The sequence below is a fragment of the Sander lucioperca genome, chromosome 6 (genome assembly GCF_008315115.2).
Source record: "Sander lucioperca isolate FBNREF2018 chromosome 6, SLUC_FBN_1.2, whole genome shotgun sequence".
NCBI classification, from domain to species: domain Eukaryota; kingdom Metazoa; phylum Chordata; class Actinopteri; order Perciformes; family Percidae; genus Sander; species Sander lucioperca.
This window is the reverse complement of record NC_050178.1, coordinates 9,586,782-9,658,870: the sequence shown is the minus strand read 5'-3', so window position 1 is coordinate 9,658,870 and position 72,089 is coordinate 9,586,782. Positions and strand designations below refer to the sequence as shown.

Sequence of the window (72,089 nt, the reverse complement as noted above, 5' to 3'; positions counted from 1 at the left end):
TGAAACAACTCAGTCGCTGAATTAATGGCAGGCTGCCGTACAACCTCGTCACTGCACCACTAACAGTTTTCCTCTCTAACCCCCTCTACACATCTGAATGTGGCAATCAGCTTCATTGGAGAATTAACAGGAGCATTAGAGTGGAGGACACAAGCAATCAGTGTCCTCTAAGTTTGCCGTGCCGCCTTGCCAAAATAAAGCATTAGGGCTCATCTGATCCTTCTTCAGAGAAAACACATTTCACAGACATCGAAGATACAAACAGTCGGAGCAATGCTTCAAGCATTTTTTTTTTTTTTAAATGGAGCATGATGTTGATTTAACACAAGGAGACAAGACCGTGCATTTGCTGTTGGTCTTATGGGACATCTGCTCTGCCTTGTTTCTTGTTGTTCCTATGAATGGTAATGGCCTTATAGATCCTGGTAGGCCAGGGTTGTTAGCAGAGATCGCTGCTGGAAATTGAAAATCTCTTGTCAGGTTTCAGGAGTTTTTATGGGAATGAGGGAGGGTGTAACTGCATTGATAAATGAAGGCAGATTGGTTTTGCATCAAAGAGAAATCAGTCCTGTATACCTATTCAAATGAGAAATGATCTATTTACAGATACGCAACGCAAACCCATAACATTTAATGAAATACTTGAAACTTTCATATCCATGCTATCATTTAGGAAAAAAAATGTTGTAGATTATGAGTGCTTTGCTAAAGAATTGATAGAGAAACCTGCAGTCTTAAGAAAAATGAAATGATTGATAGGTTCCAAACACTGTTGAGCTGAAGACAATAAGGCTATTAGAGTGTGTGGGTTGACTTTCCTATCCAAGGCTGCGAGTAACTGGCTGCTTGGCAAGTGCAGAAAGTGCATTGATGTGGCTAAATCATTCACACACATCTCACATAAAAATACATTCATGTCACACTCATGATGTAAAGCATACATAATTCCTGCGATCAGTTAATGTTGGTTATAAGGAAAGGTAATTTACGACTGCTCAGGTAAAAACAATTACACAGCATTAATGTGACTGTTACTTGTCCTCACTTCATGCTTCAAGGGCAGATTTTCACCTATGGCCTAGTTCTGTACTGATGATAAGAGACATACATCCAGACCAACATAGCTTAAAGAATGTTACCTTCTGGCTATTTCAACAGCTTAACACTTAAAGCTGGGGTAGGCAGTTTGTTTTGCGTCATTGGGCAACAAAAGCCTGTGACAGAACCCCCCAATAATCAAAACTGGCCAGTACAACCCCCCCAAATATCTAATAACAATTTCCTTTACATAAATAAACACATTTGCACCATAACTTGATGCAGAAAAGGTACAAATTGTTGCAGAAAAGGTACAAATTGATGCAGAAAAATTCACCAGAATGCAGGAAATATAGTGTTTGATATGCTTAAAATTTAGATTTTGCTCAAAAGTGGAGATCTCAACCCCCCCAAATGCTGAACCCAAAGTTACACCCTTGCATCAGCATATTGTAATGTAAGTGGTCTGAGAGAAAACTAGAGATCTGCACCTCCTCTTGCCTCTGATTTCAGTCTTTAGAAAATCTAGCCTGTGACAGAAGACTTTGGCTAATCACAGGCCATTTCAGAGAGAGGGCGCTCCTATAGGCTGTTCTGCAAATGCAGATGTACTTGCATGTCTCTCTTTAGATGGTGAAAGCCTGATTCAATGGCAGGAAAATCCTGCATAAAAGGTTGCTGCAAAGTAGCCCAAAAAAAGGAAGACGGGCATATCAAAAAGAGAGTCTATAAGAGTGTGACAATAAATGCAATGAAACAAATAAATGCAATAAAACAAGCTCATAGCATGGCTACTATCAGCAACATTCTCTCTCCATCTTTCTAATAGTTTAGCCTTCTGCTAATCGTAGCAAAAGGCTTAGTTGGTAGCTGCCTAAACTATTAGCAACATGTCCCTCCATGTCTGAAACGCTTCGCCGATATTTCCATGTGTTTTATTCATAGATATGTAGCAGCTAGCCTCGAATCACAGTATGCCATCTCAAACTACACTGAATGCTCACAAGTTTGTAAAGAAACAGGGCAGTGTTTCTCATAGAATTGCTGCTATATAACAGTATCATGATCACAATGATGATCAGGATGAATCGCGTGCATATGCCCGTGCTTGTCTATGGGAAAAGCTTGGAACAGAGAGTGGAGAGCTGCAGGAGGAGGGCTGTATTTTCAAATTCTTAGTTTTGTCTTTTCCAGAAAAAGCCATACCCCAGCTTTAAATATCGTTTGTGTGCTTCTATAACTTAAAATGTGACAGAGATGGAATAGCAATAGCTTGTATATAAGACACAAAGCTAGAGAGAAGTGAGCTACAATCTAATGTAAATCACCTAAAGGTCATCATACACAAACAACAAAATAGGTCATTTGTCAATCTATGTCAAAAGGAATTTTATTATGTTTTCTGATTAGTTGATTCTATGGTTAAGGAATAATACCCAAGTTTAGGCAAATATCTTGGTTAAGGTCAGGGAAAGATTGGATTTATGTTTAAAAGAATCAAGTTAAAATCATTTTCTTTGTCGGAGACAGAATGCAAACAGCAGTTTCTGTTGTCGAAGTCAGTCATCAGTCACTTCCTACATCCATTTACTTAACCTGACCTCAAGACTTTTTCAGCAGGATAACAATGTCATGCTACTCACTTGATAAGGAATGTATTTCACATGAACACTGGTCATTTTAAGCATTTAAATGATCACTGCTATTGTTTTTCCAGTGTAGACAGTCTCTAATAACAATGCACCAAACTGTACTTCAGTCAGACAAATCATTTAGCATGTGTCATGTGTGTTTAATCTGAGTAAAAGTCTAGCTAATTGAAAAGAAGAAGAAAAAAGAAAGAGAGAAAGAAAACACACCAACAAACAATCAATATATCCATATGGGTAATGATGTGTCTGAACACAGTGGCCAGCCGACCGTTTCATTTTAAGGCCACACATTCACCACAGTACCACACGTTTATCATAAAGCAATGGGAGATTATTGACCCTAGGAGAAAAGTGCATTGTAGTTTACACACACACACAGTTACTCTTGCTACATGCTACACAAGCAGATGCATATTAAACACACACCCACGCACAGGCCTGAACACACATGCAAGCATGTACACATTCCTCTTCATGCTCATAAGCAGACACAAACACAACTGTGAGGCTGTGCTGACAGTGGCGAAAACAAATAGTCGCAGCTGCTAGCCATATAATGACACCCTGTTGGGTTACTATGACAGTAATAGCCCTCCAAGCAGCAGTATGATATTATGGCTAGTCACACAATACAATCAGCATAGGAATTTTCTACAACCAGAGCCTGACACTAGGTGAACATTTTGAGGACAGCATTGTATTATTAAAGAGGTATATTTCAGCAAGGGCTAATAAATGGATTTATCTTTTCATATGCTAAATTTACATTGGGTACCCTGAATCAATGGAGTTGCTTTGTGTTTCATCATAGGATCAGTGCTCATATTGATTAAGCTTAGCATTCTTACTCCTAGGAATTGCGCTGGAATTATAAACAAGCACTAAAAATACTACTAGTATGACTTCAGTTATTTGTGACACCTACTATTTTACCAAACAGTCTTAGAGAGCACTATAAGATATGGGATAACAGCCTGGTATGGTAACTTGTCTGTACAAGTGTAAAAGTATGGGGGTTGAGAAACTAGTGTCTGATCCAAATAATATGCTCGACCCATAGTTCCAGCTCGTACCCTCTGGTAAAAGATTCAGCGTCTCCTGAATCACTGTTTTTGACACCATCACACAAGAGATGCAACGGATACGATCACATTTTGCAATCGCTCGTGCCATAGCACACATCATGGTAGAGATGACCATGTTTACACTGAATTAATGAATAAAGTTATATATCATTGAGCTCAGTTTGTACGATAAGCAAGGTTAGTTTTAGTTTTTAGGTTAGTTTTTAAAATTATATTAAATTAGGGTTTAGTTGTACTGAGCTGATGCAAGCCAAAGCATCAACTGTATGCCCATTTACTTTTTGGATGCCTGTGTATTATTTTGTATGAAATAATTGGAACTTGAATAGTGGCATGCACAGCCTTTACATGTCAGAAACTGTTAAATATGGCAGTTTCCATATGACTCGGGCACATGGCACATGGACCATGTGGACATGGCATCAGAGATGTAAAATTAAAAGAATGATGGCATGTTAAAAGTGTTTACCCTGTTCCTGATCATCTGTTGTTACACTACAGTGTTTTGTGTGCTTGTGTTTGGATCTTTCACTTATTTTGGTATGATTTTTGGCTTTTCTTTTTTCTTTCTTAAAAACTGGGCTGATTCTACATCTTTTGTTTGATGTTTAGTATAACATTTTCTAAACTTAGTGTTGACGAAAGCAAAGCATAGCTGCATTTAAATCTTCAACACAATAGGGTTCGACAACTTACTACGAGCTACTATTCCCTTTTCTCCAGACAGGCAAAGATGGCAAAGCTATATTTTTAACTTCTAAAATGGATGTTGTTTTTTTTGCACGCACAGAAACTGATCCTTTTACATAAATCCATTTTGAGAGCGCTTTCAGTACTTGCACCTTGTGAAAAGTGCCGGCAGCTTGAGTAATAGCTTGGCACATCTTTCTTATGACACAGAACAGGCGTTATAAAAGCTACTTGATAGGTATGGTAATTGCTGCCAGCCCAAAGACTTGAAGACGACAGCCTTGATTCTTTAGGAGGTGTAGAGATAAATAAGCCTCTTTTAATGAGAATCTAACGCACGCTGAGCTTATACACTCATGCTCATGCAACACAACTCATCCCCTGTAGGGATTACACCTTGTGTAGTTCTTTAGTTAAATACCACCATTCATCTCAAGATGTGTCTCTGGTGTGAGTGACAGAGGTTATGTTGTTGCTTATGTTATACACCGCACTGGGACTGATTGCTTAAACGAGAAATTTGCCACTTTTTATGTGGACAATGTGGAAATTTATGTGTCAATCGACTACATGTAGTCGATTGAAGGAATAAATTCCTTAGTGCATGCTATATTGACCGAGAAAGCTGCTGTTTGCAGCTGAAAAATCTGTTGTTCTTCCTGAATCCAATGACGTGACAGAGATGTACCTGGAGGTAAGGAAGAACTACAGGCTATTTAGGCTTGGATTCTGCCAGGTATCCAGGGGGACTGCTCTATGCCTCAAAAACAGAACTTCCTTGTTTTCTTCGCTTTTATTACAAACTAGCTACGTTTCCAACAGGGAAACTGGCATCCCAAAATATGAGTGCAGAGAGGATTTTTACTGTGTACATTTTAAAGCATTTTGGCTGACTCAGATATCTAGCTGTATTTATTCAAGCCCGAGTATACTACCGAAGAAATGCAGCAAAGAAAGGTTGAGGCTGCAGCTGCAGCAGGGAGGATTTAGCCGATGGGGACCCTTCAGATCTTGAGCTGCCGAGAGAAAATGCCAACTGGTTGTGCCAACAGAAACAGAATTATTCTTCTGCAATGAATGTCAGCATTTTTGTTGGACGCTGTCTCTGACGCCAACCCAGAGAGAGCCCATGTGTGTGTTACTACTCATAAAATTTTTAATCAACACCTAGACAGATGAACTTAAAATGCTCAATGAATTTAAGTTGGGCTTTTATTTTGAAAGGTAAAATGGAAGTAAGGAAGCTGTAACGCTCTGAAAATGTGGAAAATACTAAAGAGTTGTTGTTGTCTTGGTTCATGTTGGATCGGACTACAGAGCCACTGTGTTTTTATATTATTATCTGTATGGGCGCAACACGATCACGCAATTATTTGGCTGGGTGTCAGTAGTTCACGCGCAATGCATCCTGGTACATATGGGCACTGCCAGCACGGATCCACAAGCAGGAGTACTCAGCTTTATCGGCCAATATAGCACTGAGGAATGTATTGCTTCAATTGACTACATTTACCATCAACACTGATTAGACATCCACATACAAGGTGACACATTTTCCCTTCAAGCCTCATCTGATTGCCCTACACAGATATGTGTATATGTGTGTGTGTGTGTGTGTGTGTGTGTGTGTGTGTGTGTGTGTGTGTGTGTGTGTGTGTGTGTGTCTTCAATTAATAGGATATAATATCAGAATGTAACTCACATGTTGTGCTGCTATTTTTTATCAAACAACAAGTCATAAATGAGTGCAATCATGATGTGTTATGACTTTATCTTTTATCTTAAAATCTTTCATATTTTTAAGTGATATCTTCATTCTTATTCACATTTACTTGTCATTAGGAATTGTTTGTGTTATCCTTAATTCATCCCACTCGTTGGCTTTATTTCTCAACTCTTGGAAGAGAACATAATAACTTTTAAAATTGGATACAGTTAGAGTAATTGACTAACACTACTGCCGAGAACATATTAAATGACCATCAATTTCAGAGGGTTAAGAGACAATATATCAGACAGTTAGCAGAGATGGAGAGTTGTGCTTGCACATAATAAGACTCACTCAGCAAAGCCATATAATAGTTGGCTGCCTGATGATGACTGACAACTACAAATCAAAGTTATACATACGATTGCACTAAACACACAACACACAACACACACACACACAAGTCAATTATTATTATTATTAGATTATCTATTGCTTAAGACACTTCCTCACTGCTGCAATTTACAAAAGTCAGAAGATGAAAGATGCGTGAGGCAGACAGGGCTGAAGAGAATACAAAAGAGCACGCAGAGTTGAGGAAAATTTGGAAACAAAAGGAGAGTGGTATAACACTCAAGTCTCACTTACTAAGAGAGACAGAAGAAGAAAAGACACAAGTGCGAGAGGGAGAAAGGAAGATCCAGAGGCATTGGCTGAGTGATCGTTTATGTCTCATCTTTTACCCCAATGGCACAGGACTCAATCAAATTCTCCTCAATCCTGCCATGCATTAGTTTAGCAAGCAGGGACCGTGTTTCACTCCCTCAATTAAATGCCCACCCGCACATAATTAACAACTGTTTTGTCCACAGATCAATAAAGGGCCTGTTCATTAAAATTCCCTTTGCTTCCTCAAAGATTCCCTTTGCTTAGTTCACTATTGCATCTGAGGAGGTGGCAGCGCCTGGCAGAATTTCCATTCCGGTTTCATGTCTTTTTTTCAGCTAGTGCAAGATAGAGGGAGTGAAAGCGTGCAGAATGTGAGGAAACCTTTTGAAACAGAGAGAAAAGACTTATGGGAACTTATTGGTTTGAATGTAGGAATCACAGTAGTGTGACTGTTTATCTCATAGAGGCACATCATTACAAAGAGGAAACAAAATGTACTGTAACAGAAGCTAAGAAGAATGGCTGCTTAATGTATATTGTGTTAGCCCCAAGAGGCAACTTCCATGCCTGAAAAATGAAGCCAATGCGGAAGTGCCTTAAACGTGCATTCTATCTAATTTCCAGCAGGGGGCAACTCCACTGGCCCCAAAAATAAGTCAGTTTCTATAAAATAAGGAAATTACTCTACTTCTGTCTTGATTTATTACCTCAATTCAACATTTTCCAAACAAGTTTATGGCCTCAATCGCTAGTTTCAAATCTTCTTCAATACAGCATTATGTTTATTTTGTGAATTATGGTCCCATTTATTTTAAAATAAAGCATGGGATGCTTGAGGGGCATGGCTACACGCCGATCTGTCAATCATGATAGAGGCTTAGCAATGCATATCCATGGACCTGTGACATTAAAATAGCCGTGAACATGTTTTTGGGTGTTGTCCGTATTTTCATCTTAAACTTTGACTATCTTACTGTGTTTTCACTTCATCAAAGTTCATTGGAACACTGGCTAGAAATGTCTTGTTCAGCGTTCTGCCAACCAAGCCAGCGTAAGCTGGAAACTTAAGAGAAAGTCTGCTGATTTTCAACCAGCTCTGTGTACTGCTGTACATGCTGAAGAACGGTACCAGTACCAGGAGGTCCACGTTTAGCCACTAGTAAAACTCCGCTAAAGGACTTGTGTCAGGAGGGTTGAAAATTGGCAACCTACCCTCTTTAGCGATTACCTTAGCACATCACCATTAAAACATACACAACACTGGCTTAGATGTGTCATGTTCACTTCTGGCTTCAAAATACCAAGATGGTGACAACCAAAATGCAAACTCCTGGCTTCAAAACATTAGTCCACAAACCAATGGGTGACAATACTGATCAGAAGAAAAATGTAGCACTAATGCACTAGTTTGTATGGAGGAAATATGTATTCATAATTCAAATTGAAAGTCCAAAGAGAAATTGAAAGTCCAAAGAGAAAACGAAGCAAGATAAAATTAAAAATATTATGATTTTTTTTTTAATTTTCTATTGATCAAATTAAAAATATAATTATTTTTTTTAAATTTTCCATTTGGATTTAATATTTGGCTTTTGAATTTAAATTTAACATTGGCTTTTAATTTGGATTTAATATTTGGCTTTTGAATTTCAATTTAACATTGGCTTTTAATTTGGATTTAATATTTGGCTTTTCGATTTCAATTTAACATTGGAGTTTCATTTGGATTTAATATTTGGCTTTTGAATTTACATTTAACATTGGCTTTTCATTTGGACTTGACACATGTCAATGTAAATGAGGAGGCGTGGCCCAAAGGCTGGTGGGAGGGTCTGAAACGAAAGGGGTGCAGAGGTACCTTATGAACAGCAGGGGGAGCTGACTGCTGGGGAGCACACTGTTGAGGAGCATCTGTCTGCAGCTTGGCCACAAGGCTGGCTTATCCTCTTATTTCACATGATAGAAACTGATGATGTAGGCTAAACACAAACCACATTTCATGCAACAACAGTGAAGTTTTCATGTAGATACTATAATTGGGCCCGTGTCAGTGAGGACTAGATTAGGACTGTATTTAAAGTTGATTCTGGTTTCCAACTTCGCCCCAGGTGTGTCTGTTTAAAACACGGACGGAGACAACTTCTCTCTTCTGATGTTTTATTTAATTAAGCAACAGTACAAACATGGGTGTGGGTAGCTCTGCTACGTGTGACTGTGTGTTGTCAGATCTCGAGGACACACACACACACACACACACACACACACACACACACACACACAATCTCAACCGGGTAGTCATCATCCGAACTGCGACCTCTCCTTTTTCTTTCTCTTACTTTTTTCTCCGGGTGGTGCGCGCAGTGTGAGGTGCGTGTCCGCGCTATTCTCAGACACGTACTCACAACAATCACTCCTGATTGACGGCCTTTTGTACAGCCTGTGTACTTTTTTGTTCATTTGATTTCCGATTTTGAAACGATATCCAAATTTGAAAAATGGGTCATTTTAAACCTTGTTAATATTGATGACAATGTGTTCAAACGGAAAACGAGCCATATTTCAGGAAATAAACTTCCAGCTGACAGCGGTGTCTGTGAGCATCACTGGCCGGCCAGCAGAGAGGCGATCCCGGCCGCCACCAGCTGGCTGCCCTGTCAGACTGGAACTTCTGACAACATCGGAGAAAATGTGCAGTTGGCCATCAATGTTTGTAAAACTGCCCATATTCAAACTCTACACAGTTAATTGCTCGCATAAAAAAGTCTCAATAGTGAATTTAGTGGTGAAATAGCAGACAAAAATTGTAAGAAGTTTCCAGTTGTTTGCTGCTGCTGCTACGGCAAACTCCCGATCTAGATTATAGAATCGATTTCTTTTTTATAATTTCCATCTGCTGTTTCACACATGTTTTCCGTTTCAGAAGAGAGAAGTTGTCTCCGTCCGTGTTTTAAACAGACACACCTGGGGCGAAGTTGGAAACCAGAATCAGCTTTAAATACAGTCCTAATCTAGTCCTCACTGACACGGGCCCAATTATAGTATCTACATGAAAACTTCACTGTTGTTGCATGAAATGTGGTTTGTGTTTAGCCTACATCATCAGTTTCTATCATGTGAAATAAGAGGATAAGCCAGCCTTGTGGCCAAGCTGCAGACAGATGCTCCTCAACAGTGTGCTCCCCAGCAGTCAGCTCCCCCTGCTGTTCATAAGGTGCCTCTGCACCCCTTTCGTTTCAGACCCTCCCACCAGCCTTTGGGCCACTCCTCCTCATTTACATTGACATGTGTCAAGTCCAAATGAAAAGCCAATGTTAAATGTAAATTCAAAAGCCAAATATTAAATCCAAATGAAAATCCAATGTTAAATTGAAATCGAAAAGCCAAATATTAAATCCAAATTAAAAGCCAATGTTAAATTGAAATTCAAAAGCCAAATATTAAATCCAAATTAAAAGCCAATGTTAAATTTAAATTCAAAAGCCAAATATTAAATCCAAATGGAAAAGCCAATGTTAAATTTAAATTCAAAAGCCAAATATTAAATCCAAATGGAAAAGCCAAATTTAAAAAAATAATATTTTTAATTTGATCTCGCTTCGTTTTCTCTTTGGACTCTCAATTTCTCTTTGGACTTTCAATTTGAATTATGAATAAATATTTCCTCCATAAGTTTGAAGGGCAACTTCTTCATATATCTATGCACTAACCATATATACACATCCCTGTTATCAGTCACAATCAATGTTTACATCAACTCTACAGCCTACAACCACCATCAGTGTTTACAGATGCAAAAACAAAGGCCATGCCTGTTACTTCTTAAAAGATAAAAGATCAATAAACGCAACAGGAGCTGGATTTAACATGGAGCACGCCTGACTACCCGCCACCTGCCATAGCTAACACACTGAATGATTAGACCAGCGGTTCCTTCAATTTCAAGGATACAACACACACACACACACACACACACACACACACACACACACACACACACACACACACACACACACACACACACACACACACACACACACACAGTTTGCCCACTGTAATGATTCCTATGCACTATGATGTTGCCTCTCACCTCTCCCATCTGCCATGGAATCACAGCATCTCTGGAGATGGATAACTGGGTTTGAACAAACAGCAGTCTCATACTGGGGTGTTTTTATTGTGTTTCCAGGATTAGCCATCTGAAGCAGTATCTTTGAATTACAGTATAAACTCATCTAGTTCTTTTGCACCATTGTAGCTAGAAAAAGGTTTCACCATTAATATCTACTGTGATAACCATACCAGCTACTTCTACAGTTCTGCTTTGTGGCTATTTCTTTTGTAAATTAGTTTGTATTTAATTTCAACCTCGACAGCAAATTAAGATGGCCAGAAAATGTCAAAGGACATACAGTATGGCACAAGGTATTACCTGTTAATGTGTTTCTCTGTGCAACCTTTATATTATATATTTTTTGTTTATCCATCTCACTTCACATTACATTGTATAAACCATGAAGCATGTGATTCAACGGTGTCATTGTTGTTGTGAAAACTAGACAGTACTCAGAGACTATCTCTATCAAGTCTCCACAATGATATGTGTTATAATTTTAATAATAGGAATACCCTTATGATGTTTCGAAGTGATGTGAACAGGATACACCCACCGTTTTTTTGTGTGTGCTGTAGTTGATGTAAAAAGAGCAAAACATTTGTTAATGTTTGTAAAAATGTTAAGAAACTCTCAAAAAATCTGAATCGGGATCCACACCAAAAACTACTCGTTCCTTGGTCCCTGGCTGGACTTTCCACTAAATGTGATTCAAATCTGTTGTTTAGTTTTGGAGATATCTTCCAAACTAACAACAGAGAGATAAACCGAGCTTGCAACCTAACCTCCTTGGCAGAGGTAATGAACAAGATGCTGAATCAAACTGGTAACCACTTTCCACACACTCTGTTCCCTAAATCTTTCCTTCATCTCTTTGTATGCGAGGACTAAATTTTTCAGAGTCAATTTAGAATCATTCCACCCTTGGTCAGTCTTGATGTAGATGGATTCCCTTGTGCAACATCTGGCAGTCTCTAGGCAGTGTGTGCATCCCTCTATTCACTCCCTGCTCATAAGCTGGTGTAAAATTGCCCCTTTGAATCTTCTCCACAGTGGATTCTTCATTCAGTAAGGCAGCCGTTCCCTGCACGCAGTCAGAATCTTTCTTTATTTTGTGTAATATGCTAAACACAGCCACATACGTTCTCTCTGTCTGTTTCTTTTTACTGATGAATGTGGCAGAACGGCTCTGAATTCCCCAGCTCCCAACGCTATAATGTGTGCCAGTCTCCTGGATTATGAGACATATGGAGGACTCTTGTACTCTTGTACACACAGTTACAGATACAGCATACACAGTGTATAAACACACTGATGGGAGAAACCAATATAGATGAACACACTCGCACACAGGCATACTGTTAATATTTACACAGGTTTTTATTAAAGCTTGCACATTACAAATTTTACTAAACTGTAAGAATTTTAGATTTGGAAAAGCCTCTAAAAACCCTCCAACTCAGACTTAACAGTCATACTTTCATTTGAAGTTAATCCAAATCTTTGCTTGTTAAAGCTCTGAGGCTAGAGCAACATACTTTAAAAAGCATTTCCCATCTGACATCATGTCACTGCCCCAAAGCAAAACTGTTCCTAAGGGCTAAATTTGAATATGAACGTATTGCTTAATTTTAACAATACGGCTGATTGAAAATAGAAAGGTTGAATGTAAAACAACCAATGATTTTACAGTAGTCCAAGGGCTGAATCATTGTACAAAAGAACACTGCACCTACCTGCCTTGTTTGTTAATGCATCATTGATAATGCTGCAGTTGTTACAAAAATAAAAAAATAATTTGTGTGATAAAAGAGAGGGACTACAGTATAACATCACCCCTCGCCACATGGTATGATCTACAGCTGACATCTGGCCTGTGAACTGGATCATAAAGGTCACTGTTGTTGGTTAGGGTTATTGTCAAAGAATGTGTGTGTTCATGTGTGTGTGTGTGTGTGTGTGTGTGTGTTGGATGTACCAGTTTCTGTGTGTGTGTAGTAAGTCTGGTTTTGATCAGTGCTGAAGGATTTAAAGCTCATAATACTTTATCCTGGCGTGGTACCAGTGACATACTTTTCACTAGTCTACCTCTTTGAACTGCACATTCTCTACGGGGTGAGGAAAAACAACATGTAACATCTTCTCCTTGTATTTTTCTGGATACAGCTTTAAAGTTGTTTTTATGACTGAACCGTGTATAAACACATGAAATGTACTTTTCTCCTTTAAATTTCACATCACTGATAGGTACTAATATTAGGTTTAACATTTTTTGGTAGCGTATGTATAAATAATAGCATGATTAAATGGTACATTTTTGGTTAAATAGTTCAGCATTTTGGCAAATATGCTTATTGATACTGCAGGGAGGAGAAGCTAGCTTAATTTAGCATAAAGACTGAAAGCAGTGACAAACAAAGAAAAGGAATCCCCCTAAAGCTCACTAATTAAGTCATTGTATCTCATTTGTTTAATCCGTACAGAACCGTACTGTATAAACAACAAGTTGTTGCGCTGGTTGCCTGGCAACCTCACTGTGACAACAAGACTCCAGGAAGATACTGCAACCGGACAAGAAACCCAGCATGTTACTCACTGCAAAACCACAACTTGCAATTTTTACACTTTGGATTTTGCAGCTTTAGAGGTGCTGGTAGGTGGATTTTTACCTTTGGAGAGAGGCAGGCTAGCTGTTTCTCTCTGCTTCCGGTCCTGACGATAAGCGTAGCTAACTATCACCTGGCTATAGCTTCATATTTTACAGACAGATATGCGAGTGATATAGATATCAGAATCAGAATCAGAATCAGCTTTACTAGCCAGGTTTGTGCAAACAAACAAGGAATTTGACTCTGGTTAATCTTTGCTCTCTAAGTACAACACTCACTTAACATATAAGAATAATAAAAAAAAAAGAATAAAAAACAGAAGGACAGTGAGAAATACATAAAAAAAATACTGTTAATTATACAGTATAACAATACAATAGAATTTAGAACTTAAAATAAATATAATAAAATATAAATAAATATTGCTATTTCTGAGCGTTCAACAGAGTAACTGCTTGGGGAAAGAAACTGTCTTTGTGTTGGCTGGTTTTGGCGAACAGTGCCCTGTATCGCCTACCACAGGGAATAGAAGGAGTTTGAACAGTTTGTAACCAGGATGTGAGGGGTCTGCAGAGATTTTTGCTCACTATGCCTGGGCAAGACAGTGAATAAACATATTTGCCAAAAATGTAGAACTATTACAGGAACACCTTACTTATTTTTTTAAATCTTTTTTCATTGTAGAAAATGTTTTTGTAGTTTACATACAGTTTCTAAAACAGTTGATACTTGACTACTTTCTCATTGTATACCAACCAGTTAAAGACACCTGGATGTAATAGGGCTGATTTAATCACCTCAAGTGGCTATGTGTCCCAGCAGCAGCCTTGTGCCCTGTTGAAGTGTCCTTGGGCCTGACACTGAACCCTTACTGCACCTGCTCACTCATCACTCTGCATGGCAGCATCAGATTAAAATGTTAATGTGTATGTCAAGTGGAAGTATTAAATGCTTCAGGTTGTGGTAAATGAGGACTGTTGTGTTAAATGTTCCCAGCGATAATCTATTGCTACATAAAGAAGCCTGAATCAAACTTAAAACAATCATAACAAACTTTAAGAGTAAAGTTAAATTGAATTTTTTTTCTAAAAGAACAATACCCATTTAGAAGTACCCATAATGAAAAGGTCAGTTTGAAAATCAGGTCTCTGAGAAAACAACAATTTTGTCAATATAGTCACCTATTTACACCAATAAATACAAATAGTTACTTTCATTATGATTTGTGGCAACCTTCATCAAATGGAGAGGATATTACCTTTATCAGTTAAGACTTTAGCTCAGTGAGCATGATTCGCTATGAGACTGAGACTCATTCCTGCAGGACATATACAGGCTATTTTGGATTCCCACAGGGCATCTACAGTATGGGCTATGGAACACTGCACGCACACACACACACACAAACAAACATACACACGCACAGACGCACACACACACACACACACACACACACACACACACACACACACACTCACACTCACACTCACACACACACACACACACACACGCACACGCACACGCACACGCACAGCAAAACATCCTCCCCGGATGTATCAGATTATACATTCAACTACATCTGGTGGCAGATGGTGTTAACAAAATCAAACACACATAATCTCGAAGATTGGATCCTTCGGTTAGATATTAACTCTGGTATCCAAAGACCTGACACAGGTCTAGACATATTAAGACAAGGAGCGGCCTGTGAGGGCTCTAAAATGACTGACTCAGCAGTTTTTGGATTTGGGGGTAATCCAGAGCATTTATAATACATATACTGTAGTGAAACACAAATGAGGACAGAATATTGAGTGAATCACACATGGATTTGAAACAGTGTCTCTCTCTCTCTCTCTCTCTCTCTCTCTCTCTCTCTATCTATCTATTTACAGTAATCAACTAAGCTTTAACTAACTGATTTATTTTATTATGGTAATGTGTTGATTACACCAAATGTAATGCAGCTGTTGTGTTGTACATATGAATAGGCTGTAAATGTAATAGATTGATTAGTAATAATGGATCACATTAATGTATTTATTCCGCAGAGATTTTGTTGTGATCATATGCTACTCAGACTTGCCTTCAGTGTTACAGTAATACTACCTCTTATGTGCTTTACAGGGGAAATTATTTCTTTATTGGGCCTAACTTTCTCAGTCCAGACTTGTGATTTTATGGCCTGTCAACCAATTACTATATATAATACTAATAAAGAGTTATGGCTGTATTAATATTAATCAAACAGCATTATACAGCTTGTAGTTTTCTCTTTTTATACACATGAACAAAGTGTAGGGTTATTTTATCTAGGCCAGCACATGCATGAAAGTAGATAATAGCTAGGCAAATTAAACAATCTGCTGGTCCGTTTACTAATGGTTGTTTTCGCACTTTTTTTGAACGATTAAAGTGGAGAACTTAAACAGACCTATTACCTTGTAGCCCACGGCATATGCAAATAAAATACTCACCATCCCTTTGCCAGATGACCTTGCTGCCACTCTGTGCGAATGATGGCTCTCAGGTCCTTCAGGTTGTCTTTACTATGCCATCCAACATTAGTCTCTCCAGACGTGTGGCTCCCCTCCGAATTCTGAAAAATAAAACAGACCCTGGAGTGAACTTCATTGTTTTTCCCAGTTTAAATGAATAAATTCCCCAGTAAGATTTCTAATGGGAGGGTTGGGGGGGGTGGGGGGGGTGGAAACAAGGACAGAGAGTAAGAGGGGGAGGCAATTTGCTAATGGAACACAGAGAAAAATGGTGTGGACCTATCTCAGTAAAGGATGAAAGAAGAGGCGGAAAAAAAAATAACCTTGGTCTGTCTGGAGAGAGCAAGAGTGAGCTATAGGGCAGGAGGTAAAGTGGTTTTAAAAAACGCAATTATTAACTGTCATCTTCATCTCAGGTGCAAGGCTAGAAAGAGGGAGGGAGAAGAGGATGTACTGTATTTGCCCAGGAGATCATTGCATAGCCTACAATCTTCATTTAATTACCTGCTTTACATCCCCAAACCACCTCCTCCCCAATTACCCTTCTTCTCCCTTACCTCAAGTGTAACATGCAGTCCATGGAGACTGCGGTGCAGCTATTTAACTATGTATAATTAAAGTCTAACTTGAGTGTAATCAGACAAACTTTGTCCTGACGATGACATTACAAAAAAACTATCTACTGAAACCCATTTGGCCTGTAACTGTGCGTCCAGATTACAAGCCACAGGCTCTGTCAGCAAGATGAAGCTCCAGGATTTAGGTCTCTTAATTCACTGGAACATTATTTACAATCTCTCTCGACTGGCTGCAATGGAGGTCATTTGAACTGGGTAGATGTTTGGCTGACTCTTACACGAACACAAACATCATTTTAAGACCTCTTAAGGCATGAACATTCATTCTGTGCAGTCAATGTTGCAAATGTAACACACTGCAGTATTGTAACACATACTTGGTAGACGGATATTTTCAGATAATAGTAGTAGTATAGGTAGCTCTGTGTATTTTGGCCGTCTCTGTATGTTTGCAGCTGCGACCTGGAATGCTGCGACATTTAGATGGTGAGTTTTAGTTTGTGCGATTGATTATCATGACATATTTATAGTATTAGTGTTACACAGCGTCACCCTTGAATTGTGCATTATGCAATAACTTTAATAGTAGGCGCAGCGTAAGGTTAATAGTGGTCCTGACCAGTGTTGTAGTCAAGACCACCTAAACCAAGACCAGAGTGTACCGAGACCGAGACAAGACCAAGACTTTGAGGGTTTGAGACTGAGTCAAGACCAAGACCAAGGCAGGGCGAGACCAAGACAAGACCAAGACCAGATTTGTGTTAGACAGCCAGAGGTTCTTCTCCTGTCTCCCGCATTCACTTTCTTGGGAGTGTGTGTGTGAAGGGGGCAGGGAAAGGGGGGTTTACAGTAAACAATTTCAAATTAGATATGAGTCAAGTTATTGGTTTTAACATAGGCCTAAATCAGACAATGCACAGGCAATTTTGCGAAATCCCTGCAGTTGTGGTTTTGACCGGTTTTGAGATAAAATCCAGAGTCCTCTTTATCTGAGACCGGGACAAGACCGAGTAAAAATGTGCTCGATACCGAGACGAGACGGAGACCTTCAAAAAATTGTCTTATGATCGGTCTTGAGACCAAGACCGATCTCGACTACTATAACACTGGTTCTGACTGCTGGTTCTAATAGTTTTGGAAATATATCCAGACATTATATAGTGGTTGCGGTTGCAGATTTGCATATCATAAAAGATTGGACCATTGGCCTTGGCGGAGGTCTGCATTCTCTGAGTGCCCTTCTAGTTCCCAATGTTTTTGTTTCTCCATTAAATGATTATTAAAGTTTAAGAGAGCTGTAAGGTTTCTGTGCGACACCTGAAATGTGTCAAACTTGTTGTCAACAGTTTTATGCACAACAGAACCCAAAAGACTCTGCGTGTACCACAAAGCAGTGACCCAGTAACACTGCTGTTCACACCATCATTAAAGACTACTGGCAACATCAAACGCCTGGATAACCGCGTCTTTCTAATAGCCTGTCATGTTATCTGAGAATACAGGTGATGTTGATCAGGTGGATAAGTGGCTCTGGTCGATAAGAAACAACGTTCAATCTAACAGGCACCAACAGATCACATTTAACTAATGTCGTGATCAAGTGAGTGTGTAGAGTACATGACAAAGCATATTTTTCCAGCTGTAACTGTTTTTTTTTTCCATTTAAGACAACAACACTGTTTGAAAAAGAAAATAAAAGCAATATTTAAATAGGAGAGGATAACATAGGAATTGTATCATCTGTTGGGAAGTCAATATACAAATTAAGATAACGTGAACAATCATTTAGGTAAACTACTAATACGTTACTTGGATCGCCCAAGAGTATCCTTTTTTCTTTTGTTCTGGGCTCACATTCATGATAAAAAAACTCAAAATAACGCTTGATGCACTAAATGTTTAAACTTGTAAGCGGAGCTTGCATCGGACATGGAGTTTTAACATTCAAGCATGATGAAAAACCAAACTGTGATGAAAAACAAAAAGAAGCTTCTGGAGATTATTGCTGGATGGTTGCAGAGAGCCTTGAGGAGGCACTGAATCTCTGAGTGTATCTTGATCAAACACAAACATAGTGTGGATTTCTCACTGGGCCTGCATGGTTTCATTGTTTTTTTTTTAAATCTTCTTGTACTTCCCCTCAATCTTTTTTTCTCTCATTGCTTTTACTGGTTGCTATGATGCTGAAGTGCCTTTCATCATCTCAGAGCATTTTAAGATATCATTTACCTGTCCCCACAGTGGCAATTTGCGATAGTTTTGTCCCCGACTTCAAACAAATGCCAAAGCAGTCACTACGTCAATGTGATATCTTCAAATAGTCTTTTATACTGATGGTGATATTTGTCATTTATTCATCTTTTTTTTATTCACTTGGTTGTCTTGTCATTTTAAAACGCTTAATTTTTTAGGACAATTCAGGAAATTACATACATTGAGCATAATTTGATCCTTAACCAAAAGCAATTATCAATATGTATTGACTTACCTTGTAGGGACTAGCTTTTTGTCCCTGATGGGAAGGGACTCCCCACAATGCGACTGTGTGTTGAGATTTTAGTGCCCACCATGGGATGGGACACACACACACACACACATAACACACACACACACGCACACGCACATGCATGCACACACGCACACACACACACACACACACACACACACACACACACACACACACACACACACACACACACACACACACACACACACACACACACACACACACACACACACACACACTAACAGCACATTGGTGTAGTGTATTTCCCTGTCCAGTTGTTTATCATCCACTGCTGAGCAGCCAAAATGAATTACCCGGTTGAATTGTCAGGTAACAGATCCTCAACTACACTCAGATCAAACCATTGTTAGATAGATCCAATGAATGTTGTGCTTTGCTAAAAATACATTTACCAAGGAGTTAGGAAGGACAGCACTGTTACAAAGTTACGAAAAAGTATGTTTCTGTCTAGTCTAAGAAAGAGTTTTGTTGCAGGTTTTCCTTAAATACATTTTAAAACAAGAAATTGCTCTATGTTCCACGGCGATATATGCGTATTGTGATTTCACATCATCCGTAAAACCTTGCTTAAAAAATATGAGGCCCTTAGGTCTTTTACATTCGTTGAATGTCCTGTGCCCCCCCAATACAAATCCCATGCAGCCACTCCACCTCCCACTGTGTACATTCTTTGCTGCATACTGTGGCTTTGAGAGAGTTTTACAACAATTCCCAGGAGGAAGGAGTCTATTTATACAGGATCCGAAAACAGGGTAGTCATAACCCCCCCCCACAGCAGCTTTAGGTGACAATGCTGACACACCGCCACATGATAGTCCGATCTAATCTTTTAATCGCTTCGGTAACTTCATGTCTCAGGGTGAGTTGGGGCAAGCTAGTGGTGGGGTTGGGATAGTGTCTGCAGAGATATGATATGATCCTTGGACACATAACAAAAATACACACAAACTCACATGCAGACTGATACACACTGTCCCGCTCCACCCCACCCCCAGAGTACTATAGCGAAGCCTCATGTATCTGTGGGTATTAACAGATCAGCGCAGAGCAGCAGCCACCCTGCTTTAAAGTCTTTTCCTGAGGTAGTGCTTCAGAAGCCTGCTGCAGAGGAGGATAAACGCGCAGCAATCCCCCAGGCCCAGCGCCTCCTCAGCTCCACTCAGCTCTCTCTTAACTGCCCCCTCCTTCTCCTCCATTCCTTGCTTATCCCCACTTTCCTTACATCCCTCATTATTCCTATCCCCCTTCTTTTCCTCAGCATCTCATGCTTTCTGCCCTACTATCTGTCCCCTACTTCCCTCTGGCCCTTCATATAATTCTCCTTTCTGTGCCTCCTTATCCTCCTCCACTCCCATTTTGTGTCCATCCCTTTCTCCATCTTTCACCCTCATCTTGCTGTCTTTTTCCAGACTTCAGTTATGAATGAGCCTTGCGACCCATCTTTGCCAGTTAGAGAGTAAAGAACCAATGGTTACGCGTAGAAACCTTTGTTCTATGAACTAAGGCTGAGCTCTGTAATAGGACTCTTAAGCCTTGGCCACTCATCTTATTGTCTGTATGTCCCAAAAGGACATGCTTTCCTGATTCCTTGTCTCCCAAGTCTTAAGAGAGTCATTGATCATCAGGGAAACTTGTTCATGGGCAATGTGCTTACAGTGCTCACTCTAACAGACGTTACAAGTTTTACGTTTAGTACAAACTTAAATCTCATGAACATTTCCTCATTAGTTAAGTGACGCAAGTAGTGGCATTTTCACAATTAATGACAAATTAAGCATTCCTGGAGCTGTGGAACTTAGGTTGAATAACTAGTTCAAAGTTGTCTTTTAAAGATGTAAAACAAATCCAGTTAAGTACCTGGCAGGTGATTGCCAAAGCCCATCTGGAGAGGTGCAAAAACATAGTTTTCATTTTCATTTCTTTCAATGAAGAAATACTTTCCATTTCTAATATATCTGATGCTATTGCAGCATCTATATGCTAACCTCTTTAGGAGCTGTCGTTGTTTTGAACGAACAGTCGCCCAGTACACACACTTAAACCACGCCCGTCGCTGCCTGTAGCTCCACACAGGACACTGATTGGCCAGCCGATTCTGTTTCGGACACAAACACATTGCTTGTTAATGAGAAAATATTAAATATTATTTGATTTTTCTAAATTCCTGTATGATGTTTTACAATTCAGGGGTTCTGGTTTTGCATCATTTATGAGGTGACTTTCTGATTGGGCAGTAAAGTTGCTTTGAATGGAGCCATTGCTGTACATCAAGGGTGATTGAATTGAATTGAAATAGTAAACTATAACAACAATGCTTTTAACTAAACTTAATTATTGGTGTATGCAAATAATACATGTATTGTGAATTGTCAGAAGAGGCTGTGACTTGAAAAATCCATCAGATTTTCTGTTTGTAGAAATGTTGACTTTTTGGATTCAGGAAATTGATGGTTTCTACATTCTCTCTGTTATTTTATTGTCAGTCAGTCCCTGGGGGCATCCTAGAGACACTGAGAGACTACTGCAGTCAATATATCGCATTGACACCCTGCAGACAGAATGAATTCATTACATGTAGTTTAAAGAACTAAAAAAGAAAAGAATAGAATAAAAAATAAAGATAGGCTACCTGAAGCAACTGTCCTTTTTTCCAGAATAATAAAAAAAAAACTACTATTTTCATCTCTTCATTATAAGGGTCAAATATTTGATAAGCTAAACATGGGTGGGGATGTAACTTGCTAGTGGTAATCCTTGTTAAAGACTAGACATAGAGAGATGGTTAAATAAAGTGACACACAGACATACATCTTGCCACTCAAGTAGACAGAATGACAGATGAGCACGCAGACAGACTGATAGGCAGACCAGGGAGGGGTAAGTAGGCTGAATCCAAATTAAGATGATCAGAGCTCACTGTGAGTTAATCTAGTTATGTGGATAAAGGACTTCCCTATGGCTAAAAACACAGCAAGTTATGACTCAATCGGTCGGTGTGTGTGTGTGTGTGTGTGTGTGTGTGTGTGTGTGTGTGTGTGTGTGTAAATGTGGAAGAAAGAGGGCATGTGTGACAGTCTGTTTGTATGTGTTTATTCATATTTAAATATACACACAGACTCATCACCTTGAAAGCTTTCTTAACACCTAACAGTTGCAATTTTTATCCTATTCTGTTTTTTCCTTATATGTGTGTGTGTGTGTGTGTGTGTGTGTGTGTGTGTGTGTGTGTGTGTGTGTGTGTATGTGTGTGTGTGTTGTATGTTTGTTGTATGAAGCTTCTATCTGTTTTATACTTTACTCATTCACACTTTCAAACAGAAGCCAACTCCAACGAGCTTCTCAAAAGGCCAGCGATGTATCGATCCGTTAGGCGAAGCTATGCTAATGACAAACAGGCTGTCAAATCTGACAGGCCTGACAGAGCCTTCACTGAGGTATTTTGTTTCTAGCTTTAAGTCTGAACATTGTGTGTGTGTGGGAGAGCATTACTAGTCTGTGACTTTTTGTGTGTTTATGTAACAAATGTGAGAGTGACTTTCTGCTAGAAAAACAGGTAGGAGCTACTGTATGTGTGGGGAAAGGGGGGAGTGCAAAAGTGAGTGTGGTTGGGTGAGTGGAATATTTGAAGAGCACATTGCGCTAAATGAATCAACACTGGAAGCTTTAGAAAATCACAAGGGTTCATAGGCACTGCCCTCTCATGTGTAAACACCACTTCAAACTACTGTAAGCAAAACAAACATCCAAGTCAAACAGCCACCTTTTCTTCATCTCTTGTCCAGCAATCTTTGCCGAAAGACATCAAGGGTAAATTAATGCAGGGATGGCTACCAACCACCAGAAATTCAGTCATACCAATGCATTTGATGGAAGTATATCTCAAAGAAGAAAAAGACTGAGAAAAACTGAATACAAATTCAATCAGCTCCGTGTACACGGCCTGCATATCAAAGAGAATGAGGAAATGGGAGGGGCTACAGTAGAAGGCCAATAGATTTAAGTTTGAAATAAGCTTCAACTTCAAACAGCTCCTGATTTTCATAAAATGCTTTCAACAAACTGTTTAGCCAAAGTATGTACGCAATGAAAAAGCATTATTTACCACTGAGAAAAGGAATTGGAGACCACTACAGTGAGTCAAAAGCAGAGAAATAAAACATGGGCTGAGAAACATGACAGTATTCGGTGAAAGTGAGAGAATATGCCTTTAAGATAACACGATCAAGGGAAGGAAGAGGTTCTGCTCTGGGTTATTCTTATCTGTGTATGGAGCCAGACTGCAGTGAAGCCCGTAAAATTGGCCTAGTGAGGCTGATGGGTTGATATTTGAGTCTAACAAAATAGGTAAGGGAGATGCAGCTACAGAACAACTACAAAGCTATTGTATGCTTGGGGTTTCACAGAATAGATGACTATTCAAATATTCAACATCAAAACTATTACTCGGCGCAGTGCATTATTGTCGAATATTCGTTGTTCTGTGTGACTTAAGACACTGCAGTGCAAATTTTCTTAAATGCTAACCAGCAGTGCAAAATGAGGTTCATTAATGAGGACTGTAGTGACAGCAAGTAATCGTCAGTTCATCAGGGACACACAGATGTTGGATATTTTCTATTTTTGCACTTTCATTATGGCGTTTCATTGTGGTGAGTAGGCTAAGTTTTGGATTTCTGTTTGCAGTGTGGATGGCCTATTTTCTGTTTACACTTGCCTTCTGAGGAAAATGTGTTAATAATCTGTCCTTCCGCTCATTCCGCTGTGTATCAGCAACTTCACTATTCGTTAATGCCCTACTGTGTGCTACATTTTCACATATTCCAAGCCAATGCATTCAGATATAGACCATAACTGGATATTACAGCTGAGGTTTGAGGGAACGCTTCATTGCTGCACTTTGTAAATTTCCCTGCCTCCTTATGCCTGACTTTTGACTTTCAGAGTATCAATGTTTTCCATACAGGAGCTAGGATCACCTCCACCAGGCTTAAGTTCACCTCCACCAGGCATCTGCTCCAAAACACCTTTGCATTTCTTATTTCTTTTTTAAAGCACAAGCATTACCCTGTTGCTCCCACAGAAGGCCTTTTTAAGTTTCAGGCTGAAGATGCCTAAGAAAATGGCAGCCTGGATGAGAGAAACAGAAGAATGATAATCCTGTGTCTTCCTCTGTAATGGTTATCTTTTAACAAATGAAAGCTAAAACGTATTAAGAATTGTATTGATGTGGAATGACATATATCTGATAGTCTCTCTCTCTCTCTCTCTCTCTCTCTCTCTCTCTCTTTCTCTCTCTCTTTTATACAGACATTTGTTTTCTCTCAAGCTTTCTGATGGGATAGTTCCCAATAGGCAATTGTCTAGAAAATGTGACTCTCAGCATGAGCACAAACAATCTTAATGTGCCATTGGTTTCCTTGTCTTGCCAGAGTACAGAATAGGTGTTGTAGGAAAATAAATGAACGTGTGTTCAAAATAGAGGCATTCATCCTCCCTGTATATTGAGGTATAATTGTTTGTGTAACATTGTAGAATCAATAATGTATTTTAAAACCTTTGATGAAAAGAAAAGTTAACACGGAATTCCTTGTAATTTATGGTAGTTGCACGGTTACAATATCATAAAGGTATACGGTCTGAAAGGTATACGATTGCACCTTAGCCCACATAGCCTCACAATGGTTAACTCCCCCTAATTAAACAATTATAAATAATGGGGAAGCATTTGCTCCACTTGTTCCATTGCTCAGGCGTCTACGACTGTACCTTTGTATCTGCCCGTGAGTAAACCTTTTACATTCTCTACCAACGCAAGATGATAAAAACACTTCTCCTTTAAACATAATGGAATCTCACATTCAATGAACAACAATGTATATGTAGAACAAAAGGAACTGAAATGTTCCCATTTTCTCCAGGACAAATAATTAACCAGGTAACCACCCGTAATAATATTCCACACTTTTATGATGGGAAAATGAGATTGCTGAATTTAATTTTCTAAGTTAAACAATTGTGCAAAGCCATAGTAAGCACAGCAGCATTTATACAAACCATGAAAATGAGCGGTTACATTAAGATTTAGATTAGCAATTACATTAACCTCTCTGTATGAGAAAGATGTGGTCTAAAGAAATGTCACAACAAAACAGGATGATCTGTGTAGTGCTTTTAAATATGAGGCTAAATGACAGCACACCAGAGGCCTGTACTACGAATCAAGATTACCATGCCCTGGATTTATTTCAGTTACCCGGCTTCACCTAACCTAACCGCGGTCCCGCATAAGCTGTGTCACAACGTTGGTTAACAACTAGTTCAATCAACCCGGGGTTTCCCAATCCAGCGACGCGCGCATTCACATAAAAGAGGCGGTGTTTGCACAGCATGACCAATCGCAAAAATCTACCAGAGCCGCATATTTTACATAAGAAGAGCAAATTATAATTCTACATAAATATGAAGAACACAAACACGGTTTTACAGGCAAAACGCAGGAAGGAAAGCTGGCAAAAAAAGCTGACGCTGTTATGCATAAATCACAACGCTTATCAATATCACTTCCCCATCGGTCAGGCACTAGATCTAACCATAATTACACTTTTGCTTTCCATAAACTGTCGTTGCTTTAGCCTATTATATTATCAGTTGCAACCCTGGCAGTGGTAAGCGATCGTGAAAGAAAATAAAAAATATAAAAACATAATTCAAAGCGATGTGTGGCATTAGCAACACATGGCTCAAGAAGCAGACAAACAGCCTATACGTAATTCCCTCCTCTGAAAATATATATCTTTCATAAAAATACCTATCTTAACTTTTATGAGCGCACCTCTCTCTCTCCGCGCACCGAGCTCTACCGGATCTTCTAAGGACGGTGACGTCGTTATAAATCAAGTATTGATTGGTCAGTAGGCAGTGCTTTTACACCGGTTGATCTCTAATCTCCAACATGACCTGCTCCCGAGCAGGTTAGGTGTTACCCAGCATAAGTTACCACGGCGATTTAACCCGGTAACAAGTGATCCACCGTCGTGATACACAAAACCCTGGGTTGAACCTGAAGTTACCTTGTTAACGTCAAATCTTGCTTCATAGTACAGGCCTCTGGAAGAATAGCTTTTAGCTCATGCTGAAGCTAATGTGGATTCAAATAAAACAAACAGGAAATGGCAGTCAGTGTAACAGCATAACAGTTCAATTTGACAGCAGTATGGCTTCCTTCCTATTTTTTTTGCTCTAGAGTTATGAAATAATTTGACTAACATCTCTCTCAACATGGTACAGCACATTCATTCAAAAAACACCCATGGTACAGCACTTTATTTCCTTTTACTTTAAAATGTGTTATTTTTACACTTTAGACCTGTGCCTTGTTCACCTTATGTAGCTAACTGAATTAGCTTGATTTGATTGTTAAGAATTTGACCCAAGTTTGTATTTTTCAATTCTTTAAAACTGGATTAAAATGTATCTGCAGCTGTTGTCAGAGCAACAAATTCAGAGTTATTAATAATTGACCAAGATGTTTTAGGGTGAACCCCAAACATGAAGTCATTTCTTAGAGGGATGGAAATATGCAGAGGGAAATAGGCAACAAAATAAAACAGGTACTCTTAAGAAAAAAACAAAACTATCCTTTAAGAAAGAAAGAAATGAACTCAGTTAAAACTTTCGGTAACACTTTACTTGGTAAAGGTATCTACATAAGTGTGACATGACACTGTCATGACACAGTCATGACACATGAACCCTAACATTAACTCTAACCCTAACTCTAAAGCTGCAGACACACCGACCAGACGGCCGACCCTCGGCAGAAAAGGCAGTTGGACTGATTAGTCTCCCCGAGTTGGTCAAAAATGTGCCTCTGAACACACCAAAGCAACTAGATGTAATACGTCTCCATAGCAGCAGGCGGCGCTAATCTGTATTGTCGCCCAAAAATGAAAACCAGCAGCTGATTGGACAAACGCGTCACGTGGATCTGGTTTCTCTGGAAATTCAAAGACAGACTGTCATGGCGGCTTATTCAGAATACGATCTCATATTTTGCTAAAATAGTTCACCAAATAGTGTTTCTGAAAACATTTTAAGCGAGAAATAGGCCATGCAGTTGCTGAATCTGTCTTCATTTCAGATCGACAAAGGTCAGTTTAAAAGATTTTCGTCAGATTTTGAGAGACTCTAGTCACGTTCATTCCGCTCCCTGTTTCCGGGTTAGCACTCTACCAATCACATGGGTCATTTGAGTCCGACTGCCAGCAGTGCCCGCCCCGCCGATTATACATGTAAAATCGGCCAAAATGAAGGCCAACGGCCCCTCGGACGGACGACGGCACGGAACACACCGAACAGACTCGAGTCACTGACCTCGCCAGACTGTCCAACAGCCGATTATCGGCTTTGTGTGTCTGGACCTTTACACTAACCCTAACCATAACTAGTCATGACAAAAACCGAATGACACTTACTGAAAGAAGCGTTATGTCATAAACGTTTATGACTTGTTTATAATGGTTATGACACGTTCATGACAGGGTCATGTCACTCTTATGTAGATACCTTCAAGTAAAGTGTAACCAAACTTTCTGACTGTTTTTATTTTATTTACTTGTTTATCTATGATGATAGTTTTTTTTATTTGAACTGTAAAAGATGATTTGTACCTGCATCTTCAGTACGTGAGTAAGTTTATTAATTATAGGTAAATTAGGTAGTGTGCCAACCACTATTTGCAGATTATTAGAATTAAACCTGCTTAATCTTAACATTACTTACAGTCTAACTGCATTCACTCATAACAACTTATTATAAAACACCTATTGAAGTGTGGAAACAGTGGATGTAAAATGACACTTGTGTCCATGAATCTAATGTCCCAGTGCATGCTGGGAGTTCTCCAAACACGCACACCTCATGTAACTGCAATCACATGATCAGCCAGTCATACAGTATGAATGCTGGTCATGCTTTCAAAACAAAAGACAGTCAAGATAACTTCTTGCAGGATCAACAAATGAATATTATAACTGCTTTTAAAGAACCAAATGACTTGGATGAGAACAAACAGGATTATTGTAGCTTAATAACAGCATGTTAGCCTGAATTACTTAAGCAACAATGAAAGATGGTCTTGCCTGGTGTGTATTATTAGCTTTCATTACCGTCTCCCACATTCAGAGACATAGGATGATTTTTTTTAGATATCTAGGCACAATTTCTTGTCTGAAACTGAAAGTACTCTAGCACAAAACACACAACCATTCAGATATTCTTTTTGCAACTGGTGCAGATTATGCATTCAGAACAATATACAGCATAGCAGCCATCATAGTAGGAAGGACATGTGTAAGGATTCATACATTGAAAGAGTTTTTAAATAAGGTTAAAACATTACAGAATAATTATGTAAAAATATGATGATGATATTCCTTTTCTTGTTTACTTTTTAACCAATTTTGCACAGGACGAGTTTTTCTTATGTGACATTTGATTGAAAAGGGCATACCGGACAAGCCGTTTGATATAAGAAAAAAAACAGTTGACTTTTTGTACAATGTACTATTAGCATTACCTGCTTATAAAGCCCAGCCTCCTTGGTGAAGGGTAAGTTGTGCGCAGTGTTCAGTACTGATGAGAAAACAACTATGGTTCAATTCAGGGGCTGATGGTCTGGAAAAAACTCACATCTTGAAAGCTTCTGTGAATGGCTGTCGAACAGAAGACGTGTGTCAGAAATGTGCTTCCAGTTTGATTGTCTGAGGGCTTCCTCTTTATGCCTGTCTCCTTTTGTATTTGTCTCTCTGCCTCTGTAGCTGTCTGTCTTCCTCAACCTTCTGAAAATTGAAGTGTAGAAAGAATGGTCCACAAACTGCTTTACAAAAATGCTGGAATGACAATGGGGCTGTTAAAACCACTTGGCCATCCTAATGCTCATCCTATCGACGTTATTGATTTCCCATTCTGCTAGCAAACCTCATAGCCCTGTGGAGGGAAGAGGAATCTGCCTCTCCCCACGGTGATGGTCAGCAAAGTCAATTTAAATAGCTACATGGAGCAGCACTAACCCTGCCGCATACAGACACAGACACACACACGCCCCATCCAGGACTGAAACTGCTCCATGTTTAAAAGCAGCATTGACCAAAGTCTTCAAACTTCAAACTCCTCTTACATCAAACCCTGCCAGTCAGAGAGGAGAGAAGCTTTCAGACAGCACAGCAAGTATTGGCCTGTCTGCTCGGCCTCTTTTTTTACTACACTTATTCTCCCATGGTAGCCAGAGGCTCTGACCTTGTGTAATGCCCTCCAACTAACTGGCCTCTCAGACAAATCTTTCCACTGAATGAAAGAATGTCACTTGTTAGCCAGTACCATTAGCTCCAGCCCACTTCTAAAGCTACCTGAGAGAGCTTGTTGCCCCCTAATGCATACAGTGTTACACTGACAACTAAGAAAAAGAGAAAAATCAAAATCAGTAGTCAGGTTTCCATCCAAATGTAATGCAAAGTTTAACGAAATTTTCAGAAAATCAGTAACAGAAAATGCAAAAAATGTATGCGTTTTTCCATCCACTTCTGTAAAGCAAATATTGGATTTTTTGGAATTCTCCAGTCAGGTGCCATTATACCACAGCAGAGCAAGAGGGCGCAACGAGATGACGTAATTAACCAGTCAAACCTTAAACGAAGGAAAACATTGGATGTATGTTAACGGAGAGCACACTGGACAATGGATATAGAGAGTTTTGAACAACTAATATTACAGCTATGTGCTCTCGGAAGAGTTCCAGTAACAGCCCTGTGTTCATCCATCCAGAGACGAGGAAGAGAGCTTGCAGTGGCCAGTGGCCTATGCTATGACGGTATGTCATCATTTATTCACTGAATCTGTTTCCATTGCACAGATTTACCTTTACTGGATACACCAACTTTTCCACCTCCCCCAAATGTAAAAACCTAGTTGCAATATTTCAAGATTTTTTTTTATTTGTGGCTTTTCCACAATTTCCACTCAAATTGAAAATGTGCATAAAAACAGGTGGATGGAAACACACCTAGACACACACAAATATTATTTACAGTACATGTAGTATTTTTTTAAATATTTATATAAACTATACATATTATTTATATATATTCTATATAAAGTCTTTTAACTGTAAAACCTACAAAAAGGGATGATTGGAAGGAAAATAAATGGGCTTGATTGAAGAATTTGCCGATTACAAGACAAATTATGTGTAGGCCCGATAAAAGGGAACAAACTAAAAACGACAGTTTTGATCATATAAAGACATCAACCAGGCTTTGGAAAATAAGGTTGTAAGCGTTAAGGTTGTTGGTCCTTATCCCATGTTGTAACAGTTGGTCAAACTGCTTTAATTAGATTGAGAGATTATTAGTTTTATTATTTTGCTTTGGAAGGATATTGTTCCCTCTAAAATGAAAAAAACAACTACAAGCACCTCTGCTTACTGTTATCATTGCGTTCCATTACCACATTACTTTTGTCAGAACAAAAATTAAAAGGAGAATAAGCGCATGCTGAGCACAGTCCTGACTTATCAGAGCCTGCAACATCTGAAAGTTGTCTCTAGTCAGACTTCACCAGACTGAAAGCAAAGCAGCAGAAAGGAGACGCAGATGTTGCTTCAGTGTCAAAGTGTCGACTCTGCAGGAAAATTCATCTCACCTTATTCATAAGGCTTTTATCCTCACAGTGTGTTAAATACAGACCTGGGATTCTTGTCTTTGACTTATTTTTTTTTAAATCTGAACCTAAAATTCTCCAGCCTTTCAATAGAAAAAAAAAAACCAATGCTCTTAATGACCGTGCTGAACCACTATTCATCGACCCGTCCAAATGGAACCATTGTTTGCCGGGAAAACTCCACAAGTGGCTCCTGTGGCTGCCACATTGTGAAGAAAATGACAGATGTATTGTAAGAGGTCTTTCAGAATTCCCTGCTTGTTCGACCATGTACTAACCAAGTGGTGCCCATTAATGCAAACAGTCTTGACTAGAGAATCTATAAAACAAGGGAGTCAAACATGTTCAATGAGCAGGGCCTCTACAAACACAAACCATTGATAGCAACATGTTGAGAGTGCACTTGCGCACAGCAGACACACTGCAAGCATTCTGACTTTCTGAGAAAAGACAATGGTAAATGGTAAATGGACTGCATTTCTTTTCTAGTCTTAGCAACCACTCAAAGCACTCTACATTACAGGCACCATTCACCCCATTCACACACACATGCATACATTGGTGGTCGAGGCTACCATACAAGGTGCCACCTGCTCATCAGATAAACATTCACGCACTTTCACACAGCACAGCAATTTGGGGTTCAGTATCTTGACCAAGGACACCAAGACATTTACACTGCAGGGGCCAGGGATCGCTTTACCGCCTGAGACAAACATGCCCTTATGACGTAATAATGAAATAACATTCAATATAGGACAAATAGTTGGAGGTTTGTGTCATTATCGTTGACATTCTGATTAAAGTCAGAATGTCAATGATCTATCAACAAAGTCCATGTATGAAGGTTCTCAAACACCACCTTACAACTGGATTTAATTAATGGCAGATGTTGGCATTTTATTATCATTCACAGAATCGGATTTAGAAATCTAAAGTTATCAAGTCCAAATTAAAAATATATACATATATTGTGCACTGCTGTAGTAGAATGTTCCACTATTTTAAATTTAATTTTCAAAACATTCAGTTTTTAGCGTTCTTACAGCAGGTGATTCATCGCTACGATCTCTTGCTGCTTGGTAAGAGGTGGTTTACTCTAATAATTCTAAAAGTACACGGACTGTATATGTTTTTCTCCCCTTCTCTCCCCTCTCTCTCTTTCACACAGATACAAACAGGGCACACTGGTAAACAGACTGTCACGCATGCCCTCTTTCTCCCATAATTACAGACAGAGACACACACACACACACACACACACACAAAGGTTAAGGTCAAGATACTCAAGATCACACTGGACTGAGCTCTGCAAACCCGAAGAAATGTTCAGAAACTTGCATGGGTAAAGTGTTAAAAAGGAAAGGTCATACAACTTACTACTGTTATGTAATGCACTCAATTATTCACGTGACATTTTTCTCAAGGCTGCCAGAATTTCTTGAAGTGGAGAATTGAGGGAAGACGGGGACAAAACGTCAACCCAAAGATCACCAGGTTGTACCCATTCATTGTGCTGCATTGTTGTTTTTTTTTTCCAGTGCAACACTGGAGACAAAATTGCTGTGTCCCAGGAGAGGTGACCTGCTTATGTAGTGTGCTTCCCCTTTAACCTAGCTGTAAGCCATTCTCACCTGTCAGATCACTGCCTGGATGCATGCTTATGTGTGTGTGTGTGAGTGTGCGTCTAGTTGAGTGTTTGCTCAAGTTCACGTGTGTGTGTGTGTGTGTGTGTGTGTGTGTGTGTGTGTGTGTGTGTGTGTGTGTGTGTGTGTGTGTGTGTGTGGGATTTTCTTTTTCTTGTTTTTCAAGAGGAAAAGCATTTTTCTCAACCCTTGTCAACAGCCTAAAGCCATTCAAATTAAGCTTCAAGTTTTTATTTTCCTATGCTTTACTGTCTCTCTCACGCACACACACACTACTCTCATAGTAGAGAGTTTAAGAGCACAATTTTGTCTATAGTTACTGCAGTGCTCTTGTACTCGGCGAGGCTCTCAGAAATGTTAGTCACTAAGCTGAGGTGTACAGCGTATGCGTGACAATGTACTCCATATATTTGCTTGAGCATGGATGTGCGTGCGTGTGTGTGCGTGTGTGTGTGTGTGTGTGTGTGTGTGTGTGTGTGTGTGTGTGTGTGTGTGTGTGTGTGTGTTCTTACACCCAGCACAATGTTATTTACACTGTCTAGCTCTCAAACATTCAATCAGGGGCAGAAAATTGAATGTTCTTTATCTTCCACAGCCTAGCTCAGGTGCAGTTTATATTGGGAAACGCCACTAACCTTCCATCTCTTCTCTATTTATCTACCTTTCCTTTATGCTTCTGTCCTGCTGGTTTAGCTCAGTGTAATCATAACTTTAATTTATATTTACAATATTGGGACATTATATAATATATATAAATAATGGGACAAAAAGAAATCAAGGGACATTTAGAATAGATAAAAATGTGCGTTTGACAGCACTATATATTAGTGCTGTCAAACGATTAAAATATTTAATCGCGTTAATGTCATACTTAACTCGCAATTAATCGCACATTTGTATCTATTCTAAATGTCCCTTGATTTCTTTTTGTCCCATTATTTTTTCTCATTTTAATGCTCTTAACATGGAAAAGTGGATCGGCTTGCTTTGTGCTTTTGTCGCCTGGCTTTGACGAGGGGGCGGAGAATTTGCATCAGCTGTGTGCGGGGGCGGAGAATTTGCATCAGCTGTGTGCTTGGCCATCAAGTGGTATTTCAGACTGGATGTGCTGCCATGATAGCTCAGTTCACAACGACAAAACACACAGATCACTTTGGTCTTGTCAATGGAACCAACCTTTTTAAAAGTAAACTTTCCATTCAGAATCTTATTGGCATCAATTTCGGCGTCTCGTGCTCGCCATCCACTCAAAACGTAACGTTAGCCTACTACTCTTTGGCCGGCTCGCAAGCCCAAACAAGTGTGTGCAGCGTGCCTGTTGTTTTGTTTCCGGTCTAGCTAGAACCGGTGTGGTGTTGTAGTTTTTCTAACGTTACTAGTTGTCGCAACAGCATGTGAAAAAAACTACAAAGTTTGCTAGGCCAAAAAGAACGTTAATCTCGCGATAAAAAAATTGACGCCGTTAAAATGGGTTTGCGTTAACGCCGTTAATAACGCGTTTAACTGACAGCACTAATATATATATATATATATATATAAAGTCCGATGAATCGATCAGGCATGATAAAAGGGTGTTTTTATCATGCAAGGTATCAACAATATGTCTGAGATTCCAGCAACTCCAGTCCACATTGCTACACTCTCATTATGGGCTCTCCATCAGTCTCACTTGGGAGTGTGGTAGTGGTGGAATTTGGTATACCGGTCTGGTCCAGTGTTTTGCTTGATATCAAACTGGTTAGAATTTTTTTACACTGGCCCAAGCCTATCTGCAGCATTACCAAAGTTTTCTAATATTGAGCATTGGCAGCTGGGACACAATCTGTTATTTAAGGGCTTTTGTTAATGTTCAATGCCAATGTCCTACCATGAATGTGCATGGTATCTACAGTATGATTAAGTAGCTAAAAACACTTGGTTAACGTTAGGGACAGAACGTGGTTAGGGTTAAAAAAGCCATCATTAAGTGTTGGTCTGAGATGAGATGTGATCTTCCGTTACTAGGATGAAACTCTGACAGGCTGAAGGCTCATTCACTACACCAACCTTCACACCCTCACTTTTCACTTGGCTGCCTAAAGGGCACACTGATTCCTGATTTATTCTTCTTTCTTATTTTTTGGTGTTGGTAGCTTTAAATACTGACAGCATCACTAACACAGGTAGCTGCGTTGACAATGCATTGATTATTGTTCATGACTAATGAGGATGAACAAATAGCATCAGATGGGATTGTGCCACTAAATCTAATGGAAACAAACTGAGTAAATATCTAATAATTGCTCTTGTGAGCAATCCTTTGTTGCAAAGATTTTCCTAAAAACAAGCAAACCTGTACCTACAATACTCACTAGATATACATAGACATAGCCTTTAAGAAAACCTGACAACTTGCATCGATAAACAAGATCACTGCATATTTGTTTTCCTAAGTAAAAACGCAATAATCTTGAGAATGAGAAACTCACAAACCTAGGTAGGAAGGGGGACAGCGTTTTGTTTTGCTTAGTTCCTATTTTGAAAGCTAATTAGCTAAATGTACTCACACCATTCTCTTGAATGTGTCATGCATTTGGAAATAGTTTTTTCTTTAACCATTTTGATCATTATTTTTGTTCAAAGACTGTAACTAAATGTGTGTTCTTTTCACCTCGAGTCTTTAGTGTCTATGCCGCTCGAAAACACCAGAGGACAACGTGCTGAAGGTCATATCGTTGTCAAAACAGACTATGTAATCAAAAAACAGTAAACACTGCAGCCTTTTTGTGGTCATTTGTCAAGAGTAATTGTGGAGACTAACATCAAACAGCAAAAACACTCTCAAGTGTATGCAAATTAACCACATGAGAATTAGGAAAGTGTTTATATTTTGAATCCAGCTAGATGCATAAATAAATTAACACAAGCGTGAACACACACACACGGACGGACACACACACACACACACACACACACACACACACACACACACAAACGGTGTGTGTATGTACATTGTTTGAGACGCATGGTGTATTTGAAGGAATGGAACACACTTTCATTGTCAGTTTGCCACTGTAAGCTGGATCATCATGTCATTTGGTGATTAGGCTTTTGTGGGCTAACTGTTTCAGAAGCAGAGGCCTTTACCCATGCACCCAGGGAACAGACCACCCCCCTCCTCCCCTTCCCCTAGCCTTGCCTTGTCTTGCCAGTTGTAAAGTCTCTCCCGCCTGAGAGTGTTTAGAAAACAGTGTGTAGAAGTGTTGAAGATGCGTCATTTTCTCACAACAAGGGTTCCCATGATAGCTCTCTGCTTTGAGTAGCTATTAATGCCCTTTCTTGCTCAGTGGTTTGTCAAATGCATTAATCAGCAATGGATGAAAAGCAGGAGAGGAGAGGAGAGGATAAACATGTCCATATTCTTTTATGTTTTCATGACTGATAATCCTTGGCCAAAGCAGATATTTGAGCACCTGGCTACCACCACTGTAATCCGTTATGCCTTGTTCTAAACACTGACCTCTCAACGATGACAAAATTGCTTGAAAATGACTTTCCCTGGTTCTATGTAAGACAATTTCTCCCTCATCATTATCTAAATCTGCTTGAAAAAGAAGCACACTTCTTTCAACTTTGATTGGTACACTGATTGCTTTTCCTCTTCTTTTCTTTTTCTCTCAGCCTTTTGTGTTACAGTTGCGGCTACACATCTGCATAGAGTATGAGAGCCTTTCAACACTTAGAAGAAAGTTTAAATTAAAGGCACTTTTCTTGGCTGTGCCTTGTCAAAACTCTGTAGACTGCTGCATGCATATTATGCATATTATTGCATATTTATTCGGAGCAACATAGCTAGTGACAAGCTGGCCCGGCGGGATTCTATTTTATAGTATGCGCAAAAACCACCAACCCGCTGGTAGGTAGGTTCCCAGTAGGTAGGTTTTTTTTCTGTACTAGCGTTACCAATATAAAACCACCAAAAAACTCTGATTAGCCTACCAAACGCATTTCGGGTTTACACAATCCTCATTGCAGCTCTCATACAGTAGCTCATTAGTGTCATGCAGAAGGCCAAATACACCACAAACAGCCAGCTACACACACAGAAACATCTTCACGCACACATTCTTACACAATATCCATACTTTCACACATGGTCAAAAATATGTAGTCATATCTGTAGTAAATTTCAACAAAACTAAAATATCTAAATAAGCCACTGAGGGGTGAACGGGTGAAGTTTTGTCAGACATGTTTTCTGGGTAAAATAAACCAATGTCCAGTGCGCTGTACTTTGGATTTGGCATTAACAGGTTTATGAAAGCACTCAAAGCAGTGCTAAGAAAACTTGTGACACAAATGTGTCGCAAGCCTCGCAGAAAACAGCACTCTCACTCAACAGCCCCAGTAACAACCCCGCTCTCTCTGCTCTACCAACCACACTGACCATGCATGTACCATGCATTCCTGTTATTGTCAGAGAGATGGGAGATGATGGACTGGCTCCCAAAATCCAGAACTCCCCACTGTACAAAATCAATTTGAAAAGAATGTACGCACGGTGCATACAGGATTATAGCTGCTGGTGCTACTGATTGAGTGCCACTGGCTATCTTCCCAAAAACTGTTCCAGAAAATACATTTTTAAAAACCTTACACATTTGGCAAGACAGAACAGACAAATAAGGACAAGTTCCTCTGATGAATCAAGTTCTTACTTACTGCCTCTGAAATAATTATTTCACAAGTGCTAAAATGTAAAGTACTAAATAATTATGAATATCACAGATAATATAGCGACCAAACACAAAGCATCCACAGCACACCTGCTTGAATTACTACCATGTGCTTTGACTATTGATTGCAATGTCAAATTATGTGGAAACAAGCTAATGGTTATCTAATGAACGAAACCAGGAAATTTTACTTAAATTAGCAATGATGCAAGATCAAAGGAAATGCTACACATTAATGAGGAGTTTTCAGTGAGAACAGGAGGGGCCGCCCATGGGATGTGTCGAGTTGAAGGAGATAAAGACGCAACCCACAAACTCAACATCTCTGGGTGTGGGTAATTACAAGGGACTTCAGGGGCTCTTTGTCTGTGGGAAATGAGTTGCGCGTCATGTACAAACCAAAACAGTCTCTGGATTCATTAGATTCCATATCTAAACAGGGTATAATAAAGCACTATTAATGTAGTTGTGCCATGGCCATGCTTTCACTGATTTTATACAATTACTCAAGAAAAACCAGACATGCACAAACAAGGCAGTAATGACCTGTTATACAAGTTATCAAGGGAAAATGTATCTAAAGGGGGTTTGCTAGTGAGGGGGCTTTTTTTCAGCTCAGTAGCAACAAAAGCAGGGAATTAATTCAAAGAAGATGGCCTCTCTTATGATATACAGTTTGGTTTTATTTCATAAAGCCATTGAACACTTTACTGTATATCATGCAGATATGTTTGCAATTGTGCACGAGTTTATTAATATATAGGTTACACATAATATTTGTGCAAGCAAGACTTGCAAGACTTGCTCTGACAGCACTGAAGGTGATTTTATCTCATACTAATGCTAGTGTATACAAGGCAATCAGTCCCTTATTGGGTATTTAGCGCTTGGCTTCAATACAGTGTCACCTTCTGGCTCAGGGGCTGAATGGAGCCTTACTACTAACTCTCCTGCATAGCAATGACAGAGAGGACACCAGTGAGGTCTCGCTGATTTCCGTTACATAATTGTAACATCCACTCTGAAGGCTTACTGATCCTTCGGTGTAGTCGCTTAAAACTCTTCCTCCAAACTACAGCTTTGCATACACATGATATTTTAGCCTCCCCACATTTCATTTGCCTTGTATAGTATTATTTATAGACTAGAGTTTTATCCCAGGTTTGACTGAGATTGAGATCTTTGATTCAGACAAAAAAGACTGAAGGTTAATTTAAATCCACACTAGTGCATGTGCAGACACAATGAATGTACTGTGTCTGCACAGTGAACATTAAATGTTTCAGAGTTTAGCAAAGCACAAATAGAAAATCAAAACATTCAGTGGATTACTCTGTTGAAATTTAAAGTGAAAGTTTATGTACAGTTTATCAGCACTTCACAGAAGTTGTTGTGCAAGGTGATCCACAAAGAAACGCTTGTGTATTCCAATAAGGAAAAGCAGCATGAGGCTTTATGATTAGACTTATAGTGACATCAGAATATAAAAGAAGAAGCAAAGAGCAGTGTTGACGAAAGAAATAAAAAAAGAAAGAACCAGCATACCAAAGCACAGGTGAGGGGTTGTTGTAGCAGCTACTGTGCTGACAGCTTTCAAGCAAGAGCCACTGGAGTAAGAAGAGAGGCCATTCCCTTTCTTCCTCTTCACCCCTCCTTCCTTTCCTTTCTGATCTGACCCTCACCATCACCCCCACTACTCCCCTCCACCCTCCCCACCTTTACCTGAGCCTCGCATTTCCCAAGGGGCATTAAACTCACTGCCGCTGTTTGATTTAGACAGGTCGGGTGTCAGTGTTCGCTACAAGCCCATGGTGAACCATGAATAATGGATCTGCCACAGGTCTGGGTCCCCATGGGACTCCCAGCTGCCCCCTCCCCTCACTCCTGCTGTGACTGGAATAGTCAATGTCCCATTAACAACCAATCATTCATAAAGGTTCTCACTGCCAGTGCACAGAAACAGGAAATGTGAAAGAGAGATTGCTGATGGGAGGCAGATAGTGGAGCCTGATATATGTTTATATAATATTTTGTTGATCCTGTCCTTCAAAGTTCTGCAGTTTCCTGAACAAATGTGTGAGGGCTCTGCATTTACAGTGCAATGTGAGTTTTATGATTCATGTTGAATGACAGTGTCATCTGCATAAATGTAGGGTTGATAACTCTGTACAGTACAGTAGCTCATCCTTGATAAAAACATCTATTTGAAGAAAAGGCAATAGCGTGTTCTACAAATAGATGTTGATGTTGCCAGTTGATGTGCAAATGATTGCACTTTTACATCTCAGAAAATGTATGTAATTAACAGTGTTAGTGCATGATGTAGTGTGGAGTACGTCATATCTCTGTATACAATAGGGAGAAAAAAAACATATTCCCATGCTACTTGTGTTACAGCAGCAGCCACAATCAGCCAAGAGCATAAACTTTAGGGCTGCCTCCTCTTAGTCGATTAGTCGACTAATCGATCGTTTTGGTCTTAGTCGACTAAGATTTCTTTAGTTGATGAGTCATTTTTTATGCTTATTCATGCTTAATTACTCATTTCCAAGAAACTTATGAGCACATTTCTGGTAAGCACAAGATTTAAAGTGGTGCTTTTGCAGAATTAATTATGGAGAAACTCAGTTTTACAGATGGTTCATTAACTACATTTATATTGTGCTTTTCTAGTCTTAACCACCTCTCAAAGAGCACAGCTCTGTCGATTACATCAACTAATCGATTAATCGACAAAATCATATAAGTGTTAGTCGACTAAGAATTTCTTTAGTCGAGGACAGCCCTAATAAACTTAGATGAAGGTGAATGTGTTTGTGTGAATGTGTGATATAAACACATATTTGTAAGGCACTCATTATTAGATATAATTCAATTTCAATTCAATTTTATTTATAGTATCAAATCATAACAAGAGATATCTCGAGACACTTTACAGATAGAGTAGGTCTAGACCAAACTCTGTACTTTACGAAGCCCCAACTATTACAGTGGTTGCCTCAAGAGCAAGCATTAGCAGTAGCTATTGCGACAGTGGCAAGGAAAAACTCCCTTTTTTTGTTAGGAAGAAACCTCGGACAGACCCAGACTCTTGGTAGGCGGTGTCTGACGGCACCGGTTGGGGATGTGATGAGTGGTGGCAATAATAGTCATAATAAAGATAGTGAAGCAGTGATCACAATGGTAGTCATAGTAGTTCATGTCATAGTAGGGCACAGCAGGGCGTTACGGGGTGTAGTGTGGCACATATACAAACGATTTGATGTAGTTTGTGTCACTCTGTTTAGGGTTAACAATAATTTAGAAACAGTGCTTTGAATTGAAAGTGTTTGGGCATGAGATTAGGTACTGTATGTCAATGGGTTATCATCTACACTGCAGTAAAATTAAATGAAATAAATAAAATGAACTAATATTTTTTGAGCAAAATCTACAACAACAATGCAAGGCTCCACAGTAGATTTCAGCACTCATATATAGTGTCATATAAGTCAATCATACAGTATACAGTCATAAAAAACTGCACTAACACTTCCACTTGGACCCAACAGATTATCTTCAGAAGCAACATGATCAATCCCATCACGGACAGGGATATTTACTATGATGATTTGAAAGTGACTACCACCAATCTGCTGCAACTATAGCAGCGTGCAGGTGACATTACATTGCACTTTCTCATTTAACCTTCCACTCCCTTACTCGCTTTTTCATCAGTCCACTTTTCTCCACATCTGCCACCTCCACCTCTTACATGAACAAGGGGATAGTTCTTCCATCACACTTCCTTATCCCCATACTCAAAAATTGAAGGAACAGAAATCCATATTTCTAATTTCCAGATAGTTAAGATGAATTTAACCATCTGTTGTGGTGAGCCGCTAGAGACCGTTTTAATAGCTGTTATCATGTTTGCCTCTTTAGGGGCTTCAGTACAATCCAGTCTATGCAGCCCAGAGTGTTAGGACAGAAGGCAGAAAGGCTGGCAAAATGTGTTCACGGGGATGCACGTTCCTACACACACACAAACGTTCACATTCACAAAGGAGCAGGTCACAGAGCCTACCTGAACTATCATCAGTGCATTATTACCATTACAAACAAACACAAATAACCCCAAGTTACTCTGGGGTTCTATCTTGCTAGTAATGGTGAGCATGTTAAAAGGACGATGACAGGTGCATTCACAGTTGTCATTCAGACTGACAAACCAGTCCCTGTGGACTCTAAAACCTTTCAGCCATCACAAAGACCCAGACCACACATATGCACACAGGGGGTTCCTTTGTTTTTGCATCAAACACTCTCACAAACACACACACACACACACACACACACACACACACACACATATACATCCAGAGTTGAGAATCCATTACTGAAACCTTATATTAAGCATACAATGCCACATAATCCCCCAATAAGTATGCAGGTAAGAGGGCAAATACTCACATAGCTGGAATCTGTCTGTCAAATGGCATCCCCACTAGTAACAGTGCAATGGGAGAGTTTGTGGGATAATGAGCATAAATGATGCTGCTTCACGCTAGAGTTTTGAGCTTGGGAACCAATTCAGACAAATATGCTTTTTGAAGTCTATGTAGCCCTAAATAGGTGACCAATACAATTTTGAATTGAGTTGATTCGAGAGGTGGGTATCACTTCCAGTTCACATAAGTTTTAAAACAAAGAGCATGGGTTTTTCTGTTAGGCCAAAGGTCCAGTAGACAACATTTCATTGAAAAGCATTTCATATTTCCCAATTACCATTATAAAGCTGGTACAGGAGGAGCCAACAACATACTTAAAAAACACATACATGGCACAAACATGCTAGCACAACATAGAGGGAACTGAGAGTCAAAACCAATTCCTCTATTACAAATTACAATTGAATGTGTGCGGTCTGCTTTCAATTACGGTACTTACAGATGGGAAACAGCATTGTTTGACAGTCAAGTGCTTTGTCCAATCATGATCAGATGAGCAAAGAGCTTAGGAGCCTAGGAGGAGGAGATTCAGCAGGGATATGTGTTAGCTCTGCTTTTCTAAACACTTAACAAATTAAAACAGATTAGCTAGTTGCAAAACCCATTTACCATGATTTGCTAATAAAATGCCTTGTAGATATTATAGTAGTATGGCTGAATTGTTAAAAAGTCTGATGGATGAACTGCAAACTGGATGTTTGAAAAGACTTAATACACATAGATGAAAAAGTGGGCTGGACAACTAATAGACTGATGGGCTGGTTTGTAATCTCACCTTTCTTCTCCTACCTCTTCAATGTCCTTATTGGCTGGAGAAGCAAACTGAGTGGCTCAGAAACTGACTGGCTAGGTTAAAAATCAGCTGCTGTAAGAATGTGGGGCATGCTAAACTACAAACTGTCATGAGAAATGATGGCCATACATGTTTTAGTGCCAAATGTTCTTATCAATACAAGCTAAAGGAGCTCTGAGCATAATTGCCCTGTTTATCAGTTCTATTACAGGCCTTCCAGAGGCATCAAGCGAGGGCAATAAATACACAGGTACTGTAGAGTTACAGTGCAATACCCCATCTCAGTTGATATATCTCTAGTAAACAGTGCATCCCTCACAAAAAAAGAATTATGCTATCTATTTCAATGTCTTCTAGAGTACAATGTCTCACATACCACCACGCAATAGCAATCACCACAAGAGCCTGATACACGCCACTGCAAAAACCTAATACCTCTTTTGAGGTGATTTTCACTGTTATATTGAACATGCATGTGTTATAAATGACAAGTGTCTACCTACACTTGCAAGTGATAAAGAACATGAATAATTAAATGTGAAATGAAATGCTTATTAGAGAATTTTCTTTACTGGAAACAGATTAAATATTAGCAATTCTGTAGCCCACTGCATGTGATGTAACTGTGTAGTAGACAGTCAACATTGCTTCATTCAAATAAAACATTATAGCAAATAAGTAATATAAAGATACTGATTCATAAATTAATTCAGCCTGTCATTGCCCCATGCTCATCATAGTGGCAAACTAAACATTTGGACTGAGACATTGACTTCTGAGCCTGCAACAACAACTTATCACAAACCTTTTAAACAACTATATGGACAATTTCATATTTTGTTTAAGGTAAAACTGTCTTTATGAAAATATGTCTCCACCAATAATCCAAATATGGTTGCACCACAGGCAAGAAAAATTATTCATTGTAATGTGGAAACATGTTAAAAAAGATTTCTCACCAGAGTTTCCAGAGAACACCCCCACTTTGGGCTGACAGATATAGGTAGATTGAGATATTTCTTAAAATCCATTCCACAACAAATATGTGGCTTCAACTTCAGTTTGTATGGTTTAAACATGTTTGTATCCCTAACGTTAACATCACCTCAAAAAAGAGCTCTTATACCATTCTGCAATCATGTTAGCTCGCTAGTAGCAGAAGCTAACATAGCTTATAGACAGCATACTGTATGGACACAAAGAACCATAATACAACTTGGAATTATATTAAGGGCTAACTTAATTTACAACAGATAAACAATGCATGCTCTTTGCACATTATAAGTAGGCTATTGGTCAGAACAACAAACATCCCCCAAATTACCTCTGCTAACTACTAGCTGTTACAGTTAGCTAACGTTACGGTAGCTAGTTTCATCAACCATATAAACATAGACAGCACTTATTTTTACACTAGTACATTAGATTAGCGAAGAACTTACTCAGTTTACTTTTATTCCTGTTGACGCTGGTTGCTTTCTTTGATTTATCTTTGACTCAGCAGCACTGACAGCCGGCTGCTGACATGAGAGCGTAGGAGTGAAGCTGTGTAAAAAAAAAATGGGGCTTGACATTTGCAGTATAAGACAGTACAGACTGTCTTATACTGTCTGTACTGTGTCTCTTAAAATTACAGTATTTTGCCGTGGTGAATGTGATTGATGAGCTAGCTAGCCTAATATTAGCTGCTGATTGTAGCTAACTTAGTTGGCAGAGCTTATAGTTTGACAGACACTTCCTAACTGAGCAATGGTGTTTCATTTCTTATTCAACAATAAGATAGCATTTTTTTACAATTCATATATAAACATAAATTATATGATGCTTTCTAAAATGTTAGCCACGCAAAGCCCTGGTTATTGGTAGCTGGGCGTGTGTACTAGGTTTGAGAACGGACCAGTGTTGCCAACTCTTTTCCAATGAAAGTCGCTAGCACCAGCTCCAAAAGTCGCTAAAAGTCGCTAGATGATGTCATACGCTCATTTGCATATTTTTTACGTCATTACGCAATCATTTGTATAAAGCTTAGTGGTTGTGTCAGCAAGGTAGATAGAAAGAAATAGAACTCTTTAGCCAAATAATCACAAATTCAATACAGGAATTTATTTTACCTTATAATTATTACTTAGGTAGCCTATCTTTGAAGTAAAAAAAAAATGAAATTCTACAAAGGGAGGGAAAAAGATCGATAAGAATTCTCAAAGAAGGCTGGCTTACCCAGGTCCAGGCCAGGTCCAGGCCAGGTCCAGTCCAGCTCAGCGGCGTCTTTCTCCCGTCGCGTCCCGCTGTCTCTCCTACCTACACCGGCCCCCGCACACCCTGTCCCCCTCCCCTTCTACCTGCCTGCGCACTGTGCGCAGTGCTGCTGCACATCAGGAGAGAGGGGAGAGGCTGCTCCTCTGTCACAGAACAGAAGACTGTTTTGGCGGCTAGAGGAGAAAAATACCTTGCATGCTCGCTGGACAATACTGACGACTTTTCTACAGAAAGTCGCCAGATTTGTCGCTAGTTGCTTTTTTGAAAAAAAGTCGCTAAGGGGGTCTGAAAAGTCGCTAAATCTAGCGAATTGGCAACACTGGAACGGACAACTTGACTTCAGGTTTAAACAGACAAATGGTAGACTAAGGCTACTTCTCTGTCAGTACTGGGATGCCAATAAAGTACATAAAGATTGTTATAATACCCCCTCATAATTATGGTTAAATTAAAATACAGGTAGGCCTACACATGTTTGTTTTTGTTTTTACAGAAACACAGGTTTGAATCAATATCCATTATTTAAGTTGATATATAAAAGTACTGTGTGTGTTTGTGTCTTTTAACAATATGCGGGTATTTTTTATTTAAGAAAAAAAGAAAACAGCCTATCAATGGTTTGACAATTGTAAACTGGCTACTCATAGTAGGTATAGGGTCCGTGTACTTGGTGGCCAACGGATTTTCGTTTTGAAAAGAAAAAAACAAAAACGAAAAACGGCCAGTTTCCCAATTACCATTAGTAAATAGGAAAACAAAAAACGGAAAACAACCCATTATTCGTTTTTTGTTTTGATATTAAAAAACGGAAAACGAAAAACAATCTCGTTATCCGATTTTCTTTGATGTATTTGTAGATGGAACTCGGAAATTAAAATGTGTGTATAAATGGTCCGTGTACTTGGTGGCCAACGGATTTTCGTTTTGAAAGGAAAAAAACAAAAACGAAAAACGGCCAGTTTCCCAATTACCATTAGTAAATAGGAAAACAAAAAACGGAAAAAAACCCATTATTCGTTTTTTGTTTTGATATTAAAAAACGGAAAACGAAAAACAATCTCGTTATCCGATTGTCTTTGATGTATTTGTAGATGGAACTCGGAAATTAAAATACGTGTATATAAGTCGTATTCCTTAATTTTGCATTGGTATTGTCGGTACACGATCCGTTCTGCCTGCACGATCCGTTCTGCACATGCGCAAAATGTTCGCGCATGCGCGGTTGTACGAGGATTTACGACACTGCACAATCTGTTCCACGCTTCCGGTCGACAGCCAAGCTAACGTTAGTTTAGCTAACAGCTAATTCGGCTAACTGCTAGCTGAGACAGCATGTAATAACTTTAAAAGACCCTCAAAATAAAACTTGAAAATAAATGTTGACATATATAACAAACACCTAACATATATAACAGCTGTTACGTCAGTTCTACTTTACTTGTGCTCATTTAAAATACAATCACTCAATACTTGTCTTTATTGTTATTACTGTGAAGTCTTAATTTAGCTGTAGCCTGCTTTTCCCATTACGTTTGAGTTAACGTTATTTTAGACTGAATCTAGCTGTCAGCTAGCGGTTAGCCGAATTAGCTGTTAGCTAAACTAACGTTAGCTTCCTGGTGGAGGCTAGCCATAGGCTAGCGTGGAACAGATCGTGCAGGTCGTATGGATACGTAAAACAGTATTATCTTGCATTATGTGCAGAACGGATTGTGCAGGCAGAACGGATCGTGTACCGACAGGTATTTTTTTCGTGACCCGGAAGTTACTCCCGCCACGCCAAGACCCGCCCTTCAATAGCATTTATTGGCCAGTACCGCCTGTAAGATCCGTTCTGTGGATGCGCATAATTACGTAGTAGAAAACTAACAATGTCCCTGTGCGATTTGTAACTGTCGGTACACGATCCGTTCTGCCTGCACGATAGACTGTATAAGTAACATGTGTCAACACTTTATGACCAAACATTACAACTTTTTTATTAAATCTTTTTTTATTAAATCTTTATTATACAATAGTCATAGCTACAAACATTTGAAACTTGTCACTGATCCAAAACCGTGTAGCGACATCGTTGTTGTGTTGTTTACGTTAATGTTTTTACCTAATACTTCGTTTTGACTAATAACCATAGACTGTCTATTATTAATGCGATGAAGTGTAAACGTACATAAGTGTCCTTTTGAAGATGGGATGACAGCTCTCCCAGCCACCACTGCTGTATACCACTATAGTAGCTACATGCTAACGGCAGTAAACACTATAGTAACTACATGCTAACGGTCATCTTAGCTGGCAATGTTGTTAAATTCTCCCCAATTCCGAGTCACATTCCTGCTGAAACATGTCCGATTGTGTAGTGTTTGGTCTGCGATTTTTGACGTTAGAAAGTGCTGCTTCGTTCCACTACAATCTAACGTTAGCATACTCATAGCTAACTATTGTAGCTGCATGCTAACGCGACATAGCGGAGCATATATAGCTAGCTATGTACGTATATAGCAGGACTTTGTACCGTAAAAAATCACCAATAAAGGCTTCTAAACCAAATACTAAACAAATACAAATACAGTAAAGTGACCGGAATTAGGGGTGAAATGTCCAGCATTGAGCTACATAATAGTTTGCTAGGAGTATGCTGGTCTCTCACAGAGATCTCATTTGTAGCCCTGTTTTTACCTGATACTTTCATAAAAGTACAAACACATGAAGTGAGAGGTATACACATGCTTAAACTTTATTTAAAACATGGTTAACCTGAAGCAGGACGGAGTCATGACTTATAACACCAAAGCAAGGCTTCTAGCTCAGGCTAGCTAGCGTTAGCAAATTACCTTCAAAGTTGTAAAGAAATGACGAAACGTAAAATTTGAAGCCTTTATTTAATTTGCTACATGGTGTTGTACTGGATGGCCGGACGACCTCCGTATATCATTAACAGATACTTTAGGCAACTCCAGCAAACACCTTGTAAACTTCACCTTTGCCATCATAACGGTCTACTGTCACTGTCTAATGTTTTCTTCCGGTAACTGGGAATGTCCAAACATCCTTATGCCAATGCGTGCATAGAGCTGTGAAGTTTGCCGGTGTTCGCGCAAGCGTAGAACTGATCAGGCAGTGCACAGAACGGATTTTACAGGCGGTACAGATCGGGTACTGACAAAGGAATAAGATTTATACACACATTTTAATTTCCGAGTTCCATCTACAAATACATCAAAGAAAATCGGATAACGAGATTGTTTTTCGTTTTCCGTTTTTTAATATCAAAACAAAAAACGAATAATGGGTTGTTTTCCGTTTTTTGTTTTCCTATTTACTAATGGTAATTGGGAAACTGGCCGTTTTTTGTTTTTGTTTTTTTCTTTTCAAAACGAAAATCCGTTGGCCACCAAGTACACGGACCAGAAATGTTATTCCTTTGTCCTTTGTTCCTTTGACAAATGAGATCTCTGTGAGAGACCAGCATACTCCTAGCAAACTATTATGTAGCTCAATGCTGGACATTTCACCCCTAATTCCGGTCACTTTACTGTATTTGTATTTGTTTAGTATTTGGTTTAGAAGCCTTTATTGGTGATTTTTTACGGTACAAAGTCCTGCTATATACGTACATAGCTAGCTATATATGCTCCGCTATGTCGCGTTAGCATGCAGCTACAATAGTTAGCTATGAGTATGCTAACGTTAGATTGTAGTGGAACGAAGCAGCACTTTCTAACGTCAAAAATCGCAGACCAAACACTACACAATCGGACATGTTTCAGCAGGAATGTGACTCGGAATTGGGGAGAATTTAACAACATTGCCAGCTAAGATGACCGTTAGCATGTAGTTACTATAGTGTTTACTGCCGTTAGCATGTAGCTACTATAGTGGTATACAGCAGTGGTGGCTGGGAGAGCTGTCATCCCATCTTCAAAAGGACACTTATGTACGTTTACACTTCATCGCATTAATAATAGACAGTCTATGGTTATTAGTCAAAACGAAGTATTAGGTAAAAACATTAACGTAAACAACACAACAACGATGTCGCTACACGGTTTTGGATCAGTGACAAGTTTCGAATGTTTGTAGCTATGACTATTGTATAATAAAGATTTAATAAAAAAAGATTTAATAAAAAAGTTGTAATGTTTGGTCGTAAAGTGTTGACACATGTTACTTATATACAGTCTATCGTGCAGGCAGAACGGATCGTGTACCGACAGTTACAAATCGCACAGGGACATTGTTAGTTTTCTACTACGTAATTATGCGCATCCACAGAACGGATCTTACAGGCGTTACTGGCCAATAAATGCTATTGAAGGGCGGGTCTTGGCGTGGCGGGAGTAACTTCCGGGTCACGAAAAAAATACCAATGCAAAATTAAGGAATACGACTTATACACACGTATTTTAATTTCCGAGTTCCATCTACAAATACATCAAAGACAATCGGATAACGAGATTGTTTTTCGTTTTCCGTTTTTTAATATCAAAACAAAAAACGAATAATGGGTTGTTTGCCGTTTTTTGTTTTCCTATTTACTAATGGTAATTGGGAAACTGGCCGTTTTTCGTTTTTGTTTTTATTCCTTACAAAACGAAAATCCGTTGGCCACCAAGTACACGGACCGTATAGGCTACTACTGAATCCTGCCAAGGTCTCTCTTTTCTGCTGCTATAAAGAAAAACATTGCAGATGGACCTATTTTGACATTGAGTGTCATTGTAGAAGTGAATTACGAGGTACAGAGAAAATAGCTTAGAAACGGAGAGCTTAGTGATTGAAAAGAGAGGAGATGATAAAGTGAAAAGGACCACTGCAGCGATTAATATCATTTGCCGGCAAATCCAGATTTCGCTGGTTTTCCAATCATAGATGTAGCTCGGAGCAAAAGCGGTGCTGCAACTGGGACGGCTTCACAATTCTCTAGCTCAGAAGTATTGTTTTGTCTCTTGGGTATTATCTTACAGTACAAAGCCCATTATGCCGCAGAAACAAAGATGAGACACAGGCCCTGAACTGTAGCAACTCTAGTGTGCTTGCAAACACACACACACACACACACACACACACACACACACTGACACATGCACACATTGTGGTTTAATCTTTACAAAGATATGTATCATCAGTACAAATCCCAGCGTGTCCCCGGATTACTATTTGTGCATGCAGCTGTGCACCATTAAAAACAGATGTGACATCTTCACATCATAAATTCTCTGAGACAGATAATGTTAGTAGAGCAAAATCAGCAATGTGTAAACAATACATAAAAAAAACGCCCAAACACTTACACCACATAACCCACTGAAGCTTGTAATTTCTTGTGGATGTTCAGTGAATTAAGCCGATACAGTCATCATCACTGGTGCTGTCGGATGCACTTGCTCATTCGGATGTGAGCGTGGTCTCACATAATTTTGGTAAATGAGCACTCATGTTGCAATATAAATACATGCACTGTACACAAAATTGCAGATCACACTGCTGTTCTGCAATTGAGATTTAACTAGTCGCAGGCACCACTTTGGTAAGATTGTGTCAGTCACCCACTTCTCTAATTTCCAGCCGACCACCATCCAGTTCAAGAGGGCTTTGAGAATATGACACACATACACACACACACACACACACACACACACACACACACACACACTTCTTTAATGTATTAACGCTAGAGCTTTTCAGATAACTAGTGTTTTCAAATCACCTATGAATACAGTTGAAGTAGCATGCACTATGGAGTCCTAAAGACTACTAAGGCTGTGTTGTTCCCAGTAAGGGAGTATTCCTGCTTAAAATGACACAACCACGGCAACAACAAAGATATTTCAAATCAGACTGCCATGAATCTTTATATAAAAGTCCAATTTATCTATGTTTTAGAGTCTAGTCAACACTACTCCTCAGCTCAGCCTCAGCTCACTGGAGAGGGAACTTTCCAAATCGTCTTGGCAGATCTGCTTTGTAACCTTACTAACTTTGTTGGCTGAGCCTCTGAGAGATTTAAGGTTTTTGTAGGATTGCAAATCTGAGAAGGGACATACTCTTGAGGGTGTCATGCAGTACATGATCCAATCTGATACTGAAATTGTTGTCTGTCTTTTCCTCCTTTCTGGTTTGCTTTTATAGCTTCTAACAATAGAGGTACTGACACACTGTTTGGATGACCTTGAGGCTCACAATGTCTTTTCATTTTGCACCCGTTTTATAGTTGTACAGGAGTAGTCAACTTGTAAGAAGTAAGCTAACTTGATTACCCAACATCACCCCTCATATATTCTTTATTGTGTTAATCATGGCTAGGATTCTTGTTCATAAATGTGTTTTTTCTCCCGTGCTTGTGCTTTCCAGCTGCCCTTAATTATACTATTTTTCTTATTTGCATGTTTTTAGATAAGGTAAGGTAAGACAAAGTACAAGAAAGTAAAAAAAAAAAGAAATTGCTCCTGTGTATGACTCCCAAGAGCAGCTATAGTGTTGGTGTTTGAACTTCTCTAGCGTTATTTATACATTAAAATGTGAAATGTTCTTTCAATTGAAAATTGGGTTCTTTTCATTCTTCTTCTTACTTTTTTCTAAAACTGCAGTGTAGTCCCAACGCAAGCACTAATAGGGAGATTAGGAATATATTAAACAGTCAAACAAACAAAAAAAAGCACACATTCTCTCTCTCCATCTTCCAAAGTTACCCACTTCTTCTACTTCATCGCCTCTCTTCCTTCTTTATTTTTCCCATGGACCCTCCAAGGACATAATGAGATAAAGAAGAGAGATGTTAGACTTGTACTTAGCATTGTTATCAATAAGTCATAACCAAAGTGTGCCTGGTTACATTTGGTTTGTAAAGAGCTTATTTGCTTTTACCAAGTGCACATACAAAGTTGTTAAGACCTTGATATTTTTAGTTGGGAAAGTCGGAAGGAGGAGGAAAACCTTCAGTGGTTAAATGGAAGAAGAAATTATGGGCCATGCTCTTTCTCCAGGGCTTAAATTGGACAGTGGAATAAACCTTAATATGTCATCATTATGACTCAACATGGCACCTCAGTGGTCATTAAGCAGACATATGATGGTTTAGGAGCAGAGCTGAGGCTGTTGGAAATGTTGCAGGTTGTTGCAAGAGACCAAAAGAAACAAGAGAAAGAAGCACAAGCATCCTCCATCCATTCATTTTTTAAACAGGTTATACGGGAGCCTATCCCAGCATGCATTGGGCTACCAGATAAAGACATGCATACCTACAGGGAACTTCACAGTTTCCTTTGTCTAACCTGGATGTCTTTGGCATGTGGAAAGAAAATGATGCACTAGTCGGGAACCCACTCACATATGGAGAGAACATATTAAATCCACACAGACACAATTATGATTAAACTTGTCTTGATGTAAGGCCACAATTCTAACCACTGAGTCACTGTGAACCACAGATACAGACAGAGGGAAAAGAGGGAGAATTGAAAAATAATTATGAAACAAGAGGAGACAAAGAGAGACTGAGTGCACAAGAAAAGAACACACAGTAGATTGGACAAAGAATATAGAGCCAGACAGATAGTAGACATCACACAAACGAAAAGGCTGTGTAATCTGTGCAGTGTTGATATAGAACAGGTAACTATAGACACAATTTCCAAATGTAGGAGCTGAGCATTTTATCTTAAAACCCTTGACTCAATTAAGGCAAAACTAGTATACACAACATATCCAATTACAGTCACCTGAATGCATAGACTGCCAAAATATCCCACATTACACATCAATTTCTATTAATTTAATTTAATTTTGGTGACATTTCAGCCAGCTCATGTAGCATTGATTTTTTTACATTGTCACTGCAGACACCAAACATTCGCACAATTAGAGCATCGACATACCATTGAATCAGTGATATTTGAGTTCTTTACCCCGGTTCTTTGACAACAGAGTGAGGTGTTTCACTATGGGAATCGCCCCGGCATGACCAACTATGGAAGCTCCAATGACACCACGTCTGTCCATGACAGACAGGTCGAACTGTGCTAAGGCCACGCCCCCTCATATAATCACAGTCGACCAGCTCCTTACAAAACATTCTCGCTTTCTTCCCGTGAAGAAAACTATACTACGCTTCCTCAGCGCTTCTGGGCTAGCTTGGTTGGTTATCTGCTAAACAGTTCACAGACGAACGTTAAGGACTACGTCGCCGAACGCAGTTCCCGACCCAGTCTGGATTCGCTGAGTAAATACTTCGCAAGAAGTTTTTTACCTTGTGGTTACACAGTTTAAAGCAGTGTCCGTGTCAAGGCGAACTGTTAGTTGGTATTTCTTTATCAGTTGCTTAGCTGTGTAACTCTTTTACCCTCTGGCTAACGCGTTACGGCGAGCCTCCCTGGGTTTGGTTAGCATTTGTTTGTTAGCCGGACCGGGTACCTGGAGTGAGCTAACCTGTTACGACGAGCTAACTTTTTCGGTACACGGTTAATGTTAGCTCGGGCTAAACCCCGTGTGCTAATCTTGCCGACAGGCTAACGTGTTACGACGTGCCTGCTAAGGTTGTATATTTACGCCGCTTTTCTTCCTTTCCAGCACTATGTCCTCAGCAGTGGCCGCCGCCAAAGGGCCGGAGCCGAAGGCTAGTGAGGCTGTATCCTGCCTGTGCCCCACATCATGTGGGGCATCCATCTCGGGCAGGGACACTCACCCAATGTGCATAGCCTGCATGGGCACTAAAGAGAGAGACCTAGATGACAGCAAGAGGCTTCCACCAGCCCAGCCGCCTGCGAAACAGTTTCTGCTGGCAGTGCCTACCTGTATGAAGGAAATGAGCCGGTACTGGTCCAACCCATTTAAGAGTAGGCTCCCAACCAAGGGCTGCTCTAAGCTGGAGATCCACGGGATGGAAGCACTGGGGCTGGCCGAACCCCCAGTGGTGGAGCCTTCAGCACCTCCACCCAAACCGCCGCTCTCTCTCAGCCTCCCACAGCATTCCTATGCCTAACAACATGGAGCGCCTCACCGCCTTCACGTTTCAGAGGATGTACAGATATGCAGCACAGTCAGTGTGCTCTCTAAATGCAATGACACTGCTGGCTGCGTACCAGGCTGAAGTCCTCGAGGAGATGGGCCATCAGCTGGACTCAGGGGCTCCTAACCCAGCCAGCTCCTAATCCTCTGGGACGAAATCTGTGTGGTGAATGACCTGGTGCTGCGCTCCTCATGGGGTGCAGTGCAAGGCTGCGGCCGTGTAATGGGGCTCGGAGTCGCAGGTGAGAGGGCCTTGTGACTGAACCTATCGGGCCTGAGTGACACACAGAAAGTACAGGTCATGGACGCAACATACGACCCCAACAAAGGCCTGTTTGGTCCAGCTCTAGAGAAGATGAAAGAGGCCAGCACCCTCAGAAAACAAGAGGGCGAAGCCTTTGATCTCTGCCTACCCCAAAAACACACACCCCGCCCCCATTAGGGACAGAGAGGTGGCTTTCACCATGTTCACGGTGTCACCAAGCAATTCTACCATGTTCAAAGAGGCAATAAATAAAGCCTGCATTCTCGCATCCAGGCGCAGAGCCAAAGGCGAAATGCTCCCCTCAAAACAAAATTAAAAAAAAACTGAACCATCAGGTCACTGCAGGGGGAGCTCACACTCTTCCCAGGGCAGACCGCTTCCTCCAGCCCAGGGAGGTGACGTCACTGCAGTGCGACTCCAGGGGCCCCCTCTCTGCCCGAGCAGACTGTTGGCGTGCATGCGCAGTTCACCTGTGGGTTTTATCCACTGTTTGTCAGGGTTACAGGCTACAGTTTGCTATGAAACCAACCAGATTCAATGACAAAAGGGGATGCAGCACAAGTCCTAGAGGACAAAATAACATCCCTATTAAACAAACGAGCGATCAGAGCTGTGCCGAGCGAGGAAACGCATCAGGGGTTTTACTCCCGCTATTTCCTCATTCCCAAGAAAGGGAGCTCATCACTTCGCCCGATTTTAGAACTCTGTGTGTTAAACAGACACCTACGAAAATACACGTTCAGGATGTTAACACACAAAGTGCTCTGTTGTTCAATCCGCCCGGGGGACTGGTTTGTGATGATAGATCTTTCAGATGTATATTTCCACATCGCTATTTATCCCGCACACAGAAAATTTCTAAGGTTTGCGTATCGGGGCAAAGCCTACGAATACCAAGCCATACCATTCGGGCTGTCGTTAGCACCGAGGGTGTTCATCAGGTGTGTGGAGGCAGCGCTGTCTCCGTTAAGGAACAGCAGTATCAGAATATTTTCGTACATAGACGACTATCTGGTCTGCTCCCACTCTCAGGAGCAGGCAGTCAGAGATTCCACTACGGTGATAACTCACCTGATGGCGTCAGTAGTGTCTGTGGTACATTTGGGGCTTTTAATGATGAGGAATTTTCAGCGTTGGGTTGCAGCATTACACCTGTGCCCACACAGCCGAAGGGTGAAAATAACTCTGGTGGAGAGACACGGCGACTCTCGCATCGGGCATCCCGCTAGGGGCTGTGTCATCCAGAGTAACCATGACAACGGACGCATCCCTGTCAGGATGGGGAGCGAGAACAGTGAATGGCACATGGAGCCGAAGATTAGCCCAGGCTCACATAAATGTCTTGGAGCTTATGGCAGTGTTTCTGGCTCTGAAACATTTTCTGCACTTTCTCCAAGGTCGTCATGTTTTAGTGAAAACAGACATCTCTACAGTGGTTGCGTATATCAACCGCCAGGGCGGCACTCGATCACTGCAGTTGCACAAGTTAGCTCGCACAGTGATTTTGTGGAGCAGCGGGAGACTGCTGTTTCTTCGAGCAACACACGTGCCAGGCGTTCTAAACAGGGGTGCAGATCTCCTGTCACGGGTGATCCCTCTGTACGGGGGAGTGGACTCTCCACCCACAGGTGGTAGGACAGATCTGGCAGAGATACGGTCAGGCAGCTGTAGATCTCTTCGCCTCGCAGGAAAACACACAGTGTCCAATGTTCTTCTCTCTGTCAGACGTAAATGCACCGGTGGGTGTGGATGCTCTAGCCCACCCGTGACCAAACGTGCTACTCTATGCATTTCCCCCTGTCTGAGATGTTGAGCTGAGCTGAATGCTTTGTTGTCCAGCACAGACAGCTCAATTGATGGATTCATGACCATAATCTGTGATGTAGGGTGAAAACACAAGCAGACTGACCCGAATGCATGTTGGTTTACCATCACACAGTAAAGCCTGGACGGCTGCCGTAGAGTAAAGGGGTCTATAAATGATCACTCATTTGTTTTAAAATTAAGAGTCATAGAGTATTGATGACCTTGGAGATTCTTCTTGCATACCTATGCCATCTAAAGGCAATAAAAAGTATTTTATCAAGAAAAGTTAGTTTAGAGTTCAAATTGGTCTGTCTATCCATGCTAAAGTTCCTAAATTTCTATCCAAGTAGGTAATGTTTTCACAAGGGAAGAAACTTTTGAACGTTTCAGCACGGAGGCACGCTGTATTACTCTAAATGTGTATGATGTATCTGTGTATGCATGCCCATGCACTTATCTGTCAGCATGTTGGTGTGTGTGTCAGAGATTTTTGAGTGTGTGTAAGCATACTTTGCCCAGCAAAAGCTAATACTATTAGCAAGACTGTACGACTATCCCCAAGAGTGTGTTCCCAATACATAATTCAGCAAACGCATGAAAACTTAAAAGTTTTTATCTTTATTGATGTTTGTGTATATGTGGTAGTGGGTGGCAGATACTGTATATGCTTTAACTGAAGAAAGGGCAATGCACCCAAAGGGGGGCAGAGAAAGCAGTATGAAGACAACATCAAAGCCCACCTGAGAAAGTGACACTTTAACCTCAACAACTGGGAGGAGGTGGCTCTCCAAACCTATGGAGCAGGATGGTCTATGAAGACAAAGCACAGCAAGAAAAGGACCTATACAGTGCCACAGTAGAGAAGGGGCAACAAAGAAAGGAGAGATCGACCACCATAAGCGCTCCTTTAACTACCACTACCATCACCCACACCTGTCCCCATTGCAACAGAACCTGTGGATCCAGGATTGGCCTCTCCAGACACCTGGAGACCCATAAATGAACAAACCCACCAAGACTTCAGGTGATCACCGATTGTGATGCCAGTAAGAGGAAAAAGTATTGATTAGTATTTTTCAAAAACATGTCATGCACTCATACCTAAACAATCATCCATCCCTTTCCCACAGAGGAAAATTCCACTGCACAATCAAACTTGTGATTTTTGCATCACATCGTACTTTAAATGGGCTCATTTTCTCATGCCTGACAGAGATTGGCTCCAACGTCTCAGTATCACTTTAACCGCGATTATGTCTTGTCCATTATGCCTCTGCAAGGTGCCAACAGCATCACATAGGAAAACAACTTAGTTCCACTCCCAAGGAGTCCTTAAAAGAGGCTGTAATAAGAGTTATTACTTTGCCCGGAGGAAGCGATATCCATGCAGATTACAGGCACATTTCTTATAGTGCCACTTACCACAAACCTGCTGTTCTCTGTCAACCCAGATACATAACTGTTATAGATTCTAACAGTGCAGTTAATACAATATTGTATGTAATAATGTAACTATATGAGTTCAACATTATGCAAATACCAGTACTTATTATAATGTTACAAATACTATTTATCATCTCCCATTTTCAAAGCTGAAAAGCAGGAAGGGGAAAGGAGCTACAGTTGCATTGTCTATAAAGCAATTGACATGTTTTCTATATCATGACATTTATACAATTATACTTATTTCACTTTACATCAACATTATGAGTACTATAAATTACTCATTCTTTTTTAAATTGACACATATTATATACTTTACCCTCTGACCAACGAGACAGAGAAAATATCACTATGCTAAGCAATGAGTTCCATGTTACACAACAAACATCATTATACTAGAACTATTTATCAGCCACAAGTAAGTATCAGCCAAAGTAAGAGTGAGAGAGAGAAAGAAAGAGAGAGAGAGAGAGAGAGAGAGAGAGAGAGAGAGAGAGAGAGAGAGAGAGAGAGAGGAGGACAAGACAAAGAAAAGTGTCTGAAGCCTGTATAAGACACTTGCAGGAGCCAACTGTCTGTTGCTAGGCTGCAATTCTGAATGAAAAGCTTTGGATTGAAATTTTGAATATACAAATTCTGTATTGATGTTTGTATATTCATCCATTGTCCCAGGGCGATTCTAAGATCAGACCTGTAGGGGGGCTCAGCCCCTAATGAGAATGTGACACAGATACAGTGCCTTACAAAAGTGCTAACGCCCCCCCCCCTTTCTAAATCAATAATTTCATTAGCCAATAATCTCTGAGCTAGCTACTGAACAACAATGTCAGATAACGTTTTTTGACACTATTAACACTACGATGGAACTAAACCTGAAACTTTATAAGTCATAGCAATAACAACCAATTTGACACAATGTTCTAACATTTAGCAATTTTAGTTGCTTACGTTTCAATTTCAGTTCTAATCTGCGGCATGAAATTACCAATTTCTTCTCTGGGGACTACCAAAATAAAAATTTCCAACCGTACTCCTGCTCTCCCTCTGACAGATTAGATAGAGACTCAGCCAAAGGCGGGAGTCTGGCACAACCACCTCTGATTGGCCAAAACTACGTTTCTGTTGACCCTTTCCTTGACTGGGTTACAGGTGCATAGCATCGGCGACACGGGATATTAAACCTGTTTCAAGCCCTTTGAACCTGTAATTGTTTGTCATCTGTTACTAACAGACAAGTTCGCAAACTCTAAGCACAAAAATGTATTTAAAAAAACATTTTTTTAGTACTATAATTTTTAGGGGGGATGAGATGAAATTTAGGGGGGCTTGAGCGCCCTTAAAAAGGATCCAAGAAAAATCGCCCATGCATTGTCTTATCCATTTATTCCTACTCGGGGTCACAAGATGCTGGAGCCTGTCCCAACATAGACTGTACAGAAGGCTGGAAAATACCCATGACAAGTTGCCAGTTCACAGATAGACATGACATACATAGACACTCCCTTGCACTTAAATGCTGTAGTCTTTAATCAACCTTACATGCATGAATCTGAACTATGGCAGGTAACTGGGGCAGCTGGAGGAAACCCAGGAGTATGGATTCCTTTTGCTCTGAGCACCAGTTCTAACTACTGAGCCACAATGCTGCACTTGTGTGTATACTTAATGAATTTCAAACATTGGGAAAAATCAGTCACAAAGGCAAAAATCTGGCATTTATGCCTGCCACTTTTTATTCTAAAAGACAATTCAGCTTTAAACTTACTGAACCAAATTAACTAATTAAATAGGTTTATTTAAATAATGAAGTGTTTCATGGTCTAGTTTGCAAGCCAACTAGACTACAGAGAGAGATGTATTTTCTATTATGGGTGTACCTACGTCACTCTGTAGGTCTTTGAAACTGACAGCCCATCATAAATCCCATTTCAGGGACACTCATTGTCAATGAGCATCTTCAGTCTGTAAATATGTCACCTCATACTGGCAGTAGATAATCGGATATGAGACAAGAGCTGAAAAAACATGAACTTCCCCTGTCAAACTGAATGAAAGTCATATTTACTGGCATTACAGTCCCTTGCCAAGCAGAGGATACAATTGCATGTTGCATGCATAAATCTGAGAAATACAAACAAAACAATAATAACTTATTCTTCTTCACATCACCTCTAATCCTTTGTTCATTTTAATCTCTTTCATACAAAAAAATCCCCTCATATCTGTGTGGAAATGTGTGCGAACGTGTGTGCATGAGAATGTATGTGTGTGGTGAAACTCTGCGTTTGTGTGACTCAATACACATCAAATATTTCAGCCTAAAAATGTGGATGACTTTCCTTACCTTGGCAGCCTTTATCCCTCCAAAGCCGACACTGATGCAGAAATACACCACCGCATAAGCTGTGCCAGAAGGGTTATGCCAGACTCCGAGGAAGAGTCTTTGTGAACCGTGACATCCAGGTGAAGAACTACCTGTTTACAAAGCAGTTGTTCATCCCACTCCAGCGCAAGAGGCAAAAACTAAGACCAGCAGACCAGCTACAGAAGGCAGATGACTATCTGGAACCTATCACCAGAGATGGAATCCTGCCTCCAGGAAATCATGCACATTGACGCAGGAACAAACAACAGCACACCAGGAGAACTGAACATGAAATACATTTCTTCAACCATCAACAGTGTACCGTACATGCAATATGTTCATCATTGCATTCAGAATGACACGTGTCCCAAATCAAATCTTACTATTCCGGGCTAAAATGGTGCATATACCATTCTAACAATGAACAACTAAAATCCTGATGCTATCCATAGGCTGAATGTCATGTTTTTTTTTTTTTTTTATTATCTAAATATACTTTTTTCTTTTTTTCCATTTCAGTGCAGTACAGTTAATATGCAAAAAAATGTTTAATTAATACCCCAACAATTGCTTTAGTCTGTCTAAAAGTATATACTTCAATTCACTGCCCAACAGTCCTTTAATTGACTGTACATTTGAAAGCATGGTTTCAGATTTTGTTTGAACTCTCCATTCAGTAGTGCATCTTTGATTTCAAATGGCTGAAGAGACCGATCCCATATCAACAGATTTTACGGCATCATAACAGGACAGATGGACTCTTGTTGTCTTGTTAGTGTCCATTTTTCTCCTCTTGTTGCTTAGTTCTTTGTTAGGTTGGAAATCAAAGTATCGTGCAACTTGTAACATTTAGTGGGATTAGGGTTAAGGTTAGTTCCTCAGTTTCTTTGGTTTGAATAAACGATTACAATTTTTGAGCTGCTTTCAAATGTAAATACAAAATCATCAAAGCACATCACATACACACTAACACACCAAATGGTCGTAAAATATATGGTGGGAATTTAGTGTTGACATGGTTATGTTTGAACTGTCTAAATGAACTGAAAAATAACAATAACACTGTTGATACTGATACCAATCTGATGTCTGTACCCAAAATATGAAGCCAGAGCAGGCAGGTAGGCTAGCTCCAAACCAAAGTAAAAAAAAAATCTGCCAGTACCTCTAGATTTATATTCCAAGTCCTACTTCATGGTACAAGTCCTTTCAAACCACTGTCAACCGTCGTTTTTGTATGTCTGTTTGTGTGCAAATCAAAACAAATTACATATATTTTTCCCCTGCTTCCAATTTTTATGCTAGGCCAAGCTAAGCTTCATGCCTGCTGGATGAAGCTTCATATTTAGCAGGACTGGCAAATCTACCATGGAGCCTGTCCACAGCTCCAGCTCTATATCTCCTCCTACCTAGCGATTCCATCACAGAGCTCAAGAGTTAATATGGTTGATGCAGTCCCTGCCCGGAGGGAGTAATGAAGTGACTAAGGGCTGACCGGCCCTGACCGGCGACAAGACAGTGAACAGTCAGGAGTGTGACTGTGTGTGAGAGAGAGAGAGAGAGAGAGAGAGAGATAGTATACTAAGCTGGCTGCGAATGAACCAGGCACCTAAAAACAGGTCCAGATCAATTAGTTGGCCTAATTGGTCCCCTCTCTGTTAGCGATAAATATCCCCAGGTTTACCCCTGTAACTGTCATTTTTACTGCCCATCTATCACTTTCATCTATCAGTGTCTCAATCTCACCTTTTCTCTTTCTCACTCTCTCTGCCCTTTTTCCATGCTCTCTCTCTCACTATGTCTGTCCGAGCCATCTCTCCTTTACACACCACATTTATGCCACAGCTTGGTAAACGGTAATCAATGTGTCACAACTGTAGACTGCTTCATCTAAACGATTTTTCAGGAGGGCTGTGTACGCTTGTGTGTGTTTGTGTGTGTGTGTGTGTGTGTGTGTGTGTGTGTGTGTGTGTGTGTGTGACACAGAGAGAGAGAGACAGAGGGACAGAGCGAGAGATAGAACTTTTACTATATGCACACATTAGTATTAACAAAGTTTTGCATGTAAGTAAGCTTCTGATTTTTGTGTATCTGTAATTTGTGTGGGTCTGTGCGTGTTGAAAATGTGTAAAAATGCCTGCCTGGAACTGGCACTGACTCTAGAAGCTCACAGTAATGCATTCACTTTTGGTACATAAATCACAATCAGCCCATTCTGCCATCTGGGTTACTGCTACATGGCCCTTGTAATGTACACCCTGGTTAGACCACCGGCTGAATAAATGAGTCCAGGATACAAAGCAGATACGTTTCTGGAATGGACAGTAAGGTAGCTAATGCACATTATACAGTATATTAGATTCCGTATCACCTAACAGTTAAGAGATGTGTATTTTGTGTGTGTGCACGTATGTGTGTACGTGCATGTCTGCCAATCAGCTGATCTTAAATTTGTTTTATAGAGCCTTGTAAAAAAAAACACATTGCCTCCTGTGGTTTTAGTCAAGATAGGTTTAGTAAATAAAGAAGAAATTACAGTAAAAGACCACAACCACCACACTCTGAGGCATTTGCACAATGGCACAGCCATTTGTTTCAGCACGGCAGAAATCTAGAAAACTTAACTCTTAAATTGTAAACAGTTCAGGGAGGTTTTGCACGAGACTTAATTATAATTTAATTATGTTGTTTATGAGAATATGAATAAAAATCACAATAAGAACAGCAACATGCTTGGGGAGACTTAACTTTAAAGCATGAATTCTGCCTTTCATCTGCTGATCTCTACATCAACCAATTTTCTTTCTATATTTTAACCTGCAAAAATCAATTTTCCAAACACATGGTCAATAAAGGCCATGGTCCTCAGCCAGAGGTCCCGCCTCTTTGATGGATTTCTGTACAGATCAGCATCTAATTGGAAAATTAAAGTAATTGATTGGCTTTTGGGACTAGAGGCATTCCTCTTACTTTCCCAAACACCAATTATCTCAGGATAAATGATAAACTGAGGCATGCGGGCAGTCTCACAAACACAGTTCCCCATGTACACACTTACAAGCATGCACACACACAAACACACACACACACACACACACACACACACCAAACGTACATGCCACTACACACAAGTCAAGAATGCAGACACCCTGAAGGAGTAAAGCATTTTTAACCTCAGTGAGGGTCACTCAGTAAAATCCAAGCTTAAAGTATACTGTAACCCCACAGTCACAAATCATATTCTGAGATATGAAGCGCCAACAAGTCCTACTGTTGGAAATAGGTTGTATTTCATCCAGATACCACAGAGATGGCGTGCCTGCCTCCCTACAAAACAAATATTAAGTTGGGAAGGAATGAGTTGGATCAATCTTGTACTTGTGATGTATGTATGGCAGTACAGTGTATTTAAGATTGCAGAAAGCTAAATCACAGCCCAAGGAAGCTTTTGTCTCTAATGAGCTACTATGTTTCTGTCTCTTAAGACTGACTGTCTTATGAGTTAAACAAACGACATTGAAGTAAATTTAAATGTCATGTCTACAAATAATGTGGGTAGGTTTATATAAATCAACTTAAAAGAGGCAACAAATCACAATGAAATGTGTCTTGAGAAGCAGAGAAGCAGAATTCAAAGACACAGTAACAGAAAAGCATGTTGCACAGCATTTGGATCATGTCCAGCAAAATGTGTTAAATAAACAGGAAATAAACTGCTGTTGATGCTAATTAGATTTGTGAATATCCATCAGATGTACGTGAAGATTAAAACTTATTAAAATACGAAATATAAATGACTTCATCTTAAATATTTAATTAAACAAGTGATGGTAGTATGTGCACGTAAGTGATAAACATAATTCAAAAAGAGAAATGACCGACCGTTATTATTCTCTGTATCAAGACTTTAACGTTTTAATCTACAACATCTGTATTATCACAAAGCCGGATATGACTTCAATATATTGCTTATTGATAAAAAATTTAAAAATTAAAAAAAAAAAAAAAAAAAAAATATATATATATATATAGATGGTAGTTTGCTTGTAAATCTGCATTTAGTCATTCAACAGCATGGCTTTAAGGCACAGTGGCACACATCCAACTTCCCTAAATGCATCCTGTTGGCGCATCAAGTGGCTGCAGTCCTCGGAAAGGCATCCCACTGTGCAGGAGGTTCGTGCAGTCAAAAAACATCCTTTCCATTTGGTCTTTGTCCATTTGGTGTTGTTTGCTACAATTTGGCTGACCTCCATATTTACACATATGTATACTATTCATTGCAGGTAGCTGCACATTCTTAACACAGGAGTGTTTCAATTTCCACAGCCATGCCACATGAAATGCATACGCACACTACTGCTGCTGCCCAATCTTAACTCAGATACGTTGCTATACAATAAATACATGCGATACAATTATCAATGTGCAGTCATATCACAGCTTGTATAACCCGTCGGACACCGTTTCCTACTTCACCGTAACCTGAAAATCGTTACAATTAGCCCGTACTGTCAAAATCATATAATAGGATCGGAATCAAGACTGGTGTCCTGCGCAGCGCTCATTACCGACTGCTCTAACCCGCCGTTAATTGTGTTTCAAGTGGCAACAAGTTAGGCGGTGATGTTCAGCCTTGAAGTGAAGATTAAAAAGGTTCAATGAAATGCAAAAGCCACCATTCTGCCACATACACGCATGCACACAAAAAAATGCATTTGTGCAATTTCCCTCTATTGCAGTGCACACAAAACTCCTACAGTGCAATGTCGAAAGACAGTATGTAAGTCCGGTAGAGTTGTATGTTACAAGACCAAGCCACGGCACTGTGAACTTTCCTATTAAATTCAAACACCCACTAAAGTCCTACCTTTGTTATCCAGCGGCGGAAACAAATGTCTTTGCCTTGACAAGTTGCAGTAGGATGTGGTGAAGGCTATTCAACTTGCCGCTTCCTCCCGGAATGAAAAGTGTACGATCCTCTGTGTGATAAAAATCAGAGGGATAGACGCTCTGTGCGCCCTTGTCTGCCACCGCGCTGCGCGTCTGGAGTCTCCGTTCCGAGAAGCGCAGGGAGAGGGACGGCCAAGCCGTTCTCGGTACGGAACGGCGCGGTGTGGAAAGCCCCTGGTGGTGATGGAGGGAACCTACAAATTAAGAGGTGGAGGAGAGAGAAGGAAAGAGAGAGAGAGAAAAAAAGTAGTATGGCCATCAACGGAGCCACCATACAAAGTAATAGAGAAGCATTTTTATTTTAACCTTATTCTCTAAATACATCTCATTCACCTTAAACTACACCCTTGTGATTTTGGCACAATTGTATGAGCATTGTGTATTTTTGAATTATTATAACCTATACAATTACAGTCAAACTAAAAATATTTTTTACATTTGTGTGTGTATGGTGAAAGAAAACAAAAGCAGAGAATGCTGAAACACAAACTGAATCCATAACATTCAGAGCTAAAGGCATTTACGACTTGGGTAAATTGAGGTTGCTGCTGTTCTCTGTCGACCTTGTTTTCAAATATGACTGTGTTATTCACTTGCATTCCTCAACTCCATAACTTTACTCCTCAGTCAAGTCTCTACATGAGTATAGATTGTAATTTTCTGTTTATTTTCTGTGCAGTGTTGTTCTCATCATTGCAAAGAGTTAGAGGCCAGCTGCAGTAGAGACAATCATATTTTTTTTTAAAGTGGTAGAAAACAACAGTAAGTGGAAATGAAGAAATGCTTGAGCACAATGGACTGTGATGAAGTCTGGAGGTGGTAATCAGATTCAGTTGTATTTTCTTTGAACAAGACGAAAATGTCAAGTATGCCCATTTCCCTGAAGTGATATACCTGTTAATCAATATGCACAGAAGGACAAGGGACAAAGATGTGACAGAGAGAGAGAGAGAGAGAGAGAGAGAGAGAGAGAGAGAGAGAGAGAGAGAGAGAGAGAGAGAGAGAGAAGGAGATATTTCTGCTGCAGATTACCCACCATCACAACCAGCTGGAGTCTCTCAGAGGCTCAGTCAGCAAGGTTAGGAAGGTTAGGAAGCTGATGTACCAACAAGGATTTCAAAAGCCGAGGCTGTTCACAGAGAGACGCTGAACAGAGGAAGAGAGACTCAGAGAAATAGGAGAAGGAGGCGGGGTGGGATGGGGTGGGGGTGAGTCAGAGGGTGAGAGAAAAAGCGAGAAAGCAATAGGTTATATTTATTCTCATGTTAATCCCAAGTAAGGACTTCATGACTGGCTGGTTGCAGAAGATTATGTGAAAAAAATGTATGGAATTTTGTTGCATTTGGGAACCGACATAATGTCCAATGTGTTGCTATTGGATGGTCAGTATTATCTTATGACCACTCTTTCTTGTTGTTAATGCATTTTGTCAGTGTTTGGTATGTGCTGGATTTTGAATTGATTTCCTTGATATGGTATAATCGATTATTTTTTCGGTGACACTCCTGCAATTTAAGCATAGTGGATTTGGCAATATTTGGATTTCTGCCTGAAGTTGGTTTGAAGACATAAGTGTTGATTTGATCTTTTCTAGCTAATAATACTGCTAATTGGCCTTTGAGCTGATATCATTTTCTACATTTCCCTTCAGAGTTACAGTTCTTTTCTATTAGGTGTTCAAATTAATTTGTCAACATTAAGATTTGTTTTCATACATTTAGCCATAGCTGAGACACTTGGTTTGTTTGAAAATCAAATTGTCCCACAATTTGAAATTCAGTGAAAGGACAAAATTGAATTAATTTGTAATATTTAAGCAAAGGGTTTTGTCTTGTAATCATCTTTTTTCTTGAAGCTCAACCTTTGCATTGTGCTTTAGTATACTTGCTGTCCCTAGTCATTTCAATAGCCAGCTCCAGGGATGGAAGTGCTGACTAAGGACATGCCTCTTGAATATTACATTTTTCCACAGCAGCGAGGTGTTGAAACACTGCCCGTGCCTATCGCTCAAGCCCGTAATGGGAACCGGAGACCAGCAGCTACAAACATAAATATCTGTGGATATAGTACTGTAAGACACAACCAGCAGAAGATCAATACAGAGCTGTGAGAGAGAAAGAGAGAAAGAGAGAGAGAGAGAGAGAGAGAGAGAGAGAGGTGAGGGACAATTGGTAAAAGGTCCAGAGGTGGTACGGTTAGTGTTACCAGGATTCTTCACCAGTACAATACTCTATCTCCCATGTGGAAATGATTTTAAAGGAAGGTACTATTCAAAGGTTACTGAAGCAATCTATTTTTTTCTCCCATTAAAGAGATGTTTCTGCCACACTTGCTCCTGTGGATTATAGCCATCTGCTCTTATGATTCTATCCATGCTCACACTTCCAATATTGCTTTTGCCCAGTTCTAAAAGCCAATAGCCTACTAGGTCACAGCCACTTCAGATAGACCCAATTGCTTTGTATTTTCTGTATTTGGGGAAAACAGCTGGTTTAAAACACCTCTTGTTCATAGCCCTACAATATAAATCAACTTGGCATGATTACATGTACAGCACAGAGCAGCTACTTGCAACATTCTAACTGTCATATTGTGTTACAGTGGTAGGATCAGTCAGTTAAAGATGCTGTGAGCTGCTGTTTATGGCCATTGCCCCATACTCCTTCAATTTTAAAATGGAAGCCTGTAGAGAGTTGCTTCAAAGATGATTTCAAATCAGCACCATGGAGAGCTCCTCATTTCCAAACAGTAGACTGTGGGAGAGAGCTGCGTCATAGCTGATTTGGGATCAGCACCATAGACAACTTCTCATTTTCAAATGGCAGACTGTGGTTAAAAGCTGATTTAAAATCAACAGCATGGGAAAGTAATTTTCAAATGGAAAACTGAGGTAGAGAGTTGCCTTAAAGGTGCCGTAGGTAGGATTGTGAAGATCCAGGACAAAAAATTTGAACATCGACAACTTCTCAGTCCCTCCCCCCTTTCCGCATAAGCCCAAAACGGTCTCTTAAGGCCCTCCCCCCAAAATGGAGAATGAATGCATGTGTATGAGCAGTGATTGACACGCAGTTAGACACCCCCCCTGGCCCAGATTGGTGCATCTGAACAGGGAGCGGTGGATTTTTACAAATCGCACTACAGGCTGTAGGTGGTGCCAGGTTCATGTAGTTCTATTTGAACATAGGGTCAGTTGCAGCAAATATGACAGAAAGTTAGTTTTATAAGGCTTACCTACTTTACTTTAAGGCTGATCCCAAATCAGCACCATGGACAACTCCTTATTTTCAAATGAAAGCCTGTAGGAGAGAACTGCTTCAAAGCTGATCCCAATTTTGGGCTGTGGTGGCCCAAAGGTTAGAGGAGAGAGCTTGTGACCGGGAGGTCGCCGGTTCAATCCCCAGACCAGCAGGATAAAATCTGGGTGGGGAAAAAGTGAGCTTGTCCCTCATTACCACCACTGAGGTGCCCTTGAGCAAGGCCCTTAACCCCAACCGCACCAAGTACTCAGTGGCCAGCAGATCAGACTGTGGTTGTACTGGGCAGCTTCCAGGTATGAATGTGTAACTGTGTGAATGTGACAGGTCGTCGTTACAAATGAGAAATTGTTCTTAATCGACTTACCTGGATAAATAAAAGGTAAAAAAAACAACAACAAATTCCCTTACCAGAGAGAGTGGGTGAAAGCTGCTTCAAAGCTGATCCCAAATCAGCACCATGGACGGCGTGCGACCCTTTTTCACCAAACAGCATTTATTCTCCAAGGATGACATAGTAAGCCATCCAAAAAGTTGCATTAGACAATAGTGACTTCTTTATCCTCTCTAGTGCAATCCCTATAGATGGCCACAGTTCTAGTTGAAGAAGCCACAAAGCACTGTTTAAAAATTGACATTATAAATCTCAAATTCTCTTTATTTAAAAATGACACAAGCAAGCTGAGTAAATTATACATGTTAGTTGGGCAGATGTTGCAAGCCCATGTGCCATACTAAAAACAAGCAATCAATAGCAAGACAAATCACATTATTTATATAGTGTTTACAATATACTGCACAATCAAGGCAAGCTAAATATGCACAAACAATTTACACAAGTAAAAAAACAAGCCAGTGGCACCAGCGACACTTATTAGATGGTAAATTCTTCCAAGAAACTGGCATAGGTATATTGGGTAAAAAAATGAAAAACACAAAAAAAAAATGCAGTAAAGGGACTAAGGATTATAAGCATGTTACAACAAACCCTTAAACAAAGCATGACAAGATTCAGAAATGTATTTGTATTTATTTTACCTTTATTTATACAGGTAATCTCATTGAGACACAGGGTCTTATTATCAAAAGAGACCTGACAATCCACATAAATTTCAGACACACAAACAGATTACAATAGTATACACAATATGTACTATATACAATATTTAAACGAAAGTGCCAAGTAGACTTAAATTACTTAAAACACTAAACTACTATAAACAAATGAGCAATATTGTTTCCTTACAGCACAACACTACACACCAACTCCATCACGTTTAAAGAAATAATTTAATATAGATTTGTCCGTGCTGTGTGTCAAATTAGGAGGGCTTTGACTCTGAAGGTTCACTCTAGCCATCGCAGGGCCATTTCAATTCAATTTAATTCAATCCAATAAACTTTATTTATCCCTTCGGGGAAGGTTTCATGGTGGATAAAAATACATTAAAACAACACACACACACACACACACACACACACACACACACACACACACACACACACACACACACACACACACACACACACATACACACTATGAATATAAAGACTTACCATTTCACAAAACACTCACCTCAAAAGCAACATAACTCTAATCAACAATGACCTACTTATGAGCTAAAACACAATTTACAATTAATAATTTCCAATCAAGTCTTAAGACTGTACAAGCATAGTTAGCAGTGAACTCCATGATTCTGAGGTTGATATGATCGGGGAGGTTCAGTTACTAGTAGCAACAAAGGCAGTTTAGCCCTAGAAGACAAATAGAAACAGAGCTCTCATTACTAGTAAATACCTCAGATCATGATAGATTAAAATAAGCCACTGATGCTCAGACTAAGTGGAATAAAAGCTTCAGTGCAGCTCTTCTCTCTAGCTATACCCTCTATCTGATTCTATCACATCTATCTATAGTTGTACTGGAGGATTTTCTTAGCTATGTCAAAGTGAGCTGGAGGTCTAAGTTAAAATCAACACACCTGTCAGTCAGACATACCCTTCTCAGCTTTGAGAGATCAGAGAAGCACAACCGGAGGCCCAAATCAATAGTGCATCATTCGTGTTTTACTGTGTGGATTTCATGCCACTGTTTTATACTTGCAATCACTCTCGCCGATGCATTACACATGGTGATTCAGCGTATGGCAGTTCTAGGTTAAAAGGACCTGTCAGTAGTTTTCCTATTGGAATCTATAAAGGGAAACAACTTATCCTGCTTTACTTTACAGTGGTTTGATTTGCTTCTGGATTGCTCTATTCCTCATTAACCTGTTTTTGTTGCAATTTCTAGCAATCTATTTAGCATTTCCTCTATTTCTCAATACTTTCAGAAAAGGTCAACCTCAGATTTGCAAACAAACCACATCCTCTGATAATAATTTTATTACAATAAAAATAAGTTTATACTTTTGCATGCCTGTCACATTTATGGTCTATATAAAATACTCACAAGGAAAAGAAAAGTATGCACATTGGATGAACACTTCTAACAATGAGTCTGGTCTCATAGAACAACGCCTTGACGCTGCTTGATAGCATGCCTGTTAGCAATAGTGATAGCACAAGCATAACCTCGTATCTTGATCTCGATGCAGATTTGATCCCTGTTCAGTGAGGTGGAAAGCAAACCAGTTTTCGTTGGTAGTACTGTTGGCCTGCGTGCCTCCTCTAGCCCCCGCCGGAAGGGTTGAACAATGCACAATAGTAATTGGTGACTTCATTACCTGCAATCTTAGAGGCTGTCTGGGTGAGGGTGTTGGCATCACATAGTAAGAACCAGGGAAACCAGAAACGCACCACCACTACTTTTAGCAACATCTTAATCCATGTCAGCACTAATAATAGGATAAAGTAGTCAGAGATCAAATAAGAAAGCCTAGCCAGGACGGTTGCCAGAAAGATGAATCGGCATTGATGAATTGTCTGTGGTCCCTTGGCCTCAATGGGTAATGATATGATGTACAGTAGGCTTACTTCACTGATCCCCTGGCTGGCTCGTTATTGTAGTGAGCAGGGTTTTGGTTTTGTTGATAACCCGTCTTCTTTCGAAAGTAATCACAATTGCATCCCCACACTGTCGCATGTGCAGGCCACCAGCTGCACCATCTGCTAATAATACAAGGTGTCTTTTTTTCCAATTAATACATCATATACTGGATATATATTTATATATACACATACATATGGTATACTACAGAGTGGCATATTACTGAAAGCTGTGGTCCCAACAAGACCCTCAAATTTGGTTTTAAGAATACTAGATGCCTGCTCATATTATGCTTTTTGGCTTTTTCCATTTCCTTTATTGTGTTGTATATCTTTTTTGGGCATGTCATAGGTTTACAAATTGAAAAAGCCCAAAGTCCACCCCAAAGGGACTTACCATCTTCCAGAGAAAACACTGTTCACAAACGGCTCCAAACAGCTCTATTGTAGTCCAGTCTTTACTTCCGTGACGAACGTGCGTCACTTTGTAACACATGTAATAATGCTCGCCTAGCTGCTAGTGTGGCACGCCCTCATACACTGCTTCTGACTGCCTTGTGGTGCTGACCTAGGTACTGCGCATGTGCGACTCCAAACAAAAATGGAATAGAAGTGTGATGCCTCACTCAGTGGCTAAAACAGAGAGCTCAACACACGGGGAAAGTATATTTAGATGGTTTAGATCAGGGGTCTTTAACATTTTTTAGGCCAGGGACTAATAGTTATTATAGGGAATAGTTATTATTAATGCATCATGTTTTAACATTAAACATAGTACATGTGGAAGGCCAAGTGAATCCTTAAGCTTAACTGTATGGCTACCATAGTGGCTTTCTTACCTATAGTAAGCTTCAATGTGTAAATCTTTTTTTTTTTTTTTTTTTTTTACAAATAGGCCAATTTATCTTTGCTATTTATGTTGGATTCATTTATGTATATTCTCAGACATATATTAGTTTTCGAAAAAAGCTTTTTTTTTCAACATAATTTGGTGGCCCCCCTGCACTAACTTTGAGGACCCCCTAGGGGTCACGGACCCCCTGTTGAAGATCTCTGGTTTAGATGGTTTCCTCACCTGACTATACCAATTTCCATGTTGATCGGTCTACTAAAGAAGAGGGTCTTGTCTTTTTTTTATTTAACCTCCAAACTTGATACTAAATTCACCTCATCATTTGTATTAAAACCATCTCCATCAGGCCCCTCGGTAGCTCCCCTGGTAGAGC

General features: G+C 39.9%; 1 long non-coding RNA gene across 1 annotated transcript; it reads right to left on the bottom strand.

The window, feature by feature from the left end:
* Positions 1 to 28,092: 28,092 nt before the first annotated feature.
* Positions 28,093 to 64,806, bottom strand: LOC116051406. Its single transcript, XR_004897609.1, has 3 exons — positions 64,536 to 64,806; positions 42,171 to 42,244; positions 28,093 to 29,004 (listed from the first exon to the last, which is right to left on the bottom strand). It is a non-coding gene; the product is annotated as an uncharacterized LOC116051406 (long non-coding RNA).
* Positions 64,807 to 72,089: the final 7,283 nt, after the last annotated feature.